Raw genomic sequence first — 70286 nt, 5'->3', positions numbered from 1 at the left:
ACATATTGGTGACTTCAACACATTTATAAATCACACTTACTTAAAGGATTAGCCTTCTTAGATACAGATTATCATCATATATATCTTGATTTGAATGTTCAAGCTTTAGAAATAATTAATGATAAACTATGATGTCTTTAGACTTGAGCCAGAAGATAAAGAGCCCAATAAAGAAGAGCAACTTGATGTTTGATTTTGATGGATTTTTTTCCCTCAGATCAAGTTAAGGGTTTTGGTAAGCCATATTACTATTTCTGAGTTTTCTTTCTTTTGTATATTGTTTATTTTTATACCTAAAAAATCAATAATTGTTCTTAAGAATACTGGTTTGAAGAATGAATGATTTCCCTTCTCTGGCCCTCACTAAACAACCTTAGAAGGGACAGCTAATGCTTTCACTAATTGAACAGGGTTCTTTGGTCGGTCTGGGACCCGGGGATACCAAAGGTGTCCTGGGATGATCTCCTAGCTCCTACAAGGTGGAGATGATGGGATTGGCCCATGAATTTTCCTTCCTTTAGCTGCATTTCTCTCTAAGGATTGAAGTTGGCACAAGTTGTTGACAACCAAAAAATATGTCAGGTGAGGCAAAGATTTTCTAACTTTTACACCATAGTTACTTCCATCTCCTATCTATATGCTAAACCACGGATCTTTTCTCCTAAACAGGATTCCTAACAGTTCATCCACCTAATCTTATGTTGTTATCGTGGCCTCATAAAGCCCTTTTTTCCATTGACTTCAACACTTTACTATACACCGAGGTATACGTACGAAGATTATCCATTTTATACACATTGATTTCATTTCATTGATAATCTCTTCTACATATCTCTATCAGAGCATTTAATACTAGTATATACTACTAGATTCAATTAATGGATTTCCCATGGGTCTTCTATTGCAGTCTTCTCTTCTCATCAGCCTTGTTGTCTTCACTAAGAGGCCAACTCGTTAGGGTGCCCCAGTTCATACTAAGGTTCGGAGGATAATTCCCTACAGTTAGTAGATAAGGTAATGGACATATATCTCTATAGCTTGACTTATATTTGTTGTTATTCAATTAGTAACATTTGATTTAAACATTAATTGTATTACTAACAAATATGACTTTAAATTCCTAATAATTAAGTCAGTTATGAATAAAAATGACGTGTAATAGTTTGAAGAAGCACTATGTTGATAGATTCTGATGACTTCACATTCATTCATCTTTTAAAGGGGGGGGGGGGGGGGGGGGGGGGAGGCAAGATGCAAAACAGTGTGGTATAAGGCATATCCTTACTTCATTTGATCCACCTGAGTGGCTGGATATATGCATGACCATGCTAGCTTGTTAGAACTTTTGGGGTAAGTTCTGATTCTTGTGAATGAGTTGGAGCAATTCTGAGATTGATTATACAAAACACTAACCAAAAATAGCATACACAGGTTCTACTCAGTGTTGCACAAGTACATCTAACAATATAGCCTCTCCAACCATGTCTTTCTATGTCTCATGCTTTCTGTCTTTGGCATCATCAACCATCATTGAAACTCACTCAGAAGTCAGAACTAGAACTTGCCCTTAGAAAGACAAAACTGGGACTCTCAAGATTACAGGCCAAGTATATGGATCATGATCAAAAGCTTTTACAGTGTTTATCCCTTTTCTTGATATTGAGAAATTTGTCATTGTAGCTCATTGTATATAAATAACATTTATCAGGAATGCTTTGTTTTGTACTTGTGATCATTTCAAGATGTTGTTTCATTATTAAATTGTGTTTCCTGTTAGACATTGGCCGTTTTAACTCTTGGCCACAATGATTAGATTAATAAAAAGGTTATGGATGGAATTGCAGTTCATTCTGATGTACAAATCACCTTAGCCGGCAGAAATGTTGTGCCTTCTGTGGCATATATGATAAGGTACCCTCTCCCCATTTTAGGGAAATTCCCAACACAATCGTAAAGAAAATTCTCAACCACCGTACCAACGTTTGGAAAAATCTGGAGTTATCTAAGAGAGCTTTGCTTCATTTGGCCTTGTGATTCACCCTATTTTCACTTTTGAATTTTTGGAGGTCCATATGTTATCTAAACAATAAAATATTATAAATATTTTCGGACTATTCTCATCAAACGCCAAAAAAAAAAAAAAAAAAAAAAAAAAAAAAGGAAAGAGGATTGAACCTTGTTATTTGTGGCAAATTTTTGAACACAAATAAGTAGAGGAGTTATGCTGCTGGACCAAAAGGCATGAAGTGAAGCAATCCAGTCTGCCCCAAAGCTGCTAGTATGTGAGCAGAAGAGACATAGCTCCCACCAAAACTTCAATTTCAGAACAGTAAGGCTATTTGCAGCCATTAACTAGTTAAAACTGAGACTTAATCAAAGCTTGTGACTAAGACAAGTATCAAGTTTAAATCCAAGTCTCCCTCCACTATGCGAACCAAGCTCACTAAATGAAGGGTGACTAGCCAAGAGAAAAGAATGAGGAGCAGTGAATTGAAGGGAAAAAAAGGATGATTCCACATCAATTTGGATTCATGCAAAGTTTGACAAGAGAGCTTGGAACACTTGTGAGACCAATGGATCCTTATTGATGTCGTATGTAAAAGAAGGAACTCTTAGAAAACAAGAAAATAACTGCTATGTAACAAAATAACACAGCTTTGCTTTTACCTCCATAAAATCAACACACAAAAAAGGTTGTTACAAACCTTAATTTTAGAATATTTAAATATTGGTTTTCCTTTTAAGGAAGCTAAACAGCCAAGGATTGAATGCTCATGGGACACCATTTGTGAGCACAAACTTTATTTATCACACTATTCTTTAAATTAGATTTTTGGGAAGTTTTATTGATAGGGAGTAGGGTAGTCTTGAAAAGTCTCTGACCCCACTTCCTTATAAAAATTCTTTTTAAAAAAGGTAAACCTTAATTATAGTAGTTTATGTGTAGTTTATTAGGTTTCTTAATTGAATTCAAATGGGTTGTTTTGATTTTATTTTTTTTTTGAGTTTTAAATTTAATTATTATTGGAAAAAAAAAACACTATTCTTATACTATTGGTCAATGCAACAAAGTTTTTGAATTTAATTGAAATAACGAATGTAATAACCATCTTTTTTTTTTTTTTTGGAGAAAAATGTAATAACCATCTAGGTACTGTATTTGTGTTTTAAGAAAATAATAATAATAATGATTGAAGCCATATTTGCAAATGGTTTCTTACTAATAGCCTCCACATTGGTGGAGCCATAAATTTAGCAATATAGCTCCACAAAAAGCTACTTTATCTATTTTACCTTCCCACTTTACAAAACAACCAATATAGTAGTTTTGTTTTTAATTTTCAACATAATAAAATAATATATCCCTTACAATAAAATAATATATTCACTACAAAGTAATGTGAACACATGAATAAAGTAATATATTTAATATAAAGTAGTGTGGAGCCAAATTATTTGGTTTTGGCTTCACCAATGTAGCCATAAATTTGTATTTGGTGGAGCTAAAATAGCAATATAGCTTTTTAGCACTACCAATTCTAATGCTCAGAAAGCAAAATAGCCATATTATTGGAAAGAATTCTTCGTCTTCATTAAAAAATTTAAAATTGATGACTATTAAGAAAGTCTTTAGAAAAAGGGGTCCGGTTAATGTGTGCCCTTAGGGCACACATTAAGCAATCCATTTTTGGAAAAATTTTCTTGGGAATTAAAAAAGCTGTCAATACTTTTTCAATTCCCGAGAAAATATTTCCAAAAACAATTAATTATTGTGTGTCCTAGAAAAGGTTTTATTATTTGATATGAACAATGATTATTCAACCAACTAAATAAATTTCTCTTAAAAAAAAACTAAATAAATAAATTGTATGATCTCTATCAACTTAAAATTATCAATTATCAATATGGTATCATAATAGAATATTCTTTGAAAATTAGGATTTTTTCCCCTTAAATAAACTTGGGTTATGTTTGTTTAATAGAAAGTGACTTTCCAAATAGAAAAGGAATTTTTTTTTTTTTTTTTTTGGGGGAATGAAAGACTTCTCTTGGTTTGTTTTTTGAAAATTAACTGTTTTTATTGATGGCATAGTAGCCTATAAACAAAAAATTTCAACTTCCTAATTTTAAACATGAATTGACCATGTCAGTCAATATTGACGAAGTAATCAGTGATCGATGAAGGTCCCAAGCTAGTCAATGCTAGTCCACTTCTTGATTTTAAACATGAATTTCCACTTCTCAACTAGGTTAACGCGTTGATTCAGATAAAAGTGGTCAAAATTTGTAATAATTGAGGTGAAAATTAGTCAAGCATAATTTCTCACCTGTGAACATGAGAAATTAATTATTATGAGATGAGACTAGTGTGTGTCTATATATATAATTATATATATATGAGATGAATCCTCTATTTTTTACCTAAATATTAAAAATACTTTAATTAACTAATTATTTTTCGAGAGGATAGTTAACTAATTAGTAACATGAGAATTGATAAAAACATGACATTTTAGACATTGAAAATTCATATCAAGACACAAAAAATTGATTGATGCCTTGGTCTGATGATAAAGGGTGTAAGGACACGATTTGGTGACGAACCTAACCAGTGTTGGGTTCGTACGTAAAAGGCCCAAACAATATGATTTGTAGAGCGTGGGTGTAAAGAGCTAGGTTAACTGCGGTATCTACCTCCAAGATTTTCTCTCAAGCCCATACAATATTTTCCTTTTTTTTTCTCTTTGTTGGTATAATCAACGTCTTTTCTTAAGTCCCTAGTGTCTCTCTCTCTCTCTCCCTTCTTACTTCTTTCTCTTCAATTTTATGTGTGTTCTTCTTTTTTTTTCGATCCCTTTCTTCATGTTCCTCTTTTAGTTTATATACTCCCCTTCGCGATCCATCTTCACCGAACACGTGTAGAGGGTGTCCGGGGGATTTCTTTCTGTCCCATCTGGCACCTCCTGGAACTTCCTATGGGCAGCTGTAAGGCTGCTTCCCTACTGCTCAGGTATCACCTCCACATTAATGCGGCCAGAGAGTTGGTTGAGAGGTCATTAATGCGGAGGCAGCTATAGTTTCAGATATTTGTTTGCCTTATCTCTTTCATCTTTAGTCGGCTACTCTACCCCTTGAGATGACCTACTTCTGAGATCTGATCGTGGTGAGACCACGTCCTGATCGTCTTCGGACGCGATCGTCCTCGGACGCATACTGCCGAGGAGCATGGCGTCCTCGGACGGGTGCACGACCTCGGATGGGCCACTGGCCCAACAATCCTCAACCAATTCTGAATCCTATGGGCCTATCAACCGAATGATCCCCACAATAGCCCCTCAAAATCCTACTTTTCGACTCCTCAGGAGAAAAGGTGGGTTTTGACGTCATGAGCCTGCACCTGTGCGCGTTTCGGGGCATGCCCCTGACGCTTCAGCGCCCCGATTTTGGCAGCATTAAATTCTGACAACTCCCTTGTCCCCCACGTTCGACGGTTAGATCCAAATCGAACGGTAGGGGGCTTCTCTTGTTTTGTGAGCGGGAATCTCGCCGCTCACAATCTTCACATGACTATAAAGGCGTTCCCAAATTAAACCTGTACCTTACCCTTAATGGTTACGTGGTTCCAAGGCCTATACACTGAACCTGCCTTCTTCCTGTCTTCACTGTTCTCCTGGCGACTACAAATAATCGTACGTTGTCCGAGGTCCTTCCTTTGAACCTGTAAGTCCTCTCGAAGCTTTTACCATTTTTATTCAAAATCAAAAAGTTTTTTTCTCTACTAAGTTTCTTTAGAAAAAATGGGGAAGCAGAGGAATCCCTTTCGGTGTCTCGTTGACTCCGAGGAGGGTATTAGAAACTTCCGCATGAAGTACAGTATCCCACCAACGGTAGGGATGAGGTATGCGGCCCAAGGGGAGTGGGTTGACGCCAGGCAAACTGGGGAAGTGGTTATCCCCATGATCGCCTTTATTGAAGGAGGGATGACCATCCCCATGGGTAGTATCACTAGGGGTTACCTTAATTTCTTTAGGCTATCCCCCACCCAATGCGCTCCCAATATGTTTAGGATTCTGGGAAGTATAGACGCTCTGAATCAGAGAATGGGTCTAAATCTATCCCATCACGACGTGAATTGGGTGTACAGCCTTCACCGCCTAGCTGACCAGGACTACTATCTCAAGTCGAGATATCCTGAAGTAAGGTTGATTCAGTGCCTCCCTACTTCAAATAAACACCTAAAAGAAGATTTCCTCATTTTTTCTGGGGAATGGCATGATGGTCTATCTTGCCCGACTGTGGAGGGAACGCCAGGTGGGTGCGAAGTTATAGACCTATGCTACTTAGCTCATAATCACATTTTAATCACCTTTATTATTTTCGCGTCTCACAACTTTTAACTTTAAAACCAACGGTCTTGCAGATAGACGCTACACGAAGCCCAATCTCAGATTGGTCAATAAAGCGAGCCTAGACAGATTATTGAGAGCTGAAATATACGTGAACGAGGCTGATGGTCAACTACGAGCAGCACATTTAATTCTCGGATATACCCCCCTTTCTTTTGGCTTTCAGGCGCCGAAGTGCGTGATTAGGGCACGCGATCCTCGGCTTCGCCGTATCAGTGTTGCCTACGAAGGATTCATTGTTCCAGAGGGTATTCCACTTCCCGAACACACACCTCTCACAGAACCTCTTTCCGTGGCCAGCGTCTCAGCGGGGCTTTCTTCACCCTCACCTTCCCTCAAGAAAAAGGGCACCAATAGGAGAAGGAAAAGGGAAAAAAGCAAGCAAACCGGCGTAACAGCATCGGAATCCGCGGACGATTTTGAGATTTTCGATCAGCCCTCAAACCCCGAGGAAAGTTCTGACGAGATGGGGGTAAAAAGGATACCCCAAAAAAGCCTAATGGAGCTGATAGGAGGTCAACAGGGAAAGTCTGCACCTGCCCAAACAGTACCATCCCAAGTTTCATCTCTTCCAGCCAGGTCTCCTCCTCCAGTCCCCCGCCACCCTCCTCCATCATCTCCGCAAACAGCACCGCCAAGCACTGCCGAGCCAGAGAAGCGCAGAGAGCAGAAAGGTAAGGGGGTGGCAGATGCGAGCAAATCCCGTCCCACTCGAGAGGAGGATGTCCAACGAGCGGCAAAGCAGCAGAAAACCAGACAGCCCTCTACGCGGGGCCAAGAGAAATCCGATTCCCCACATCCCGATTCACAAGCATGGCTGCCAGTTCCTATGCTCGGTGGGGAACCCCTGCGAAACGATGCCTCTGTAAGGGATTATAACGGTGGCATAGGGTGTCATGTGGCCTCGGCCATAGAGGAGGCCTTATTGCTCCCAAAGGATATGGCCGAGCTAAAGAATGTGAGGAAGAATCAACTCATCCTTGACAATAAACGATATTTGGGCATGGTGAGAAGCTATCTTTTATACTGCTTCATTCTGTGACTGTTACTTACTAATGCGTACTTTTCATTAACTATAACACTAACTCACCCCCCCCCCCTTTTTATTTTTTACAGATCATCCAAAATACCTTCAAGCTAGATGAGATGCTTAATGCTTGTTCCAACCAGCTAGATGGTGAAAGGAAAAGAAGGGCAATGGCTGTTCAAACCTTGTCCAAATCTGAACAGGATCTAACCGTCTCGAGGAAAAAGCTACTGGTCGAGGAAGAAGCTCGCAAAAGTGCTGAATCGTCATCAGAGGGCTACCAGAAGCAGGCCGAGGCACAGGCCAAGCTTCTGCGCGAGGCGAATGCTGAGCTGAAGAAAACTCAGGAGCAAGTTCTTGTTCTTAAGAAGCATCTAGAAGAAACTCAGAGGTTAAGGGAGAGAGCCGAAAAGCTTAAAGAACAAGCCGAGAAAGCAAAAATCGAGTCTGAGAAGGCAATGGGTGAAGCCGAGCAGAGGGGCTACGAAATCGGGATAGCTGAAACCGAGAAAGCGTTAAGAGCCGAAGTTCTGGAGGTTTGCCGCATCTTCTGTGCGAGAACCTGGAGCGAGGCTCTTAACCGTGCTGGGGTTGAAGCCTCATCTGAACTACGTAAGCCAGAGAGCGTATATTACCCCGAAGCGATACGCACCTCAGCTCCTCAACCACACCAAGCTGATACTCCAGCCCCAGCTATTAACCCCAGCGAGGAGATTTTACCTCGCAACTCCCCTCCAAGAGCTTTTCCAAACAAATCCACTACTGCTTCGAAGACATATACAGTCTCACAGGGTTTTCAACAAGAATTGGACTCCACAGTTCAATCGGCTGGGGGCATTATTAAAAAGTAAAAAGATAGAAACTGCTTTGTAATTTTAATTTAGACATTTAGTAGAGGACTTTCTCGCTCACTTTCTTATCATTCTGATGGTTCTAAGTTATCTTTACACTTACTTACTTTGTCGTTGTAATTTTAGATGGATTCATTTCAGACGCCTCTTTTATTGTACGTCAATCTTGCATTCAAAGCTCTCTCTTTCTGACTCCTTAACGAATGTTCATAGGGCATTACTTTTACTGAGATTACGATTTAGAAAACTCATCTCCACTCTTTCTGCCATTTAATAATTCAATGCACAACTTAGCAAGTAAGTTTCTACCGAATTAGTGGTCTAAGGATTTGACATAACATAGTTTCCGTTTAGCAATTCATTATGAATGACAGGATGTTAATTTCCACTAAGTCTGCGATCCAGGGACCTGGCATAACTCAGTTTCTGTTTAACAATTAAGTATGAATGATAGGATGTTAATTTTCATTAAGTTTGCGATCCAAGGACCTGACATAACTCAGTTTCTGTTTAACAATTCAGTATGAATGATAGGATGTTAATTTCCACTAAGTTCGCGATCCAAGGACCTGGCATAACTCGGTTTCTGTTTAACAATTAAGTATGAATGATAGGATGTTAATTTCCACTAAGTTTGCGATCCAAGGACCTGACATAACTCAGTTTCTGTTTAACAATTCAGTATGAACGATAGGATGTTAATTTCCACTAAGTTCGCGATCCAAGGACCTGGCATAACTCGGTTTCTGTTTAACAATTCAGTATGAATGAAAGGATGTTAATTTCCACTAAGTTTGCGATCCGAGGACCCGGCATAACTCAGTTTCTGTTTAACAATTCAGTATGATAGGATGTTAATTTCCACTAAGTTTTGCGATCCGAGGACCCGGCATAACTCAGTTTCTGTTTAACAATTCAGTATGATAGGATGTTAATTTCCACTAAGTTTGCGATCCGAGGACCCGGCATAACTCAGTTTCTGTTTAACAATTCAGTATGATAGGATGTTAATTTCCACTAAGTTTGCGATCCGAGGACCTGGCATAACTCAGTTTCTGTTTAACAATTCAGTATGATATGACAGGATGCGGGACTCATATAATGCATATCTGACGTAAGTTAAAAGAGAATATTTGAATTAAGACTTCTTTACTAATAATAATACCTTCTGAGATTATTTACATTCCAAGGATGGAGTACAGGTTTTTCGTCTAGATCCTCTAGATAATAAGCCCCTACTCCAGCTACAGAGGTAATTCGATACGGTCCCTCCCAATTGGGTCCCAGTTTTCCCCAGCTTGGATTCTTAGTGGCCCCCAGGACCTTTCTCAGCACCAGGTCGCCTATGGTTAACGGCCTCATCCTCACATTGCTATCGTAGCATTGCTTGAGTTTGTGCTGGTAGTAAGCTAGCCGAACCATCGCGCTTTCCCTTCGTTCTTCAATCAGGTCTAAACTTTTTTCCAACATCGCATCATTATTACTCGAAGAGAATGCACTGGTCTTTAATGTCGGGAATCCAGTTTCCAGCGGAATAACGGCCTCGGTTCCATAGGTCATGGAGAAAGGAGTCTCTCCCGTCGAACGCCGGGGCGTTGTCCGATACGTCCAAAGCACATGTGGGAGTTCCTCCACCCATCTTCCTTTCGCGTCGTCTAGTCTCTTCTTAAGCCCATGGACGATGACTTTGTTAACAGCTTCAGCCTGCCCGTTGCCTTGCGGATAAGCTGGAGTGGAATATCTGTTTCTTATTCCCAGTTCTGAACAATATTCCCTAAAGGCATTGCTATCGAACTGGAGCCCGTTGTCCGAAACAAGAGCTCGTGGGATTCCAAATCGCGTAACAATGCTCTTCCAGACAAACTTCTTCACATCTACGTCCCGGATGTTCGCCAAGGGTTCAGCCTCAACCCATTTGGTGAAGTAGTCTGTGCCGACCAGCAGGTACTTCTTGTTTCCCATAGCTTTAGGAAAAGGGCCGACAATGTCTAGCCCCCATTGTGCAAAGGGCCAAGGACTTGAGAGAGGGTTAAGAACTCCTCCAGGTTGGTGGATATTCGGAGCATATCTTTGACACTGATCGCACTTCTTAACGTACTCCTGCGCTTCCTTCTGCATATTCGGCCACCAATAACCTTGCGTTAGTGCTCGGCATGACAGGGATCTCCCTCCTGTGTGGCTTCCACAAATACCCTCATGCAACTCTTCCAGGATTAATTCTGCTGCCTCGGGAGACACGCAGAGCAAGTATGGCCCAGAGAAGGACCGTCTATATAGCTTTTTATCTTCGGATAACCAGTACCGAGGTGCTTTCCTTCGTATTTTCTCAGCTTCTACCTTATCTTCGGGCAGCACATCACTGTCGAGGAATTTTAATATAGGGTCAATCCAGCAGGGCGTCAAACTAGCTTGACGAACTTGGCAAATCTCCTTTTCTGGTGAAGTGGGGGTATGCAAGTCTTCCACAATAATTACCCGTGGGAAATTTCGTGCTAAGGAGGTGGCAAGGGTCGCTAAGGAGTCTGCGTGGGTATTCTCGCCTCGTGGAATATGTATTACGTCGAACGACTCGAACTCTGTTCGCATATGCCTAACCCGGTTCAGATACCCTTGCATTCTCGGGTCTCTGGCCTCCAACTCTCCAGTCACCTGGCCAACGACCAGCCTCGAGTCCGAGAACAGTTTCACTGCCTTTCCACCCATTTTATGGACCATGCTCATTCCCATTATCAGAGCTTCGTACTCTGACTCATTGTTAGTAGCTGAGAACCCCAGCCTTAGCGACTTCTCAATGATGACTTCTTCGGGAGATATCAGGACCAATCCCAGTCCAGCTCCCCGTTGGTTTGCAGCCCCATCCACATATACCTTCCATACCGGCCCTCCTGGCGCGGATATTACGCCAACCGATTTTTCATCCATGTGATCTTGACTCCTACTAACTTCCTCAGGGCACTCAGCGAATTCAGCTACCAAATCGGCGAGTACTTGACCCTTCACAGAAGTGCGGGGCATGTATTTGATGTCAAAAGCACCCAGAATCGTTCCCCACTTGGCAATTCTGCCGGTTTAGTCAGCACTTCTAAGTATGGATTTGAGAGGCAATTGGGTCAAAACCACTACAGTGTGTGCTTGAAAATAGTGTGGAAGTTTGCGTGTCGCATGGACGACTGCCAGTATGGCCTTCTCTAACGGCAGATATCTCGCCTCCGTTTCATGGAGGGATTTACTTACATAATATACCGGCCTCTGGACGCCATTGTCTTCTCGCATCAAGACGAAACTGACTGCATGTGGGGCTACCGCCAGATAGGCATACAACATCTCATCCACTTCAGGGCTAGACATGATCGGCGGTTTGGATAAATAATTTTTTAACTGCTGGAACGCCTCGACACACTCCTTGGTCCATTCGAATCCCTGCCACTTATGTAACAGACGGAAAAAAGGACGACACCTTTCGGCTGACCTGGAGATGAATCGGTTTAACGCAGCAGTCATCCCTGTCAACCTCTGCACCTCCTTCGGATTCCGGGGCGCTTGCAAACTGTTAATAGCCCTAATCTGATCTGGATTAACCTCAATTCCCCTATGGGTCACCATGTACCCAAGGAATTTCCCTGAACCTACACCAAAGGAGCACTTCGAAGCATTCAGGCGCAACCTGTGTTCTCTCAGTATCCCGAAGATGCTAGTGAGGTCCTCCACATGTTCAGTCACTACCTTGCTTTTGACCACCATGTCATCAATATAAATTTCAATACTTCTGCCCAGCTGTGGCTCGAACATTTTTGTCATCATGCGTTGGTAGGTAGATCCAGCATTTTTCAGACCGAACGGCATCACCTTGTAATGGTAGTTCCCAACCGGGGTCACGAAAGCGGTCTTTTCTTGATCATCGGTGGCTAACGGTATTTGGTGATACCCTTGAAAGGCATCCAAGAAGCTCATCCTAGGGTGGCCTACGGTCGCGTCCACCAGCTGGTCAATCTTTGGCATAGGAAATGGGTCTTTGGGGCATGCCTTATTAAGATCCGTGAAATCCACGCACACTCGCCACTTCCCCGTCTTCTTCTTCACTACCACCGTATTGGCCAGCCATTGGGGGTAAAAGACTTCTTTGATAGCCCCAGCCTGTTTGAGCTTGGCAACTTCACTTCGGACTGCCTCGGCATGCTCTTTCGATGGTCGCCGAGGTATTTGCCTTCTAGGGGGAACGGCAGGGTTTACATTGAGTCGATGACAAATAAAGTTCGGGTCTACTCCTGGAGCCTCATACGGGTCCCATGCAAAGACGTCCACATTAGTTCGAAGGAACTCCAACAAACTCGCTTTCTCTTCCAGAGGCAACTTGGCCCCAACCCGAAAGAATTTCTCTGGATCATCAGCAACGGTCACCGTCTCCAGATCTTCACACTCTACCCCATTGGTTGGTACGTCTAAACCTGATGCTGGGATCTTTAATTGCTATGACTCATTATCGGCTGTAGCCGAGGTTTTTGCCTCAGGCCGATGCAGTATAGCCGCTACCTGGCATTGCCGAGCAGCCGCTTGGTTCCCTACTATCTCCAGCACTTGGTCTCCGGACGGGTACTTCACCTTCTGATGCAGGGTAGATGAAACCGCTTTAAGTGTGTGAAGCCAGGGTCTGCCCAGGATAGCCGTATACGGAGAAAAAACATCTACGACAATAAAATCCACCTCCACCACCTCCGTGCCTGACTGCACGGGCAACCTGATTAGCCCCATGAGAGTGACTAACCTTCCCTCAAAACTGACCAGAGGGGAATTATAGGTTGTCAAGTCCTGCTGCTTCAAACCAAGCCCCTTGTACAAATCCGGATACATCACATCCGCTGCACTTCCCTGATCAACCATCACCCTTCGGACATCGTACCCGCTGATCCTCAGCGTTACCACCAAGGCATCCTCATGGGGTTGTATGGTTCCCTCCAAATCTTCGTCTGAAAAACCCAAAACCAAGGAGACACGCTTCTTGGCTCTCTTCCATGCTTGAGAACGATCCTCAGCCGGGGATCGGGACACCGACAACACTCTGGTGGGGCAAGATCCAGTCCTCCCTGGGGCCGCAAAGATGACGTTGATTGTTCCCCGAGGGAGGCTTGATGAAGCATCCCCACGCACCTCGGAACCTGCTTGGCTCGCCCTTCCACTAGAGTGATGCAAGAGCTGCCTTAATTTTCCTTCCCGGACCAATTGCTCCAAATGGTCCCATAAATTTCTGCAGTTGTCTGTCGTGTGTCCATGGTCCTGATGGTAATGGCAATACAAACTCGGGTTGCGTTTTGTAGGCTCTCCTGCCATCCTGTTAGGCCATTTGAAAAATGGCTCGTCCTTTATCTTCTCCAAAACCTGCTGAACAGGCTCCCGAAATACCGCATTAACGCCTGGGCATCTGCCGAGACCGACTGGCCAACAAAGTCCCGCCTTGGTCGGTTGTTATTATAACGATCCGACCTGAAATCCCTCCTCTCCTGAGGGATCATCTTGGCCTTTCCTTTCCCCTGAAGCTGATCCTCCTCTATCCTTTTGTACTTCTCTATTCTGTCCATCAGTTGGCGCACACTGGTAATAGGTTTACCCGTCAAGGATTTCCTCAAGTCGTGATCAGCTGGGAGGCCGGCTTTGAAAGTAGTTATGGCCACAGCGTCATTCTTCCCTCCTATTTCGTTGAACATCTCCCAGTACCTATCCGAATAACTCTTGAGAGTCTCGCCCTCTCGCATAGACAAGGTCAACAAGGACCCCAGCGGCAAAGGAGTCCTGCTGCATGTAATAAAACGAGCACCAAAAGCCTGGGTCAGCGCTTTGAAAGATCCAATAGAGTTGGCCCTTAAGCCATTGAACCACCTCATCGCCGTCGGACCCAAGCTCGACGGAAAAATCTTGCACATCAGGGCATCATCCCTGGAATGAATAGCCATCTTCTGGCTGTAATAGCTTACATGTTCCACCGGATCCGAATGGCCATCATACAGAGAGAACGTAGGTTGATTGAACCGCCGAGGATGGGTAGCATCATCTATGCTTCTTGTAAAGGGTGACCTGGAAATTTGACTCAAGACTTTGTTCATGGCATCGTTTCCTACACCCCTACTAGTTGGACTTTTACGCCTACGCCTATGGCGACGCTCCTCTTCGTAGGAGAAAGTCTCACTCTGCGGAGTTCTCGATCTCCGCCTCTAACTAGTTCCATCCGACTCCCCGGATGATAGTTCGGAGCGAGGTGGGGAACGCTCCCGTCGTGCATGACGTAACTCTCTCTTCAAGTCCGCAATTTCACGTTGCAGATCCCCATCATGCTTCACGTGGGAAACGTGACTCTTCCCGCGTGTACGGGTTCTCGTGGTGTGAGTAGTATGTATGCTCCCCTCCTGGACTTCCCTCCGTTCGGGATTTTTTCGAGGACCATCATGCTGAGAGCCCCTTGACTCCGCCTGATGCGGGCTGACATCACCCTGATGCAGCCCCGCTGCGGGGTGAGGCAGTTCCACTCCTTCCATCGAAAACGTTGTGTCGGAGGTTGTACAAGCTAACACAAGCTCTCCCCACAGACGGCGCCAATTGTAAGGACACGATTTGGTGACGAACCTAACCAGTGTTGGGTTCGTACGTAAAAGGCCCAGACAATATGATTTGTAGAGCGTGGGTGTAAAGAGCTAGGTTAACTGCGGTATCTACCTCCAAGATTTTCTCTCAAGCCCATACAATGTTTTCCTTTTTTTTTCTCTTTGTTGGTATAATCAACGTCTTTTCTTAAGTCCCTAGTGTCTCTCTCTCTCTCTCCCTTCTTACTTCTTTCTCTTCAGTTTTATGTGTGTTCTTCTTTTTTTTTCGATCCCTTTCTTCATGTTCCTCTTTTAGTTTATATACTCTCCTTCGCGATCCATCTTCACCGAACACGTGTAGAGGGTGTCCGGGGGATTTCTTTCTGTCCCATCTGGCACCTCCTGGAACTTCCTATGGGCAGCTGTAAGGCTGCTTCCCTACTGCTCAGGTATCACCTCCACATTAATGCGGCCAGAGAGTTGGTTGAGAGGTCATTAATGCGGAGGCAGCTATAGTTTCAGATATTTGTTTGCCTTATCTCTTTCATCTTTAGTCGGCTACTCTACCCCTTGAGATGACCTACTTCTGAGATCTGATCGTGGTGAGACCACGTCCTGATCGTCTTTGGACGCGATCGTCCTCGGACGAATACTGCCGAGGAGCATGGCGTCCTCGGACGGGTGCACGACCTCGGATGGGCCACTGGCCCAACAATCCTCAACCAATTCTGAATTCTATGGGCCTATCAACCGAATGATCCCCACAAAGGGCTATCATTAAAAGTGAACCATAAGTGGCAACTCTCTAAAAAAACACAAAACATATCAATATAGTAATTCAATACAACTCCTACAATATACACACAGGTATGGAACACCAACACAAAACTAAAAAACATGCACAAAATATAGGAATTCAATACGACTCCTACAATATATACACAAGTATGGAACGCCAATACAAAACTAACAAATATGCACAAAAGTCAAATAATAAATGATATAACAAGATAAATCAACATAAAACGATTTAGATGAATTAATTTCAACAAATTACAACCATAGTTTTTTTGGTGGAATTATGGTGTGTTTTTGTGTTAGAACTACTTTTCCTCTCCCTTGTGTGTGCGTTTGTTTCTCAAAAAAAAAAAAAAAAAAATCAACAAATTACCATAAAAAAAAAAAAGAAGAATTTTTAATGGTTTGATAAATACAATGGTAAATTATATATTTGGTCCCTAATTTTTATGCTATGTATCAATTTAGTCCATGATCTTTTAAATTGACATCAATTTCGCCCATGACTTTTTGATCTTAGAATTCGTCAGCGCAGATTGGTCCAAGACAGATCCCAGCCATAAGTTTTCTCATACTGAATCAACCAAAAAAAAAAAAATGGAGTGTTCTGTTCTCTTTAGCTGCAAATGATCGATATATTTAAGAGCATCACAAAGGGCTCTAGATTTGTTTGCGCAAAAGTGATACAGAAACAATGTGGTAACTCCATCTTCTACTCTTTCTCTTCTCTTTTATAGCTTTCATATAATTTTTTTTTTCCTGCTTTCTTTCCAAGTGTAATTCCCAAATTTTGAATGTGCCCTGTAGGTTTATTTGATAATTATCAAGTTGGGGAGAGGTCTGAAATGTTTTTACCTGCAAACAAGTTCAGGTATTTAAATAATGTGGCAAGTCCATCCAAACCTGATCTCCTCCTTTTCTTTTATCAAATTTCTATATTCTTATTCTCAATTTCCCCTAATTTTCATTTACTCCTCATTCTGTCACGAAAGGGGAGAAGAATTTAGAAAGTTCTCTGCAACCATTGCAAATGATTGATATTCAAAAATAAAAAATGGCCCAAGAAAAGATTGCCCGTTTTCCAATAATACAGAAACAAAGTGGTAAGTTTATCTCCTACCTTCCTCTTCTCTTATAGATTACTCTTTTTCTCTATTTTTGAAACCCAAATTCCAAAGGGTTTGCTATTTCTTTCCCAGTATACACCCACTTCCATAGTATAATTCACAAATTTTTCAGAAGATGGATGATCATGAAAGTGAGTAAATAATAGAAATTCAAGAATCAACAGTATTAACATGGTTACCAAAATATAAGATACTTACAGCTAGAACTAATCAATGCAACAACCATAGGAATTTAAAAGGTGTTCTTTATAGGTCATGTCATCGCATCCTTAGTATTTTAAAATTTTTAATCCACCGGTAGCTTCTGATTTGGCATATGATTCTTCTACATTGTCAAGAATACTTGGACACAACCTGTATTTGGGGTCTATTCTTCTTATAGTGACCTAAGCCAGTCTTCAATCAGCCAAAACTTTGAAACAAACACATTCTCAGTTGGTGGCTTCATATTTTGAGGATCTTAAAGATTTGGCCGAGTGGTGGGTTAACTTTTTTCTCTCCCAAAGAACTAAATTTTGGTACAAGAATGCTATTTCTGTAGGGAATTTAACCGAATTCCCAACCTGTGAGAAACAAAAAAAAATAGAGAAAACACACCAAAGAAAAACAATCACACGCACAAGACAGTATTTACGCGGTTCCGAAATTTGCCTACGTCCACGGAGTTGCAGGGATATCACTATTATCAGGGAAGAATACAGAGTACAACTAGCGGCTACAATATTTTCTCTCTATATAAAACACGGCAACAACACCACACTAAAAAACCCTAATTACAAAAGGCGGTTCCACAATGGGCTAAACGGGCCCAAAAATTTTTCCTGGGGGCATTGCCCCCGAACTCCCAGGAGGCTTGTCCATAAGCACTCCGGCTTGGGCCTATCGGCCCAAGCCTCCACTCCATGGACTGAGCCTCAGTAAATCTCCTAGTAAAAAACCACGCAACATTATTCGGGTCAGGGCGGGTCGTCAAACCGGATCAAACAAAACTAGACTCCACAAAGCCCAACAAATTCCTGGCAGCAAAAGAAGAGGGCCAAGTCCTTCCTAACTACATGCTCTTTGGTGTTACTTAAGTGTAAGGTTTGTCAGAGTGGTTGAGAATTTTTTTAAAAGTTATCTTATTTCTTGCTGCCAGAGTGGTTAACAATTGCACATGGCCTAAATGGCTGTTAATTTGAATGCTATGTGATTAGAGTTCTTTAAAATTTGTGAGTTCCCTCAAATCTCATCTTCTTCTCTTGTGATGTCGCCCTTTTAGCCAATCCTATCCTTCAGGATTAGTTTATTGCAGCTACTATTTACTAAATATATTAATATCATGGAATGCAATATTTGCCAGAATTTGTCAGCAGCCTTTTTTCTCTTCAACATTTTGTACTTATTCGATGCAAGAACCTTGCTCATGTGCCTAAAATGGATGCCATTTCTGTCACCTGAACAAATTGCAGTGCCAATCCATTCATAATTGCCCCAAGGAAAGATGTGCCGAGGGCATCGACACTGAATAGTCCACAGACTGAGTGGATTACAGAAGAAAAGTTCACATATATATAGTTAAATCGATATGGGTGGTAAGTTTTCTCAAAATTAATCTTCTTTACTCAACTCTCCTTTAAATCAAACAATTATATTTGTAATTACAGTAATCTCTTCCTTTCTCTGTTCAATTTCTCCTAATCTTTTTTGTTTTACTTCTTATTTTGTCAATTAAATGTATTGCCTTGATGTGTAGGCACTACTTTGGGACAAATTATCCATTATGTTCAGCTGGATGAACCATTACTTCACTTTATGGAGTTTAATGAAAGTTTGTACATTTTCTCAAATATTCTTTTCTAATTTATAAAGTATTTATTCAATCCAAAAAAAATACTATTCATGCCATTGATCCCCTCTTCCCTATCACTTTTCCTTTCCTACAACGTTTACTAACCTTTTACATCGCAAAAGTAAAAGAAAATTTGTCAATTCAATATAATTTTAATGACCTTTGCAAGATTAGTGTTGGCGGTATTCTATCAGCAACTAGGGTAAGAACTCATGAAATCTAATATTGCTTAAACTCCTACAATTAAGACCATATTGTAATGATGCAATTCAATAACTGTGAAGGTAACTAATTTTGGCAAGTTATGACCAGCCTCCTCTTTTTCCTTTGTTTTTTCTTTCTAAAATCATTGATGAGTTTACTCTCTCTGATGAATCTAGCAACATCAGGTGTTATTTTTTTAGCTATTCAATCATAGAGAACATAGGGTGTATACATTAAGCGTTTCCACATAGAAACTTTACAGTCGAGCTCATTAAATTAGGCATTTGAGATTTTCAGATTGTATAGAAGTTCCTCATACTCATAAGAGGGATCACTTATTATTCTTTTGCTTGATTGTAGAGTGATACTTATGGAGGAATTTTTCTATACAGGCTTTCCCCCATTTTCTGAATGCTTGGGTAGGTCTGTTTTTCATGATTGGTTCAAATTTTGAAGAACTTAAGTTCTTATACTTTGTGCTCAACATACAGCTGGAGCAAGAGAAATATGGCAAGCTTCAATGACCCGTATTGCCCCAGAAGGTGGCTACTTTGTTTTATCTGCACACCAATTCTGCAGAAGGGAAAACTGTATGTTTTCACCAGAACGTATTTCTGGAGGTTCAAATGGTGATATATCCATTGATACAATCTTATGCAGTGCTGGTAGTGTTACTATATCACCTTCTGGCCGGGAGCATTCTGCTGACCTTTGTAAGAATTTGTACTTGCATGACTGTTAACAATATGGAACTAGCTAAAACCGAAGAGTAAAGACATCTTTTTATGGAAGATTGATTGACCAAGGTTGTCTGTCAAACCTGAAAAAAAAAAAAAAATTGTTCACTCTTTGATGTCTCAGATCTTGGATTGATTGTTAGAGCAAAGCTAGAGTTTAGAGGAATTGGGTGTTGAGTGTGACCAAACTCTATCGAGTTGACTCCGGATATACCCAACCTAATGGTAGAAGTTCTTGATGAGCTGCAATAGTGAATTAGCTATGTAAAAAATTGTGTTATGGAATTAACTTCTCCTAGTCATACAGCTTATTAGGCTTTGTATATCACTTTTGTGATGTTTAGAGATGTACAATGGTTGGATAGTAGCCACGATTCGTCACACACTTTGAAGCAATCAAACATTTGGTTTAGATTAGCATGTATAGTTTATGAATATGTTAGTCCTGGAATATTTGCAATTGCTGTGATGATCTTTCCTATGTATACTAAAATGATGCTGTATTTTTTTGAATTTTTTCCCTAACTTTTTTGGATTTTGGCCTTTTTGCGTTGATTGAGATAAAAGTAGTCAAATTTTGTAATAATTGAGGTGAAAATTATTCAAGTGTAATTTCTCATGTTCAACCATGTTTACATTTTCGGTAAATGCATGTGAATATGAGAAATATAGAATTAGCAATGAGTTGAGTCGAATTAGGTCCCAGTTTTGTGACCCATTGTTTTCTAAATGGTAGAAATCCCATAAACATGCATTTTTTTTCATAAATATATATTTTCAAAATTCGAATAGTATTGTGACCTGATTTTAAAAATTTTTATATCACATATAATATCATGTATTATATCAATTTACAATCAAATTGGCCACACTAGAAAGTTTTGGTCTCATGAACTGTATAGATAAAATCTGATAATAATAGAAGAATATAGATGATACAATCAAACGAAACAATTAAAGAGAGTCCAAAAATGAAATAAAATAAATAAGGGTAAATTCCAATATACTAGCTTGAGATTTGAACTAAGTCTAAAACTTTAAAAAAATGACCAAATTCATCCCTAAACCCAATTTAGCCCCTAAACTCTGTTTATTCCGTTAATACCTTCTCTTCTCTCTCCTCTTTCTCATCTCTAACCCTTCTCTTCTCCCTCTCTCATATTTTCTTTTCTTTTCTTTGAATTCTATTCATTGTGATTACATTGATATGAGCATGCATTTTGAGCACAAATCACACTACACAATTGTACATGTCATAAAACACAAACACACACAACCATACAAATTCTAAAACTTGAAACCCCCAAATATCCAAGATTACCAAACATACACACAGATTCATATGCATACACTAACAAAAACACCATATTAGACCCATTTTGAGACAAACCCCAAATCATAAAATACCCACTGATTTGTAAATGAACACATACCCAAACCCCACATTTCAAACCCAAATAAAAAATCACCAAATCCTTATCACCATAAGAAAACCAAATCCTTAAATTGACAAAAACCCAAACCAACAAGAACCAAAACAAAAGAGAGAAAAAAAAATCAATAGAGAAAGAGGAGAAGGGTTTGACTTATGAGATGAGATAGAGAGAGAGAAGAGAATGTGAGAATAAAGTAACAGGATAAACAGTGTTTATGGTTAAATTGAGTGTTGGGACCAAGTTGGTCATTTTTAAAAAGTTTTGGATCTAGTTAGTATTAGCCCAAATCTCAGGGTAGTTTATTGGAATTTACCCAATAAATAAATAAAGAGAAAGAAGATTGAAGAATGATCCATTGATCCCCACCCAAAAACAAAAATGTTGATATATTTTTGGTGAAAATACACTTTTGATCCCTCCATTTTGGGCTAATTCTCAATTTGGTTCTTAAATTGATTTTGTGCCTACTTTAGACCCTGAAATTAGGAGGGAATTTGCAGACTAACGGAGGGAGGGGATAGAATATCATAAGTTAGCAAGGTTTGGAAATGATGTAGGAAACTAGCATCTCGAGTCTTTGAACCTCGAGTTCGGTGACAATATCGACCCTCAGAGACTTGAGTTCGACTTGAGTTCTAGAGCTGACATTGAGGAATTTAGCCACGTGGAACTCGAGTTTCTTAGACTCGAGCTCGAGAAGTATCTGAAGAACAGAGGAAACAGATCCGTAGTAAGAAGAAGACATGATCTAGAAAATAAGATCTGAAACGATCTGGAGCTCCAAAGAACCGAGGACGATCTGAAACGATCTGGAGCTCCGAAGATCTGGTTGGAGAAGATCTGGTGGATGATCTACAGCGCCGAAGAAGAACGAAGAGTCACCCACCATTGTGAGCAAAACCGAGTCACAGTGCTCTGTCTTCCTGGTGTGGCTCTCTCCAATGGCATTTTCGGAAACCTCACTCTCAGTCTTCGTCTCAAAGCTCTCACTGGTTCGCTTCCTTCTGATCTCGCTGCTTGCGCAACCTGTACTTCCAAGGTAATTTCTTTACCGGTGATATTACTGAGTGTTGGTAAAATGGTGGAACTCGAGTCTTAAAAACTCGAGTTCCATGTGGATTTTTATTCCACATCAGACCCAGCTGCTTACAAATCGAGACTTAAAAACTCGAGTTTTAGACACTCGAGATGCTAGTTTTCAACATTGTTTTGAAATGCGACAACTAACTAAATTTTTTGATATTTAATATTATTTAGAAAAAAAATTCCTGAAATTAGAAAATCATTTCCGTTTTGATCCTTGTTGTCAACCCACTAACAAAAAAATCCTGCATGGCAGACAGAGTGTTCTACTTGCTGACATGATACTAATGTGGATATTAAAATACTATTAAAAAAATATTTGACATTTTTTAAATGCCATGTCAGTACTTAAATTAAAAAATATATATTAATTCCTCAATTTTAATTTTAATAAAAAAAAAAAACAAACAAACAAACAAAAAAATCTTCTCCTTTGCCACCTCTTGTCCTTCTCCTTCTCCAATCACATGCCTGAATCCGAGCTTCAAGTACTTGCTTAAACAGCAACAATTAGGGCTTTTCACTTTATGGAACCACACTCACACTCTTCCTCTCCCTCAATCTAACTCCAATTCCACTTCCATTTCCAATCTCTCCTAATCTGACCTTGACCTCAGAAAAAACTAGCTGCAACAAGGGGGGAATTAGCCAATTTAACCTCATTATTGAGAAACAATTCGAGGTTTCCCAAGTGAATCCTACAGTAAGGGACACACAATTTCTTGGCTTGCATAATGACAGAGTCTAATTGGGACTTGAGATTGGGGTCTTTCATGGAAGAAATCTTCTTGGACTCATCGTAAGTGTGACGATAACAACCGACAAGGTATTAAAAAGGGGGTTCAGCAGTGGTGGTGGCAGAAGCAGAGAAACAATCGATTAAGATTCTATCCATGAAATCCCTAGAGAGCCTTAATTCCTTGCTTTCACTTAGAATCTCAGTCGCAGTTAGCTCCAGGTACAGATTTCATTGAACAAACAAATTCAACAAATTCTCTTATCACCACACCGCACTAGAAACTCCACGTAGGACTTTGAACCCATCGATGTTTCCGATCCTCGTTTCGGGTTGGACACGTGTGCGAAGGTGGATCAAAAAACAAGAACAAGCGAAGAACCATTGAATGGAAACAAAACCGAATAAATACTTGTTTGTGATTTGCTTATCAGGCCAAATGTACAACCAGTTGATTTGCTTGGAGAAGCACATGTTCTTCGTTGCTTTGCTTAACTAGGTTTTGGTCATTCCCAACTCCAAATTCAATTACCAATACAATAGGGTATTGAATTTTGATCATATAATTTTAATTCCTCAATTTTTACTTTGTGTTTGTTTGCTAAGAAAATTTATGGGTTTGAAGGCTAAGGGTTGCTTTGCTGAAGCTCGGTTTGGTTGTTGGGTTTAGGATATATATATATTTTTTTTCAAAATAACATCCATTTTCAAACAATTTTATTAGTTAACATTGTTTTCAAACTATTTAAGAAACTAACATCTCGAGTTTTTTAGACTCGAGTTCATTGTAACAACTCAAGTATGAAAAACTCGATTTCTATGAAACTCAAGTCTCTAAGACTCGAGTTCCACTAAAGAAAACCAAGAAATCAAAAAACGTGTAAGTCTTCTTCTACTTCTAGTCTCCCTTTTCTCCCTCTAAAATAACAAAAACACAAACACAAACACAAGCAATAGATCAAAGCAGAAACCACATGAAATAAGAGATCAAAACAGAAACCACAAACCTAGGCAGCGAACCCACAAACCCAGCGCTGAACCCAAGCAACAAACCCACGAACCTAGATGGCAAAACCCACAAACCTGGGTGGCGAACCCACAAACCCAGGCAGCGAAACCCATGAACCCAAGCTCGGACTGAACCCACAAATGTTTGATTCCTTCGTTGAAGGTTTCATTTTTCCTCTGTTTCTCTCTTTTTCCTCTGGTTCCTTAGGCAAAGGTCCTCTGATTGAAGGTTTCGTTTCCTCTGTTTCTGTCTTTTTAATTTAGGTTGAGTTCTTGGCAAAATCGAGTCTCTTATACTTGAGATGTTAGTTTCCTAAATATTTCGGAAACGTTGTTAAATAACGAAATTGTTTAGGGATGATGTTAGTTTGCTATTTTTCCCTTGGGTTTATAGGTTTTGTTGCTTTGCTGGAGATATGGGTTTGGGGTTTGGTTGAGATCTGGTTTAGGGTTTGGTTATTTGTTGGAGATTAATTATGGGGAAGAACAGAACATGCTGAAAAAATAATGAAAGGAAAAAAAAGACTAGAAAGACATTTAATTAATTTATTTTGTTTTGACGTAATTGGTTATAAAGAAAGTACTAGAAAGATAAAGAAAATGATAAGAAAATAAGGATTAATTTGCTAAGAATATGAATCATATTTTAGGGAAGAATCCAAAGAACATGAATTTGTTCATTTGAAAAAAAAAAAAAAGATTGGAATTAAAATAAATCATTTTAATTAAAAGAAAGAGAATTTTTTTTTTTGTTTTTTATTTTTTAATTAAAATTGAGGATTTAATTTTTTTTAATTTTTTTTTAAAATTTAAATGCTAACGTGGCATTTAAAAAATGCCAAGTAACTCTTTTTAATAATATTTTAATGTCCACATTAGCGTCATGTTAGCAAGCAGGACACTCCGTTTACCACGTAGAACTTTTTTGTTAGTGGATTGATGGAAGGAACCAAAATAGAAACGTTTTTTTGATTTTAGGGACTAAGGTAAGCGCAAAATCAATTTAGGGACTAAAATGAGAATTGGCCCAAAATGTAGAGACCAAAAGTGTATTTTCGCCTATATTTTTTAGTTGTTGGACAAGATTAGGCCTAATCTTTGATGATATATCACAAAATAATTCAACTTGGAACTGCTTAGATCAAATAATTTAAACAAATTACCATAAAAAATGAGTAGATCTATCCCGGCACTTTAAACCGTCGCTATAGCTTGTATTTAAAGAACAAAAATACCCTATAGCAGTGGTTTAAAAAGCGCCAAGATACGGTTTCAAAACCCCTAGGACCTATACTGATGATTTTAAGAGCGCCGGCGTAGGTCAGGCGAACCTATTGCTACACTCGTTACGTAGTGCTACAAAGCACCAGGATAGGCATTTTTGGTCTATTACAACGCTTTTTGGGGCTATCCGGTGGTTTAAAAATGCTGAGATAGCCCCGATTTTTTGTAATGAGATGTTCTAAAATTTAAAAAAAAAAAAAAAATTGCGTCTGCTAAATATTTACACTAATCTGATTTGAAAAGAAAAAAAAAAAGGCATCACTAGATAAATGAGAAATATGAAAACAACGGTTTGCTTAATTAAAAATATATTAATTAGTGTATTAAAAAATCTGCAAGTGGTAGAATAAAATAGGTTCTTGATAAGGCTGGAATACATATCATTGGAATGATTTCTTTGTATTCATTAAAAAATTCAAAATTGATGACAATAAAGAAAGTCTTTAGAAAAATCTTATTGTTTGATATGAACAATGATTATTCAACCACCTAAATGAATAAATGGTATGATCTCTATCAACTTAAATTTTCATTTATTAATATGGTATCACAATAGAATATTCTTTGAGACAATCAAACGAAACATGCAATTAAAGAGAAAGTCTATAAAAAAATAAAAAATGAAGAGAAAGAAGACAAACATAATGATCCATACCCCACAAAAAATGTTGATATATTTTTTAGTTGTTGGACAAGATTAGGCCAATCTTTTAAATTTACATTGGCCCAAAATAAAGTTACATTCCTGTATGGATTAGACTACTTACCAAAAAAAAAAAAAAGGACACATGATCATCCCAAATACACCAATACAAAAGTAACAACGATGCACAAAAAAAGATATCTCAACTAATAGATGATATATCACAAAATAATACAACTTGCAACTATTTAGATAAAATAATTTAAAGAAATTACCATAAAAAAATGAGAAGATAATCTAAAATATTTACATTAAAAAATTGCCAACGAATTTGTATCCAACAGGAGTCTACCAAATGAGCAATTTATTGGAAGATGGCAAGAGATAGTGCAGAAAGTGATAGATGCACATTGTACTATAATACTATATCATGACCTTAGTACACACTAATCCGATTTGAAAAAAGAAGGGAATCACTAGCTAGAAATAGGACAAACAGGAAAACAACAGTTTGCTTAATTAACAATATATTAGCATATTAACAAATCTGCAAGTGGTAGAATAAAATATGTTCTTGATAAGGTTGGAATACATATTATTGGAAAGAATTCTTTGTTTTCATTAGAAAATTCAAAATTGATGACTATTAAGAAACTCTTTGGAAAAATCTTGTTGTTTGATATGAACAATGAATCTTCAACCACCTAATATAATTAAACAAAAGGGGCCAAAATGGGCAAATGCCCTTTTTTCGGAAATTAAACATCTTTGTGCCCTCATTCTGAAACTAAATAGGGAAATGCCCCTTTTTTGTAACTCGATAATCCTGAAATCGAGTTATATGAAATACTCGATACTCCTATAATCGAGTTATGTACAGGTTTTTCCCGCACTGCTGCCATTTCTTTTTTTTGAATCTCTACGTAACTCGATTATTTAAAAATCGAGTTATTTATACTGTTATAAACCCTGATTTCGTACTGTCTTTGTGTCAGGTGGAGTGTTTCAATGTAACTCGATTCATATAATATCGAGTTATAAAGTATACTTGATATCCGTAGAGTCGAGTTATTCTCTTATAATTTCTGCACACCTTCTCCTCCCACTCAGTGTGCCTTGCTCTCTGCTCAACTGAGGACGCTTTCTGTTGAACTGAGTTGGAACTCCTCCACGGATCAACAGCGGCTTTCTTCAAACTCAATTGAAATTTGTATCACCTCAGGTAAAAAATTCACATCAGAATTTTAGGGCAATGTTATTTTCATTTGATATTGTATTAAATTTTGATTTTTTGGGTTGAATGAATGTGAGGAAAGTACATTGGTGTGATTTTGGTTATTTGTTGTAGTAAACGTTGGTGAGAAGAGAATGAAATAATTTCTGTACTATAGCAACATTTTGTATTGCACATAATCATCATTGGTCAGACATTTACAACAACATTTAGTGTTGAAGACAATGTGTAGACATTACCAACAATGTCTATTATTTATGGTCAAATGTTGGTGTTAGTGTTAGTATTTCATTTTTAGCATGCAATAGTACACAATTTTATGAATGTCTTTGCTGTGTACCATTCTATGCAGGATTACATTATTTAGCAACAGTTGATACACACTGGTAACTTGATCATTTGGTGTTATTGTATTCAGTGTCAATGTCTGGTTCTGGCAACCCACAACTCTATAGGCCTCATGATGTGTTCACTGCTATGGGTCGTTGTTGGGTATTGGAAGATGAGTTCAGCTATCCAATAAATCCGAATTTGCGAAATAGTGCTTACGTTCACAATACCATGAGACAGGAGTGGGCTTGGTTATTTCGTGAACAACAAATGTTTTATGATGAGTTGGTTGGTTTGAAGTTGCCAGTGCCTCGGCGACTCGCATCACAAATGCCCAGAGACAGCATCGACGAACTTCGTAAAGCATTGAACCGCATAAGAGAAGAAAATAATCGAATGAAGATACGTCTTAATCGATATCGGACCCAAGTCGAGATTCGAGAGTCAGTGCAGGAAGGGTGGTACGAGCATGCACAGTTCATGCAATCACTTCTTGCTGATCCCATTTATCAGTCAGACGTGGAGATGTCAGATGAAGAGTAATCGTGTCGTGTCGTGGTGTAATTAGATTTTGTTGGAGAACTATTTTGCTTAACTATGTGTTATATGTATGGTTGCATTTGTACTATGTAAACCTTATTATTGATTATGAGAAGCATGCACATTATTCGTAATGTAGATTATTCTCACATAAGTCATAAAAGTCAAATATTCTCACACATGATGTTTTTCAATAAGCACGTACGACATAACACAGAAAACATAAAATAACTTACACTAACATTATTAACTTAACCATAGACATAACACACACAGTGGCATTCATTCTGATAGGTAGTCCTCGTAGTTGAGGACATTGTTACGTTCTGCCGGAGTGAGTTGCCTGTTTGTTGCAACGGCTTGCTCCTCCGCCAATTGTAGCATATGATACCTGGACCTACGAAGTATCATAAGATTGTTCTCTTTTTTTATTTTCGTCACTGCACGCTCATATTGGTGCATGTTTTGTCGTGGCAGTGTGAGCGAGCTACGCTCGACAAGAGGCGCTCTGATTTGCAGGAGATCATTGTGCAGAGCGTTGGACTCGTTCACGCGAAAGTCCCACTCCTGTTGCAATCCGGCATAGTATTCCCTCTCGTCAGAATCTCTTTGCGTTGTATAGTTATTTGGAAAACGAGGTAGCATCCAATTACGCATTGACATTGGAAAATGTGAGTTTAGATCGGTATGTGTAGAAGTTTTGCAAGGGTAGATGTATGTAAATGGGACTTCGGTATGTGTAGATGTTTTGCAAGGGTAGATGTAAATGAGACTTTATATAGGGGTTTTGCAAGGGCAAGTATTCAGGTGGATGTGACTATAAGTATTCACGTGAATAAAGATGATATGAGTTGACAGTATATTGTTCAGTGGTGTCTGTTGGTGCATGTGATTTGTTGAGGTAGCTGTTTCATATGGGTATAGCTTGTGCTACAGTAGCGGGCTGGTGATGTGTACTGCAAAAGAGGTTGCGTATTTATTCACGTGAAGACTATTCAACATTGATGTGCTTCATCTGACATGATTTGACGAGACAAAGTTCAGCCCATGTTAAATGTATCATAAACTTCTCAGGGATGCTATAGGTACATCCTTTAAAAATGCTGTATTGCAAAAGGATGCATAGCTGTGTATTGACGTGCGTGTAGGTGATATGACTGGATAGGGTTCAACAGTGCAAAGCTATTGAGCAGCACTACGAACATCAATGTAGCAATAGGACCAATAACACTCGAAATTGATGCACAAAATTTTATGCGTTGCTATGTGTATTGACGTGAGTGTGGATGGGTACTTCTGGTCAGGGTTCAACAATACTGAGCTATCCACCGTAGCTACAGTCATTGCTCCCTATGGTGGAATTTGGCAAGTGTGATTGAAGAAAGCTGATAACAACATTAGGTTTTGTAATGGTTGGCAGGATTTTGCTGAATACCATTCTATTTGTTATGGTTATTTTTTAGTCTTCAGATATGAAGGAAATTCAAGCTTCCATATTGTTATATTTTATAAGACTGCCATTGAGATTCAATATCCACGTAGGAAGAATTGTAAATTGGAAGATCATCAGGTAAAAATATCAAAAACTTAGATGAAGATGATACAAACATTTCTTCCTTAATGTACAAACCCATAAAACATGAAGTCAGAGAAAAGTTTGTTCTTAAAAAATTACCGATTATGTCCAGAGGAAGAGAGAGAGAGCAATCCAAGCAGGCAAAAAATTGAAGCCTAAAAATCCTTCTTTCATGGGTATCTCGTGGGCACATAATATGGTGAGCCTTTATACATAATGTGATTATGATGTTCTCTTAAATATGGCTTGGAAACATATATGGGAAGCAAGTATATTATTGGGAAGCAATTTGTCACACATCAATGTCTTGTGCTATTACCCTCCATCAAAACATATTAAGCAATGAGATTCGGGGAAGGCTGGGTTGCATTTTCGAAAGACAATAATTTAGAAAAAAGGAGATGTCACTGCCAATGAGGTGATGAAAGGACTCCTGTTGTGATTAGTGTCTCAATATTTCACTTGGTTGACCATCAGAGTTTGGACAAGGATAACTTGTTTAAAATTTAAACTAGTGATGTTTATGCTTATATTTAATTAGGGACTTTGATCACTACTATGGTTTATTTCTGATGGATGTGGTTTTAAGACTTTTCTCTGACCAGTTTGGTATGTCTTGTTCAAAACTATTCATAATTCCTGTGCTTCATCTGACATGACTTGTTGAGACAATACTGAGCTGTGTTCAATGTATCATGAACTTTTCAGCCATGCTCTGCATCCTTGAAAACGGTGCATTGCAAAAGAAGGCATATCTGTGTATTGACTGGACAGGGTTGAACAGTGCGAAGCTATTAAGCAGCACATGTAGCACTACGAACAACATCTGTGTACCAATGGTGGACAGCTCACACCCAAAATTGATGCATAGCCAATTCAGGGATGCTCTGCCTCTTCGAAAACGGTGCATTGCAAAGGGTTGCACATATGTGTATTCACGTGAGTGGGGATGGGTACGTGTGGTCAGGGTTCAATAGTTTCGAGATGTTGAGTTCACATGCAGAACTACATCAATCAAGTGTAGCAATGATGGACAGCTTACCCCCAAATATTTGCTTGCACTTTTGAAGGGTCCTCTGCATCCTTGAAAATAGTGCATTGCAAAATGTTGCATATCTGTTTATTCACGTGAGCATGGATGATATGACTGGACAGGGTTCAATAGTGTCGAGTTGTTGAGCAGCACATGCAGAACTGCGAACATGACTTCGCCGAACAGTGCCGAGCTGTGTTAGCCTTTTCCAACCTCACTTGCCAAATGCTAGTATTACGAGCAGTGAGTGTAGCAACAATAGAGAGTTTTATCCCCTTGTTTCCGTACAAACTTTTCAGGGAGTCTTTGCAGGTAGAAAATGTAGTTACATTTTCTCAACGTCAATGTAAAATTACATGAAGAAAACTATGCTTCCAAGTTTTACATCAATGGCTTCCGATCATCACAATTGCAATATTAGGGAGCTTCCAAGCAATGCTACAACAAACCAATAACTTGAATGAAACATTTGAAAGGCTGATCAGGCTTTTAGGCCTTTACCCTATTTTTAAGCAAACCAAATATCGTTGTGAGAGTGTTGGGTGAGCCATATGGATTTTCAGTGAGTGAGTGGTTAGTCTGGTTTGGACGAGTCTTTATGTAATGTATCTATATAAAGTAGGACACTATTACAACTAAGATACACAGATACGTGCATATTATATCGTGACTCAAACAACTCATATAAAAGAATTATTCGTATTATTGAATCATATGCGCGGTTGGTCTATGTGGTTTGGATCAGTCTGTATGTATTGAATCTATTAAATTTTCCTACAAGTAATGTGCAATAAATATAATTTGGAGGCATTTCACTTCCTAAGGTTTTCCCTACATTACAAAGCAAAGGACATTGTTCGTCCATGACCCACATTGCTTGAATGTAGCAACAAAGAACACGTATGAAAAAAATGAGAAAGTGATTTCACATAAACTTAGCCAAAAGTAATAAACAGTTAATCTTTAGAGTTGCAAAAGTTGAACATACATAATCATCATTTGTCACACATTAACAATAACATCATGTATTGCACATAATGTGTAGACATTAACAACAACGTCTAATGTTCGTAGGTAGAAATTTTTGGAAATCATCATTGCTTGAATCTGAGAAGTCTGAAATATCTGTTTCATCATCTAACGCAGTAATTTCATTAATAGACTTCATGGCTCGCTCTTGCGCCTTCCCCTTTAGATGCTTCCTAGCTTTTTGGATTGCGTGAAAACGATCTAGTCGCCTTTGCATTTGATTGTTCTCTTGTTCAAGACGAGCAAGTATGTTGGCAGGTTCATCTCTAGGTAACTCGGCAGAGCGTGCCTTAGGAACTCGTAACCCGTGCCATCGACAATACACCTCTAACTCACACCTCTTCTCGTATAGGGTTGACCATGGTGGTTCTGCTATAGTGAACTCTATTGCGGTGGTATCTGTACTTAGTTTTGTAGGTTTGCCCATGATGTGTCCGACGCTTCCAAGACTCTCATACGTGTATATTGGCATATTAACGAAATCTCTCTTCTTTCCAACCCATTTTTCTCCATAGTGGTCTGTGTATGTATGTAGTTGTTGATCTGTTGGAACTTGTGATGATGCATTTGTTGAAGTAGGTCCAAACTTGTTTCGCATTGTACGATTTGATGTTGAGGCATTGCGACTCATAGCTTAATCAATCTACGAAGTTAGCGGGGTAGAAAGTTAACATTATATCACTGGTGCATTTATAACCTCATTTCACGGTCCAGGCACTACATTTTCACTTATTAGGGCCTGTCATGTCAAACCCTTCGGGAAAAATGCTATATGAACAGGATTTTAAATGTTCCTAATGTCACATCAAAGGTGGGCAGTAGTTGCAACAGTAGATGTAATTATATTTAATTAGGGACTTTGATCACTACTATGGTTTATTTCTGATGGATGTGGTTTTAAGACTTTTCTCTGACCAGTTTGGTATGTCTTGTTCAAAACTATTCATAATTCCTGTGCTTCATCTGACATGACTTGTTGAGACAATACTGAGCTGTGTTCAATGTATCATGAACTTTTCAGCCATGCTTTGCATCCTTGAAAACGGTGCATTGCAAAAGAAGGCATATCTGTGTATTGACTGGACAGGGTTGAACAGTGCGAAGCTATTAAGCAGCACATGTAGCACTACGAACAACATCTGTGTACCAATGGTGGACAGCTCACACCCAAAATTGATGCATAGCCAATTCAGGGATGCTCTGCCTCTTCGAAAACGGTGCATTGCAAAGGGTTGCACATATGTGTATTCACGTGAGTGGGGATGGGTACGTGTGGTCAGGGTTCAATAGTTTCGAGATGTTGAGTGTCACATGCAGAACTACATCAATCAAGTGTAGCAATGATGGACAGCTTACCCCCAAATATTTGCTTACACTTTTGAAGGGTCCTCTGCATCCTTGAAAATAGTGCATTGCAAAATGTTGCATATCTGTTTATTCACGTGAGCATGGATGATATGACTGGACAGGGTTCAATAGTGTCGAGTTGTTGAGCAGCACATGCAGAACTGCGAACATGACTTCGCCGAACAGTGCCGAGCTGTGTTAGCCTTTTCCAACCTCACTTGCCAAATGCTAGTATTACGAGCAGTGAGTGTAGCAACAATAGAGAGTTTTATCCCCTTGTTTCCGTACAAACTTTTCAGGGAGTCTTTGCAGGTAGAAAATGTAGTTACATTTTCTCAACGTCAATGTAAAATTACATGAAGAAAACTATGCTTCCAAGTTTTACATCAATGGCTTCCGATCATCACAATTGCAATATTAGGGAGCTTCCAAGCAATGCTACAACAAACCAATAACTTGAATGAAACATTTGAAAGGCTGATCAGGCTTTTAGGCCTTTACCCTATTTTTAAGCAAACCAAATATCGTTGTGAGAGTGTTGGGTGAGCCATATGGATTTTTAGTGAGTGAGTGGTTAGTCTGGTTTGGACGAGTCTTTATGTAATGTATCTATATAAAGTAGGACACTATTACAACTAAGATACACAGATACGTGCATATTATATCGTGACTCAAACAACTCATATAAAAGAATTATTCGTATTATTGAATCATATGCGCGGTTGGTCTATGTGGTTTGGATCAGTCTGTATGTATTGAATCTATTAAATTTTCCTACAAGTAATGTGCAATAAATATAATTTGGAGGCATTTCACTTCCTAAGGTTTTCCCTACATTACAAAGCAAAGGACATTGTCCATCCATGACCCACATTACTTGAATGTCGCAACAAAGAACACGTATGAAAAAAATGAGAAAGTGATTTCACATAAACTTAGCCAAAAGTAATAAACAGTTAATCTTTAGAGTTGCAAAAGTTGAACATACATAATCATCATTTGTTACACATTAACAATAACATCATGTATTGCACATAATGTGTAGACATTAACAACAACGTCTAATGTTCGTAGGTAGAAATTTTTGGAAATCATCATTGCTTGAATCTGAGAAGTCTGAAATTTTTGTTTCATCATCTAATGCAGTAATTTCATTAATAGACTTCATGGCTCGCTCTTGCGCCTTCCCCTTTAGATGCTTCCTAGCTTTTTGGATTGCGTGAAAACGGTCTAATCGCCTTTGCATTTGATTGTTCTCTTGTTCAAGACGAGCAAGTATGTTGGCAGGTTCATCTCTAGGTAACTCGGCAGAGCGTGCCTTAGGAACTCGTAACCCGTGCCATCGACAATACACCTCTAACTCACACCTCTTCTCGTATAGGGTTGACCATGGTGGTTCTGCTATAGTGAACTCTATTGCGGTGGTATCTGTACTTAGTTTTGTAGGTTTGCCGACCATGATGTGTCCGACGCTTCCAAGACTCTCATACGTGTATATTGGCATATTAACGAAATCTCTCTTCTTTCCAACCCATTTTCCTCCATAGTGGTCTGTGTATGTATGTAGTTGTTGATCTGTTGGAACTTGTGATGATGCATTTGTTGAAGTAGGTCCAAACTTGTTTCGCATTGTACGATTTGATGTTGAGGCATTGCGACTCATAGCTTAATCAATCTACGAAGTTAGCGGGGTAGAAAGTTAACATTATATCACTGGTGCATTTATAACCTCATTTCACGGTCCAGGCATTACAATTTCACTTATTAGGGCCTGTCATGTCAAACCCTTCGGAAAAACGCTATATGAACAGGATTTTAAATGTTCCTAATGTCACATCAAAGGTGGGCAGTAGTTGCAACAGTAGATGTAAATGAGACATCTGTGCATCCAATTTCACAATTCTGTATTCACGTGAGTGTGGGTGTGAAACAGTGTCGACCTGGGTATCCACATCGTGTAGAGCACCGAACATGACTTGACTAAGCAGCAGCGTCTGTTGGCGCATGTGCTGCGATTGAAGGAGTTTGATATGACTACAGTTGGTGCTACAGAAGCAGGCTGGTGACGTGTGTTTAGAGTTGGAACTTGGTCACCTTCAAACTTCGCTATATTAATTGTGTTTTGTCTTTCACCAGCAAGTTCGCAATATTAATTTATTAATTATGTTTGGTCTTTCACAAAATAAATTATGAAGATCACAGTGTTTTCTGTGATTTGGTCATTTTGAATGTCTGTAAACATCATGGTGTGTAAATATGACGGTGTTCATTATCTTTGGTCATTAAACATTTACAGGTTAAAAGCATCACTTTGGTGTCAGAACCATCACTCTTACAAATTACGTAGCGCCATAGGCTGAAACACTGAAATTTCTCTTGTAATCGTAGCCAATTGATGTGAGACTGCATTTGAGGGAATACCTACTTACTCGACTATTCGATCAAATATCGTGGTCAAAGACTTGTCGGTTTGAAGCGAGGCCCAATTTGGTCTGAATACCACATCTGTTATACCGTAGATGTTGGTGGTGGCTTGAGCTCCTGGTTATATCTGTTTAATTGTGGACTTTACCTTTACAACATCTTAAACATCAGGGTGTTTATTATCGTTGGTCATTTTCAAGGATGGTAGTCAAAACGCTCTTCCCATAATTCGTGACTGTTGGTTAGAAGAGATTGCACATAGGTAAAACCATGTTCAACCCTGAAACTAAGCTCTCAAACAAACGCGTGCCATAATAATTTACAGGTTGAAAGCACCATTTTGCTCTTAGAACTTTGATGTTAGTGGCTTGAGGTCACTGTTATATCTGTTTAATCGTGTTTGGTCCTTCACAACATACTTAAACTTCACGATGTTTATTATCTTCAGCTCACTGTTATCTAATATATTATGTAAGGGGCCATCACTTCAGGTTTGGATTCCTCATATTTGATTAAAAAAAATCCGTTAGACCTAATGCTAGAGTGAATGAGGTCATGCGAAGTGTCGCTTTTATCTTTTTCGACGAGTCTGCACTGCAAGGTTTCATCAATAAATTATCTAATGAAAATATGATGCATGAGGAATAGTCCAGGCGAGTATCAAATTCAGAATAATATAATTGCTGATTTAAGATCGACAAAAATATCCAATTAGTGGAAAATACATGTAAGCTCAGCAAAACCTCCAATAAAAATAGTTGCCTGAAGTCAAGATATAGCTTCAGCCATTGTTCCAAGGAAAATCTCCTAGGTGGTTCATCGTTAATATCAAAACCTGTAAACGAATTGTGCTTTCACAAAACCTTCGATTTGTATTAATAATTACTATAATCTAAAAACACGTGAGCGTCGTACAGAATTATGAAATAAATGTTATTTACACACAGACTTGGATCTACTTGATATTATATAGAATCACATAATAACATAAAAAATTCTTAGCCCATTACATCCATTTCAATAATACTAATGATAGTAACGATGGGCATGAAACTAACCATCATATTAATATATGAAATTACTTTCAACGGATACCATGTTCTTCAAATTGCCACTAAAATAAAAAAATATAGAACTGTCATACAATTCTCCAAATATGTTATAGCAACCACGAACTGAAAATCGTCCCCCCCTTGGGTACAATACCCAATGGGAATCATCAAGAGTCAGATGGTGTAGAAGGTGAAACAGGACGTCTATAGTGAGCTAAGTCCGCTCGCATAGCTCCAACCTCGGCAAGAAGACCATGTAGAAGCTGACCATGGGCTGCCTGAGTCGTCATAACGGTCTCCATCATAGCATGAAGAGAGGGAGGAAGAGGGCATGTATGTGCTGCATCAACAGTGTCAACATCTATCTCATCATCACCATCCTCGGCAACAACAGATGTGGGATCCCCATGCATGTGCTCATCTTGAACATCTCCAGTACTAGACCGTACTCGTGGTCTGTTGGATGGACCAACACTGAGGTCGACAACCTTCTTTTGGGCAGTTCGCTGTTTCAGAAATTTGGCTCCTATAGGGGCTTGGATGTGAACCAACTCGTGGGAAGGAAAGTTCTTTAATCCTAAATATTTGAGGACCCTATGGATGAGAACTGGGAAAAACAAAGCATGCCTCTTATACTTGCTCCTACGCACCTTGACAATGGTTTCGATGAAAAGGGAAGGAAAACAAATGGAACTATTGGTGACAAGGGCGTAAAGCAAGATACACCTGTCTACAGGGATTGTATGGATATGAGAGATAGGGAAAATGTTGTGACAAGCTATCCTAAAGAAGATATAATTAAGCTCAGTCAACTCACTTGAGCTAATACTTCGGCCAGAATCCCGATTGTTTGATTGTCCACAAAGAACATCCATAACATCATCAATACGAGGAGACATAGAGTTTGGATAAGTAGGTGTACAAATTATAGGTACATCAAGGGCTTTAGATACGTGCTCCCTAGTTATTGTAAACGGTACACCACGTATGGACGATGTCACCTTGTGACCACCAAGATCCTCATGCACCGATAGATTCAAATAGAATTCTCTAATCAAGTCAGCTGGAGGGGGTTGTATGTATGTACATAGGGACAGCCAATGCCTAGACTGTAGATTCTCACGAACAAAAGGATGCAGTTCCTGTAAATTGATTTGCCTTTCTCCCCAAATACGCCTACACTTAATCAAGGTTTCAAAGGTTTGCTCATTTTCTGGCGTGAGGAACCTTAATTGATCAAACACCACTTCAGGTTCGGATGCAGCTTTGCATTTTCCCCTCTTAGTCCTCTTCGGACCCATAACTAATCGATGGTCAGTAGTGCAAACACGATCAGCTCACACAAAAACAGAACCAAAATGAAGTTTGAAGCAGAGAACAAAAATTGAAGAGTAACCAGCTACCATGTGTAGAAAATCATGCACACAATATACTGTCTACAGCAGTTTACAACAACACAATGAAAAAACAATATTCTTATTCACGGGTTGTTTAGTTGGTGCAATAATTGTAATGCATTTTGGTCCGAGTCAATAATTTGAAGTTAGAGACCTAGAGTATATAACAGAAGTCTTATCATATAGGAAACATACAAGTGGATTTAGGAACTGACATATATCATACCATTGTAGCTACATGTAGTAATTTTCACCAGCTTCTACAAAAAACAGAAAATAAATTGCACAATGTACAGTTCAGACATACAACCAGCATATATCTATACCACACACATATGGAGCCACTGGCAAGTTCATTTTGTGGAAGGAAGACAACCTATGACATAGGCAACCTTACTAACAACAATGCATTTGACTAGGCAAACACCCAATTTCATCACAATCTTCATAGACATAGACATAGAAGTGTGAAGCATCAAAATGCAAAATTTGAGAATAATGCACCAACAATGTGTAATTTCAAAGACAGCAACCGTTAAAAGAGTCTTACTATGTAAAATCCTCGACGAATTTGCGCGGGAAATTGTGGGTTTTAGCCGGATGAAGCGAGAGCAATCGAAGATGTAATTTCGGACAGCTGCAAGTTCTGCAGAACTGGGGAAGAGTTAATAAAAATGGGTAATAGAATGTAATGTCCATATAACTCGATTTTCATTAAATCGAGTTACATGCAATCAAATTTTCAGCACAAGGGCTTACACATAAACCGACTCTCCGTAAATCGAGTTATGTGTAGCACAAATAACAAGAATCCAATTAATGTTGGAACGGCTTTCTCATAACTCGATGTTACAGAAAACGAGTTAATTTCAAATAACTCGATTATACATAACTCGAGTTATTTTTCTGGGCCCCCAGATATTTGGACTGGTCCAGATGCAGTCCAAGACGAATCGAAGTTTAAAGGTAGGCCTGCCACAATACTCGATTCCACTTAAATCGAGTTATGTGCAGTGGAGAATTCAAATTCCTCGAGATTTGGAAAATCGAGTTACGTTGTACACATGCACCCACCCAGCCCATATATTTGGACTGGTCCAGATGCTTTTGCAACACTATTGTTATTTATTTTCCCCTTATATTCATCCTTGCTTTTGCAACACTATTGTTCTTTTGAAGGACTACTGCAACAAAAAAAAAAAAAAAATATCATCCATTTTGTGTAGATTTGATTTCAATATAATTTAATTATCTTATCCAGAAGCATGAGTATGCTCTCTCGAATTTTAATGTTTTTGTACATGCAGGGAGCTTGGCATTGGAATAGTTCCATACAGTCCTCTTGTTCGTGGTTTTTTAGCTGGCAAAGGAGCCGTGGAAAATTTGGCTGCAAATAGCGTATTGGTACATATTTCACCAGTATTTTGTGTTATTCATTTGTAAGATACAAAGATTTTTCAGGAAACAATGATATTTTTCTTTGAGCAACGATTCATCAAGTTCATTGAAGAAAACAGTACCTATTTTAGTCCTTGCAGTTTACAAGAAGTTCCAACTTCATCTATAACATTTGAAAAATTGCTACCAAGTGAAATTTTGAAAATTTAGCTATCAAGCTTTTCAATTTGCCACATTATATTGATTGACACAATTGATGGATTAACTTCTCACTTATTTTTTAAACATCTAAATTTGCAAACATCAAAAATAATGACTAACCTATGTTGCACATGGTGTTATTGTATTAAAGTGTTACAATATATACAAAACATACAACAATGTCATCTAAAAAGAACAAAATCCTATAGCAATAACAATGTTGACCCCCCTAAAATAAAATCCAAGAGTCGCCATTCAATGTAATATAATTGAATGACATGCAAAAAGGCCAAAATCCAAACAAAAGCGCAGAAAAAAAATACAGCATCACATTCATTTTAAAATACATATGAAAGTTCATCATAGTAATTAAAACTTTTCCAAGAGTGAAACTCTAAACATCACAAAAGTACCCAATCAATAAAGTTGCAAACTGGGATGAACAAAATAGGGATGAATAGTAAAGTTGCAAAGTAAACACACTCTGAACATCACATAATATTATCATCACTTTGCATCCACCCTAACCACTTAGTCTTGGCACTTGAAAATGTGGACGTTGAACAGAACACCGTCCCTCATAATCAGCTCAAATACGCAAACATCTCCTACTTGCAAACTATTTTCCCTCACAAATGCAGTCCAACCAGCTGATACGACACATGATGAACCCCCACGTCGTTCATAAATGTATAGCTTCACAGGCCATAATCGGTCCACAATCTGGAGCTTGACAGGGAGTATACTTGCTTTGGTGTAGTCCTTGGTAAACCCGTCTCTTGGTAAGTAGTTGATAATGTCTTGGGGTAAACTCTGTACAAGGAACAATAATATATATTTAACAAATATATTCCAGCAACAAGTATCTATTTGATCTACATCTTTTCACCTAAAAACACAAATAAGAAAAAATAATTCCAAACAAAATGTCCAGCCACAAGTATCTAGTGTGACAATCTTTCTAATTGATCTATGAAAAATGATAGTTAATGGGAGTTGCATTTCTAAATTACAAAAATATTCCATTTTAGTGAAGCTAAAAGCTTACCGCACGATCCTTGCCATTAACGTAGGATGGACGCATGATAACAGTGAAAAGGGGATTTTCTGATGTAAAAGCATTGGCTATAACAAGATTTTTAGCTACACCACCGTCTTTCTTAGGATGGGCTGATCCTGAAAGAAGTTGAAAATACGAAGTCATGCACATAAAATTAATAGAGCAGAAGCTAAACAAATCAACCACTTGCTTACAAAAGTGTAACATTCAAACCTGAACCCTCTCCCCTATAAAAGTGTTTGATGATTTCAACAGAGCTATCATCACTCTCATCATCTTCGATCCTATGAACTTGGAGTTCGTCGTCTAAAGTATAGTCTATTTCTGTTGCAGTGGCATCAAATATGAGTACATGAAACTGTGAATTTCCTTCATATTTGAAAACCAGCAAGTGGCCCACGGCTACACCATGAGAGCTTGCAAATTCGGACCAACCATTTTGAAACCAAACCCCCCCAGCATGTTGTGTCAACTTGACTTTCCATTTTCTACCATTTGGAATAGTGAGAAAGGCCATATCTGACAGGTCCACTCCAAATTTCTGCACGAACTTATCTGGAATCCGCTGTAAAAAGAATCTCCATAACATAAATGCAGGCTAGGGAAAAATAAACACATGCAATCAATCCTTATACACAATGGTAGAAAATAAAAGTTTGAATGATGGCAGAATACTTCTTAGTTACAGCCCCCCACCCCCACACAAAAAAGAAAAGAAAATCAAACAAAATAAAATGTAATCCAGCCCAGTTATATTTAATAGCTATAACAGTAACAAATCTTATGAATTTTGAAACCAAATTATACAACCTAATCTTATAACCAAAATAACCATCAACAGCTGTCAACATTTTACATTTCTCTGTTGTTGTTGAAATGTAAAAAATTTTGGGGAAATGTTGTATTTTGATAATGTGTCTGTGATTTGGTTTTGGGGTGTTGGGGAAACATTGAAGATGACCCACTTTTGTTTATGGGCAGGATTTGGATTTAGACGTACTAATTTTTGCCACTTAGCCACTTCATAAGTTTGTGAACTCTAAAAAACAAATGATAAAAAGAGTGAACGATTTCTATATCCTAGTTTGATCCCAGGACACAGTTTCACAGTTTAAATGGAGTTATACATCTGTGGTGACCCTATAAGCCCAATCACATTTTCAAGAAAATGCCATCAGCATGTGCTCTGTATTTATTTTTCCTCAGTCTCTACCATGCGCTTATCCCTGTTTCATTTTTTGTTCATATAAAAGTGTACGATGCAAAAGTACTCTGTTATGTGACTGTGTTCTTCTTAAAGTGTAACCTACGTATTGCAAAATGAAAGTTTTTCTGACTACATGTAACAAATGTACATTTTTTCAAGAATCACAAATAAAGAAGATGAAGTGTACGAAGTGTATAATTAGCATATGATTTTCAAAGGAATCTAGTTTATAAATTTGAGCATACTTACAAGCTTTCCTTCTTGAACAGCATTCGGCAGAATAATCTTGAAAAAGTGTGGGGACCAATCAGCAGGACCATCGTCATTGTCTCCCCGCCATTGAGATGCCATTTTTCTGGTTCTCCAAACTTTCGCTGAGAAGAAGTTGAACAGTTGTTGCTTCGTACGTTTGAGCACTAAATAGTGGGTTGGTCATACACATAACCCGATTATTAATAAATCGAGTTATGTGTACTGGGACTAAAAGGAGTCCATGCTGTGCGCAGTATCTCAGAGGAATCCATGTTGTGCGTGGTGGTTTGTAAGGAACTCCATTTCAAGTAACTCGATATCCTGAACATCAGGTTAAAGTATAATTACTCGATACTACAGAAATCGAGTTTAATTGGACTGGTCCCGAGGCAGTCCAAGAGGAATCTAACTGTAGATGTGTCCTCAACGTATCTCGACGTTACAGATCTCGAGTTTTCTCCACATAACTCGGTAATACGTAACCCGAGTTACGGTGACCAGGCTTCCCCACCCAGCCTAGATAATTGGACTGGCCCAGAGGCAGTCCAAGAGGAATCTAAGTGTAGAGAACTTATTTGCAACGTATCTAGATGCTTAAAATATCGAGTTATTTTGAACATAACTCGGTAATGCCTTAATCGAGTTACGTTGACTGGCTTCCCGAACCAGCCCAGGTATTTGGACTGGTCCAGAGGCAGTCCAAGAGGAATCTAAGTGTGCACGGTCTTCAACGTATCTCGATTCTGTAGATATCGAGTTATTTTCAACATAACTCGGTAATAACTTAATCGAGTAATACCTGGACTGCCTTCCCGACCCAGCCCAGTTATTTGGACTGGTCCAGAGGCAGTCCAAGAGGAATCTAAGGGTGCACAATGGTCTTCAACGTAACTCGGTACCCTATAAATCGAGTTATGTTGAACGTAACTCGGATCTAGAGAAATCGAGTAACCCAGATACTTGACAATTGAATATGGATACAGTCGTAGGGGATGGAAAATGGACTGCTACGTAACTCGTTATCTAGAAAATCGAGTTTCATTTAGTATAACCTTTCTTCTTGTAGTTTTGCTTTCGACTTCCACTGTTCACACCCATTCAGTATCATGCTTATTCATAGTAAAAGTGGACCTGCTGACAACCATGCTGTGAACAACAAGTCATCCATACAAATCATAACCAACCACATCCATCAGTAACATTCCCCCATTTGCATTACGCGAATAGAAAAATCATCCATATATACAAGCTTATTTGTAAGTAAAGACATACTATGCATTTAAATCAGTTGATGTACAAAAATAAAAAGTTCCATTTCTGCATTTTAAACATTCTTCACAATTGTAAGTTGAAACTTGGACAGCATCTGCCAACAATGGTTTTAGGCAAACATGGAGTCATAGCATTTGAGTGACACCTTCTTTTTGTTCTTTTCAGAAGTTGCCTCCTTTCTGAGGAGTAGCCAACACAGAAATTAGTATACAACCCATGGTAATTAATAAATTGAATTGACAAATATAGAAGAGCATTCAGGCTTGCCTGCTTAAATGAGGAGCATCTACAGTTACACCTTGGCAACAATTACAAATCTGCAGCAAAACATATACAGTTAGGGAAATAGAGACCTCATGAATACTAGAATATGTACACGACAAACAATAAGATTGAAAGAACACCAAAACTGGGACAAAAGACTTGGAATGGTAATATGTAGGAGTTAAGACTAACTGCAACTACTCGAAGAAGTAATCACAAGATTGCCCAAAGTGGAGCTACATTTGATACAATGGTATTACTATCATGGTTCCGATCTACAAATTACTGCCCACATCTTAATTATAACTCATATAATGTAATATCTAAACATGTAAAGAAGAATAACTTATGATACCCCCTTGTTAGTATGATTTGTAATTGTTACCTGCTACATAGCACCATGGCTTGTTGAAGCCACATTTCGAGTTGGACATGTACGATGGTTATGACCCTCTTGGCGACACAACCCACACTTCAACTTTGGTCCATTCTCAATCCACAATGAGGTTGGCAACTCCCTATCCTCGTCATCCATCTCATTGCGGATTCTCGTGGACTTGGGCCGACCTTTCTCACGGATCAACCGCTGGTTTGGCATCACGGTTCTCCTTTCTGTTGGCTCCGGCCATTCTAACCTATCTTTTAGTGGTTGGAATATAGGCTCATAGCTGTGATACCGTTCTTCAAGGCGGTAGAAATGATCCATATACTCAGTGGCATCATGGTTGTGTTTGGCACAAACTGCTATCAAGTGGGAACAAGGGATCTTGTTTGCTTCCCATTTGCCGCACGTGCATGTCATGTCTATGAGGGAAACCCTATGGGTGTGATCTCCCCCGCCAGTGTTCAACAGTGAAGACTGTGTCTCCACTGTATATAACCGTTGTTGCGCACTCATCCTTCTAACAATATGGAGCTTCGCCTTCTCTTGATTTTCCTCGAAATTGTCATAGGCATATTTGCACCACACTTGCCCCTCTTCCAACTTCTCAAGGGTTTTGTTTCGACGTTCGTCAAAGTATGAGTTCACCTTGTAAAATGTAAACTTCACCATTGCAGTTATGGGCAAGCTACGTGCGCCCTTAAGTACCCCATTGAACACTCTGACAGGTTGGTTGTCATTGCCCCATATCGGTGCCCATGGTCATGTACAAGTGTCCACTTTTCTTGATTTACCTCCTTAAGATAGTCGTACGCAGCCGGGTTGACATTCTTGATGCAATCCATGGTGTTCTCAAACTTCCTAACTTGATTCGCAGTTGCTGCGTTCCATACCAAGTTCTTCAACGGCACACTATTGAAGTTAGTGTTAACATTGCTTACTAAATGGCAGAGGCAATACCGGTGATGGGTTAACGGCGGTTGCAAGTAGCCCCTAGTGGTGTCATCGAAGCATGATTGTATCCCACGATGCCTGTCGGATATTATACACAAATTGGTGCGGTCTGTAACATAGGTCAACAGGCATGCCAAGAACCATCCCCATGTCTCCGTGCTCTCGCTTTTGACAACGGCAAATGCGAGTGGATAAATCTCGTTGTTACCATCTGTTGCCATTGCTATCAACAGCTTTCCTTTGTACTTGCCATAAAGGTGCGTTGCATCTATGCTTATCACCGGCCTGCAATGCCTAAACCCTCTAATACACGAACCGAAAGCCCAAAACGCGGAGTTGAATATACAAGTCCCCGGGACATGGGGGTCACACTTTAATGTGGTCACAGTATCCGGATCTGCATCAGACAATGGAGCTAGAAATCGTGGCAATTCTGCGTACGACTCGTCAAAATCCCCGTAAATACGTGCAACTGCCTTCTGTTTGGCTTCCCAAACCTTGTACATAGTTACATCATGCCCATGCCTTGCATGCAACATACTACGCAAGTCCCTTACCTTTCGGGTTAGGTCTTCCCGTACATACTTCTCAAGTGCAATGGAGATGAACTTTGAATCCATCATCCGCCCATCAATTGGTAGCTAGAGGGATGAGCAACTATGAGGACCCTTACATGTACTAATAACCCACATCTCGTGCTTCTTGCTGCAATTGGCCCGAATTGACCACAGACATGCCTCATTCTTACACCGCACTACCAGCCTATTGGTGTCAGACTTGATGACCTTGTATTGCTTATTATGCTCCACAGAGTAGAGGGTCAACACATATTGAACAGAGGCTTTATTCTTGAATAGCATCCCCCTTGCTGGGTGGTCATCTTTATGCCAATTTGTAAGATGTCCTGTACCCAATGCAGGTGATGGGTCATTAATATTGTCCCATGTGTTTGATGTGAACCATTCTGGGATAGGAACTGTTGTAAGGCAATCCTCCTCGTTATTTTCGATCAGTGGTACATCTAAGACCTCCGCGTTGTCCACTGGTCCATCAATATCAATGAACTCTTCATACACATCTCGGCTGCCATCAATATCAATTCCGCCGTCCATATCAGCTTGGACATGCTCATATGTGTGAGTAGACCCTCCCACATCATGTGTATTGGTGGCGCCCACCACTTCGGTGTTGTCCAAATGATCAACCGCACTACATGGTTCATTATTGTAGGGGAAAGGCGTGGCATAGGCAAAGGGAGGATGCACGTCAACCGACAATGAGTGTGGCTCTTCCACCCCACTGGCATGTTGTGAACTTGCACTACCATGGAACCCAACAGCCTCAACAGTTACATACAAGTCGGACGCTATGAACTGGGGGGTCCGCTTAATCACTGCCCACATCATGTCCACGTCAGCATTGCAACCCAACGGATTTGAGTTGTAGACAACCTGAGTACTAACAAGTATCTGGGGGGCACGGTACACAATGGATATCTTATGTGACTCCTTGTCCAACCGTAGAGCTTCCATTATCTTCCGGTGCATTTTTCTCAAGTGTGTTCCCCATTTCAACTCAATGAACTTCTGCTTCACTGACTCGCCTTTATAGGACAGCCCATGCAAGTCATGGAAATATTGTTCCCCATCATAGTAAACGTAGAAGCAGTGACGACCCATGCCAGACCTGGATAAGGACAATTAATTGTGGTTATCATGCAGAAGATAGGGGGTTATGTTAATGCAACAGTAATTAATCTTTTACAGATGCACTATGATGCTATCCTAATTATAGGTGTACACACTTGATTCGTTTGGACACAAACATTGGCCTTTTAGGGGAGACATGCCACAACAAAGAATCAGGGTGTTTGTAATATCGCTTGGTAAGGATGCAATATGGAGTAGGAAAATGCAAACATGGTCAGTAAAACTTGTTCACCTCGCAGGCTTTCTTTTTCAGAACCCACACAATAAAGACTTTCAGAACTGAAAGAGCCATACAATTTAAACCTCAGTATACATTACACAGCATTGTTAATATGTATGAATGAATGCATATGTCATCATATTAATTCACCGTACAATGTTTGTTTATATATATGTTTATTTAGAATGATTATATACATATTTCCCAAAAGAATTCTCAAAAATAATTATTATATACATTACTATATAAAACTCGACATATTTAGGAACAATATGTATACAATGTCACTATCACACACACACACACACACATAAGATTATTCTCACATAAGTCATAATAGTACTGTTATCTAATTAATCGTTTCTTGGACAATTTTTTCCAGGATTTTCAATGTATTAACAGTTTTTGCAATTCCTAACAAAATGTTTCAAAAAATTGGTGCCCTAAGCACATACATTATATGTAAACATACCTATACATGTGTGTGTGTATATATATATATATATACATGTGATCATATATGGGTAGGTAGCTTTGTTTATATTTACATATATTTGCATATACATAGGGACATACATGTATATATATATATATATATGTGTGTGTGTGTGTATGTGTGTGTATATATATATACATATATTTGGGAATGCCACATATACATCTTATGATATGGGTAAGTACGTTTGTCTATATATACATATATCTATACATACATACATTTATGTATATATATACACACACATAATGTCAGAATGGTTGTAGAAAGCAATCCAAATTATAAGTTGTAATGTAAGTCAATCCATTTATAAGTAGTTATGTAAGTGAATATATACCTGTCAGGGAAGATATGCCAGAACAAAGAAGAAGGGGACCACAGCAACAGCACGCCTGGTGAGGATGCAATAATGACAAGGAAAATGGCAGAAGAGTTAGCAAACTTTGTTCACCTCATAGGCTTTCTTTTTCAGAGACCAGACAGTGAAGGTTTTCAACACAGATAGAGCCAGACACGTGCATGGATTCTGAAATGTGGGGAGGGGGACAACATGACTCGATATTAAGGAAATCGATTTTATATAAAACTCGATACCACATAAATCGAGTTACCGTTGACAAGACTATTGAAATGACGGAGTTTCAGAAACTCGGTTAATAAGAAGTCGAGTTATATGTAACTCCGCATGCTATAACTCGATTTATATAGAATCGAGTTTTAGCCCCATTTCCTCTACAAAAGCCCACTTCACACGTTAGAAGGTGCAACCACATTCTAGTGCAAAGAATTCCCACCATTGCGTTTTTGTAGAGCAGGATGGGACGAACCTATGTTGTGTTTAACGGTCGTGTTCCAGGCATATACGACAGTTGGGTAGATGCGAGTAGACAAGTTCATAAATTCCCAAATGCCAATCACAAATCATATAAAGATCGAAGGGAAGCCGAAGCTGCATACATGGAGTATTTGCATGGTAATGGTATGGGCGTGCATGGTGGTGCGTCTACATCGTCGGAAACTCCAAACATATCAACCTCAACTCCACATAGCACTTCTCAAAGCGAAGGAACCAACTATGGCAATGGAGACATTAGGCACACTTTGTTAAGGTATCAGTTGGAAGTTGCCATTGAGGAGCGTGACCACGCAAGGAGGATCGCAACGTTGAGTGCAAACATGTTGAATGAAGTGGTGGCTCATGTTGTGGGGGATGATGAAGTTGATGCACCCACGAGACAACGTACGGATGCATGAATGCAAAAGTACGACTTCTTGTTGTGGTATTTAGTAAGATATGTGTATACTTCCAAGTACCATCTGTTGTCATGTGTGCTTTAAGTAGAAGTGTCATCGTTTTCCAATTGTTTCACTAGCAGATATGTATATATAGAAAAATAACCTTATTATTTTTGTTTTTGGACTACTTTGGTCTTATTCGGTCCATTATATCTACTTTGGTCTTATTCGGTCCACTGTGGTTTCTAGGAAAATCGGTGTACTACATTCTATTTACTCTATTTGATCCTATTCAGTCAACTTTGGTCGTACCCCGTCTATTTGATTCACTGCAGTCCATTATTGTGTAGTTACAAAATACTAGATCAACCTATACACAATGAGCCACGATTAACGAATGTACATGACGTAAAAAACAACAATGAATTGCATAACCTCTACATGAACGATTTGGAAATCCTCCTCGTTGGAGGATTCACTGCAATCCATACCAATCAAAGAAAATTCAAAGTTTAAAAAAGATAGGATTGGAATTATTCATACATGATAAATCGTCCAACATTAGAAAATTATCTAAATTCTTCAAGTCAATTCTGAAAATTTTAATAGCCACAATATAGGAAGTCCAGAACAAAATGACCATGAATAAAAATTGACACCAACCAACTAAAAAAACAAATAACACAGCTATATAAAGGTTCTTGAATCCCAAACACAGTAAATAAAACCCTAAAATTATGATGTACCTTGTAATATTATTCTGAATTAGAAAACAAATGAACACTTAAAATTTAAAAGTTACGTAAAAAGACTCGCATTACATGGAATACTACAGGTTTCAATAAATACATTACTATATCTTCCCTCTAGCTAGCTCCATTGGACAAAACAGGTTCATCTCTATGAGAGTGGTCTTGCCACTGCCAATTCTGCCAACAATACGTATTTTGTGCCCTTCCTCAAATGTGCAACTGATCCCCCTCAGAACAAGTGCATCAGCCTATATTTGATCTGTTCAGGAAACAATGATATATAAAGCCATATTATAAAGCCAAGTTTGAAGCAAATAACACAACTCTCAATCATGTGAAGATAAATACAAAACCAGTCAGATTGGTAATGAATGCCAAAGCATTAGTCCGCTTATTTAGAATGATTATATACATATTTCCCAAAAGAATTCTCAAAAATAATTATTATATACATTACTATATAAAACTCGACATATTTAGGAACAATATGTATAAAATGTCACTATCACAATGTCCGGAAGAGCAACTTCAAATCAAGAATCAATCTCACTTCCGTCAAAAGTGCAAGCACTCCTTTCCCATCAAATACTCCACAGGAGACAAAGAGGGATCATCATGTCTAAATTTTTTAGCAATCAAACCATGTAAAGCACTAAACATATGAGGATTACCCATGTCAACAGTTTGGTCAATTAATGCCAACTTATAGATCAGAAGTCTTATTAAATGCTTCTTCCACTTCTAACTTACAGGAAGCTCAAAGAAAATATGTTTGATGATCACCAAACAGACATGTAAGAAGAAAATTTTACAGCATCGTTAGTTTGCAAAATCTACAATTATTTTCATTCCCACATGATTTCAACACATTGCAGATAAGGATATATATATATATATATATATATAAAAAGCACAATGAAGGCAAATAAATGGAAAAAATACCTGTATGCCCAACAAAAGTATGTGTACATTTGCTTCCTCTCCAAAGTTTTAAAGTTGTATCAGTTGAACCTAAAATCGTGGTAGCATAAAAATGAACCCCATAAGTTCATAGTGAAAGACATAGTTGGATCTATGCATTCCAATCTGATGTAACCAGTTCCAACTACCAACAAAATCTAAAACAATATCTAGCAGAACAGTCATCTACTGAATCATATTATACCTGTAACAAGCTCGCCTGAAGGCAGCTTTATGAGTGCTTGGATTGCTGCCTTATGAGCCTCCCAGGATTCTGAAGGTTGGCCACTTCTCCAACGTCTTAATGTGCTGTGGTGAAGGAGACATTAGATAGTAACTGAAAATTATTGAGAAAAAATGCATATACCTTTGTAAGCATAGATAATAATTCAAACCCAAAAAATGGCAATACACAAACAATAAAAGTAACATTCAAACAGTATGCAAATTTTTCATTAACGCCTCCATCATTTCATTAAAGCAAATGATGGACAAGATTTGATTCATTGGCCAATGACACACACAACATATATATATATATATATATATATACTGAAAATCATAAAATAAGAAGGCTAATCGATGAAAAAATCAATAATCAATTAAATGTTTCTCATTGGGTTCCCAATTTGCTACCAAAATGAAAAGGTAATATATACAATGATAAATAACAATTACAAACCCCAAGAAGCGAAAGGAACAAAACATGCAGACATAACTAAGATTTTTGCCGTTTTCAGCTTTGGGTAAGTTATATTGTGAGCTGCTCTAGAACTCAGGAAAAAGAAATATAAATTCTATTTTTATTTGTTCCTACTAACGAACTTGTAATCAAATGTACACAGCTCTAATCATTCTAGAGAGGAGGGGATTTAAAGGAGATTAAAAATAAGAAAATGGGAAGGAGGATGTACCAATCTAGGAATTGTAGGGAAGGCGAATCAGAAAATTAGGAGAGAGACACATACCTAGCCAAGCATTGTAGAGACTCGGATAAATGATTTGCTACAAAGGAGTTGGTTCTGCCATTGATCCGCATAAACTTGGTCATCAAACTCTTTTACAGAAAGTATCAAATTACTTCTTCTTGCTTATCAACAATACCACACATTTGTTTCTCACAAAAATAACAAAAATAAAAAAACAAATTACTCTCTTACAACCCACTTTACTGTAGCTAACAACATATAAAAACACAAGAAAGTTTGGCTTCAAATGAATACCAATCCAGACATTTGTCAAATTGCAATCAAAACTCCAAGTGCAGAAAAACTTCCTAATACATCAATAAATACAATATGCCTTATGGGTTTTCTCCAAAATATCAATTTCTTGACAACAAACACATTGACAGCCAGTATTCTCCCCAAGCAATGATCCAGAAATAGATGCACAGCCACCAAGATTCTCCCCAATTAGTAGAACATTTTGCATGCTTATTCCAGTCACCTATACACATGAAGAATAAGCACACAAGGACAATCCAGCTCAATGGCCTTTTCGTGTCCACCATTGCAGTTAGGTCTAAAAAAAAAATACGACTTTCGAAGAAAAGTGAAACGTAACTATGCAGTCACCTATAGGCAGGAAGTATAAGCATACACTAAGGCATTTAATGATGTTTTCGTTTCCGCCCATATGCCCTGACAGGTCTAATCTTACCTGTTTCATCAGACACAACAGCATAATTAAATTAACATAATCAATCAAATGCACAGTACAAGTAGCTCAAGAAGATGGGAAGTGTAGACGAAGTACATACCATCACCGGTCCCGCAATCGGGAGCATGCGCACGCGGGCGTCGCGATCTCCGCAAAGCCTCCACCGGCTCAATGTCCTCAGCCGGTATCTGCTCAATCTGTACAGCCTCTCCGTGGGGGGTTTGAGATGGAGCTGACATGGTGGGGTCCACATGCACTAGAGGTGGGGTAGGCATGCCTGGTGTGGGGACAAATATGCATCCACCATCATGGGCAGATCCACTGAAAACTGGGGGCGACATACGAGGAGGGCCCTCAAAGTCCGTGCTAGCACCATGGGATGTATTGTGGGCTGGTACAGTGCCCTGATGATCGACGGTATGGGATGGCCCAGCACCATCGCCAGGCGTGCATCGCGGAGTCCTGCCGTCGTCATCAGACAGTACCCAATCAGTGCCAAGCCATGCTTCTTCTACACCCTCCTCATTCCCTTCCTCGTAGATGGGAGCCGACTCGGTCGTACGGCTGCGACCAGCTTGACCACCTCCACGATGTCCACCCCCACGAGACCCACCACGTTGCCTGCCACGAACTGGGGCCTGTGTATCAATGTCAACTGCTTCTGCAAGCGCATTCGCCAATTTAAGTCGGCCTAGCTCCTCCACAAGCTCTAGTGTAAATGTAAGGTCAGTGTGCATGTCAGAACCTTCATCGCACCTCGATATAGACCTAATCATCGTCCGAACCTACAAAACAAGGGCGTCATAAAAGCAAGAACGCAAGTATGATGCAAAACTTGGATAAATCTGTTCCAAAATCAAAAGAAAAAGTAGCAAACATAGCTAATGAAATCCTTATATTACTTATAATTATGAAGCATCTTTAAAAAGACAGTGTATAAAAATAGGGGTTGGCCCCCCCTGTGCAAAATTTTATAGTTCCAACCCAACACTCAGGAATTTTCAGTTTCCTGTTATGTATATCGCTATGCAATCTAAACATTGAGATAATACTCCTAAAAAACACGTATAGTTGGTTGTACATAAGTTCAATCTTAGCATAAGTGAAAATATCAGAATTTCACTTCTGTATCTAGGCTTCACCAGATTTACAACTCCATTAATATCACATTGCAATCAGGACACATATTTTGAAGTTATTATTTCCTAACGTACACGCCCAAATCAAATGAATTGAAAATATCAAACGCAAGCTTCAAGTTTCACTTAAGGGAAGTACCAAAAACTTAGAACATATATCATACTTGAATCTAGTATAAATGCACATCTCCTTGCTGCATACTTGCAAGATTTTAAATGACCTTTAAGCTGTTGGGAATTGCATTCTACCAACAGTTTAGTAAGGGACTTCCCAATCCTAGAGGTAATATCTATCAAGGAATATGTAATACATTAATCAGTCCTGGAGGAAAGGCTATCTAAACTATCATGAAATGTGAATTTATCACTACTACACAGAGTTGCACCGTCCATTTTAAAGTACAAGCCAACCAAAAACAAAAAAAAAATAAACAAAAAATAAAATAAAATACAATAAAACCCAACCCAACCCACCCTTTTTAAAAGTTGAATGTAATTATATGAACAAAGGTGTGGTCATCATTAGTCATTACCCATTAACCATTCCTCATGCAAACAAATTGGATCAAGACAAATTAAGTTTGTACAGCTACAACTTAAATCATGCAGTATTTTGACTTTAAAACATAATGACATGTCATGCAGTATTTTTTGACTTTAAAACAAAATGACAGAGAAAGCTGCTGAGGATATTTAATCCAACAATGGTTTCATCCATAAAATAGGAATTGTTGCCTCACCATGAGTTCCCAATACGCAGACTCTGGTGTTATGTACCGCCTTGTGTGGCGATTGTACCACATCATGTACTCAACGAGATACGTATCATCATCGTCTAGGAGATCGGACCCGCGAACTACATTCACTCGGTTGGCCCATTGCCGAATAAAGGGATCATGTTCTACCTCCCAGTTCTTCTCCCATTTACCCTGAAGGGATATCTTGTGAAGGGTAGTCGACGTATCCACGACACTTGGAACTGGTTGCTTCATCCCAAACTGACGGAGGACTTGCTCAGGATGATGCCACTCCACTATCCAAAAGAATATCAACGGCACCTCGGCCCTCCAAATATGCTGCCCAGCAGTGCAATACGCAGGTAGGGAGCCTAGCGTATGCGTGTACGACTCCCATACAATCTGCATGAGTAGATTATGTTTGTGATAGTGAGACATCATACTAATTTAACATTATGTTTATGATATGTAATATGCAAAGCATGAAATCTTCTGTCTGCTTCTAGTCGTACACAAAATCTTCAGGGATTATTGGGCAAAAAGTAAAAGAACAACAAAATTGACCTGCAAAAAATATTAAAAGATCTAGGTTGTTCATGTCCACCATTTTCAGCCCCATGTTCATATGCGGGACAGGGTTCAAAGCTAACTGACACCATCAAATACTAGGGTTTTCAATCTAAACCAAACTTAGAGGAGGGTACTAGAGCATCCTTATGGCTGTAAGATGAATCCAAGTTGATGATTTCGCAAAATCTTTTTATCGTAATAGAAATATTGTGCTACATTAATTGCATTAGTCATTAACAATGTTTCAATGAATGAGAACAAAATGACTATTATAAGGTCTACTGAAGACATTGCATTTCAAGTAGCACTTTATATTGCAAGAAATGGAAGCTATGTAAATTATTACATGGTATAATCCTCATCAAATACTGTTACTATATTTCTATGTAAATATATATTTCTTATAAATTTTAGTGTTGGAAATTACGTAAGCCTTTTACTTATCTCAAACTAATCATGTCAATGTCTAAAATTACATTCCTCTTGAAGAATATGGTGAGCAGCATACTTTGCACGCTTCTAAAATTATATGAATAAAGTACTCGTTAATAATCCATAGCTTTTAATAATTTTAGGACTATTAAGGCAGCTAAAGTGGGGACAACTTAAGGAGTTGCATGCTGCAATTAAATTGTGCTCTCCAACTTTGATGCAAGGAGCACGAACTAACTTTTCATTTACGTCAACAACAAGAGGTAATGTGTCAAGCGTCTTTATGTTTTCTCATATATCACTGATTAACAATTATTTGTTTCTTTAAACTTAGGCCATTGTTTTCCAAGAAGACAATCGAGGCTGTGCATATTCAAAATATACCACTTGAATACGTAAATCGAAGTCAAACAGTATTCTACTAGACTGTAAAAATATAACCTTCAATTCAGCAAAGGTAATTTATAACTTACAATGTAACAATGTTTTTTGCATCACAATAACAATGTTTGTAATCCTGGATACCCCTATGTTAGAAGAAGAAATACTAAATTGTCTACTTATTAGGCAGAGCAATAACTATGGTTTTAAGCTCATAACATTTTATTAATTAATTACAAGTGATTTCACAAGCTTAATTACAAACCGTACAAGCTTAAAGTAGAGCGTGATAGTAATCTGGTGCAATTGTACATATGAAACTTCTAGCCAAGAGAGTTCGATCGTACCTATGAAACTTATATCTATGCCCAAATGGAGCTCACACACTAAAACCACCTGCAGCACCAGTGGCACCAATGAATTGTAAAGAGCTTAGATTCACATTGACTACCTATGAAAACACCATCAACTAGAACATCCCAAACGGATGTTTAGATAACATAAAAGTTTATATTAACCTTAGATGGTCACTTAATACTAAATATTGCTATGTTCTGTCACAGGGGCAGTGAAATGCATAAACTCCAAACATTAGTAAGTTTTTGAAGGCAAAGCAACAATTGAGACTATCTTCGATGCTCACTCTGGCATCCTAAACAACCCCAAATCTCACAAAGGGTTTAACCTATACCCTGGACTCTCGAGTTCCTAGTGGGGGGGCACTAATGGCTTTGTATTTTCGAAATTTCACAGTGTGGACCCAAGCAATGACAACCATCCAGCATTGGACAAGGACAAGCTATGGCAATGGCTTAGCCTATGGTCACTCTATGACATTCAAGGCAGAGTAACTCCATCCTTCAGTTTGCTTAATTTCAAATTTCAATGAAAGCCAGAGAAGTGATCATGTGTTTTACGGGCCAATGATCAATAATGTCATCATTCTTTCAGGTTTCTGTACTTAGGCCAAAAATGCAAATTGGGATTATATTTTTGCTCTCATGTCATGATTACACAATAATTAGATAAAATTTTCGTAGTTTAACATTTCCAGCTTTCCCAACGTTCTAAATTTAAAGAATTTTATCATTTTATGAGATTTAACAGCCAACTACATTACAACAGTGAAGAGAAGCTCTAACTCAACAAATTTAATTCAACGAAAATCTGGAATATAATTGTGGTAATATCTAAGTCAACCACCAAAACTATAGCGAATCCAGAAGGTGTGAAATATTAATAAGCTTCAACAGTTCTAAAAAAAATTTCTATTTTAAAGCTTTAATATTGAAGTATAACAACTATCAAAGATTCAAACTCTCTCTAAAAGAATTATAACCAATTACATAATCCAATATGTGCGTCTTCTCTTCATTGCATCAGCTTAATGACATTTGTAACAATTGGTGGAGTTTTTGTTTTTTGGTTGCAACACAAGTTTGAACTCACTGTCTTGCACTAAACCAAGACTTCATGCTCAATCTTTTGCGCATGTTGCACATGCTTCAAACATCTTGGAAAAGGGACAATTTATTCTGTGTTTTTTTTTTTTTTTTTCGGTGTAAATCACAAACGTTTCCGTACATAATGAAGAATATAGCCAAATTCTACTTTATATATATATGACTAAATTTATATATAACCCATTGATTTAACCCAACTTAACCTGAGTCATGTGAGTTGGGTTGCATTGGAAAAAACCCTTCAATCCAACCCAATTTGGAAAAAACCCTTTGATTTAACATTCAAGAATTTTTTTCTTTTGTTTTACTTTATGTAAGGACGAGCAAGTATTCATGCAGGTGCTACAAATGGAAGTTCTAATGTGAAGTACTTCACGATGGACATTCCAATTGAGTTAAATGATGGGATGGAAATCCAAGTATCAAACAAAATGATTAGATGGTATTATGAAATCAACTCATTCCTACAACAATCCAAGAATTCAAAATAAAATAAAAATTGAGGGAAACGAAAATAAAAGCATGTGCGGTGCATTTGAGGGAAACGTGCTCGGCCCGTAGTCATAAGAATTGAGGGAAACGTGGTCATAAGAATTCAAACTAAATTAACCGAATACCTGCTCGGCCCGTACTGTAGCCAGTGACGTGCGGTACGCAGCAAGGACGTGTGTGGCATGCTCTGCGGTGCATTTTGGCCCGCTCCACCTACCAAACATGAGGTGTCGACAAATGCTCATTACTGAACCTTACATTTAACAAACTTTGCTTTTATATTTCACATCCATATACTAAGCATTGATAAGTTTCTTTCGTTTGTTAGTTTGGCATATTTTTAATTATATGAAAGAGACAAATAACGAGAACTCAATGAATGTACCTAATGGCAAGGGGCCCTGAGTGCACTGGCGGTAGAGGCGGCCTCACAACAGGGCATAATTGTGGGAACCTTGAATAGGCCCATAGCTGCACCAACAAGAGTGCTCCTCCAATCTGCATCGCATCCTTCTTCGATGCACCACAAAGTTGCCTATACAGCCAGGCCAATGCTGCACTACCCCAGCTATACCGTCTCGCATTGCTGACTGGGTTGAGCAACTGCAGAGGCAGCAGTGAGACCCGGTCCGCAGACCTGTCCATGAACAAGAGGGCCCCCATCCGTACAAGTAGGTGGTAGCGGGCATGTTGCTGCACGACTTCGTCAGCAGCGTCCGCAACTAAGGGATCGGCAAACTGTGCATCAAGCCAGGTGTATCTTATCCTCGCCCCAGCAAGGATAGACTTGTTTGAGTTTGGTATCGGGGTGGAGGTTTATGGCCCAACAACTGTTCGCACAGCTCATTCCATATGTAGTCTGTCTTCCCAGTGACAGGCAACCCATCCACCGGAAGCCCCAGCATCACCTCCATATCTTGCAAGGTGATACCCATTTCTCCATGGGGTAAGTGGAACGTGTGCGTCTCCGGACGCCACCGCTCAACCAACGCCGTGATCAAGGCGTGGTCGACCTCCATATCAGGAACCTTGAATAAACCAGTCAACCCTGCTGCATCTATGTGTTGCATGATACGTGGATCTAACCCACCCTGTGGCAATACATATTTACGGCGTCGAACCTTTATCATGCCAGGCGCCTCCTGCACACGGACGAGTATTGTGTTAGGAGATTAAACACGAGGTAATTATAAAACAAACATGTATTAATAATACTACTACATACCTCGTCAGCGGCGCACCTCCAAAGCGGACTTGACCGATGATTCGGCTGCTGGGACAACTGGGTATCCACATCGGGTCCAGGCCGCACTCTATCTAGTGCCTGCATATCTGACATGGCAGCAAATACATTGTTAGCAATTTTCTAACAAGTAAACCACATTTAATATAAAATAAAAGCATAGATTCAGTAAGGCATTATATTTTGAGCACAAGATTTTCAACATCACTTCTTAAATAAATAAGAACTTGCCATAAAAAAAATTATTTCAGAACTATTTAAATCACTTCTTAAAGCTTAGGATAATTATTAATTAACTATTTATGAAAATATAAGTTATAACACCACTCGATTTGCCAAAACCCCTAATCAAAACCCCAAGCACATTTAAACTCATTAATGAGAAAATCAACGAAATTCTCATCTTCATTAGTAAATTTACTACTTCCTTAAGTTTCAACAAAATAATCAAAATCCCACACAAAACGCAACCTAACATTAACCAACATCAGAAAATATTTCAGAGGGAGAGGACCGTACCTGTAATCAGCGGCGGCGGGAACCAACGACGACTGATGGAGACTCGAGGAAGAGTGGGGAAGCCTGATCGCAAAGCAAGAGAGACAGAGTGTGGAGAGAGAGTGATGGCAGAGAGCGAGGGAAAGAGAGTGTACAGGGAGAGCGAGTGACTGAATAGCGTTGTGAGACGTTAGGGTCCTATTGATTCAAACCTCTGAAAATAACTCGATTTCCAGTTTCCCGAGTTATGACCGTCTACACAAACATTTTTTTATTGGAAAAAATTCGAAGTGTCAGACTAACTCGACTATACAAATATCGAGTTATTCATTAAAACTCGAATTCTCTATTGTCGAGTTACAAAACAGGGGCAGTTCCCTATTTAGTTTCAGAAAGAGGGCAAACGTATGTTTAATTTCCGAAAAAAGGGTAATTGCCCATTTTCTGCCCATTTTCTCCTTAAATTTAATATCTTAATAGTAAGATACATTAAATAAAAATGCAAATATAGAAATTGAAAAAAAAAAAAAAAAAAAAAAGGAAAAGGGATTGCATAGCTACTGTTGAAATCTCAATCACATTTGACTTTTAACTCTTAAAGGATATGAACCTGAACTATTGATGAACACTCCTCAAAAGTTTCATTTTCTTACGCTTTTTATCCAAATCTAGAACTTGTCAATAATTAAACCACAAAAAAGAATACAGTAAGTGGGGAAAAAACTATAACCACAGGAGCAAAGTTACCAATAAAAAGAGATAATTTAGATAGAACATTAAGGTTTGGTTGCAAGGGAATTCAGGTTCGAATGTGCACTTTCGTTGTAGACTGTTTGGCAATGTAAAAACTAAGTGAGCAAATATACTAGAAGTCCTTAAGAAAAATCATAGATAAATGTAACCTCTTATTTTATTTTATTTTATGAATGAATGAATGAATTTATCAAAGAAACAAACCATATAAATGGCAAACTCTAGCGGCTAAAAGCTGCAACATCTAACAACAAAAACAAAGCAAGCAGGAAACTAGATAGAAGCTATAGCTAACCTTACAAAGAATCAAACTAAAACCCTCAATTATGCCTATGAGATCAGAGCAATTCCCCCCCCCCCCCACCCCATTACAACATGACTATTCACAAACAAAAAATTCTCTTTGCAACCTCAAATCAAGCCTTAATGTCTCTTCAAACTTGATACTTGGTACTAGGTATAGACCAAGAATTTTATTAGACACCATGACTTAACTGACATAGCCTCTTTGAGAAATGATACTTGTTAGAATAAGGTTAAATGATTAAATTGACAATTTTCTAATAGCTTAAGCTTTTGGAGAATTGGTAATATATCATGATACAATCTCAATATCATCATGAATTTTCAACCAAGTTGAATTCTCATTTTTCCTTTTCCAATCAAAAAGTGACAATATTCACATTCAACATAGAATCAAAAAATGGACAGAAAAAACAAAAGCGAAATTCGAATATATAAGGATATGGTACATAACCCAACCAAAAAAATCAAGAAAGAGAGAAATAGGACCTTAGTATTAGCCATAGAGGTGGAGCACATAGGTTATTGATATGTTTCAAAACATCAGAGGCAATAACCTTGAACCTAATGGAGCAAACAAATCAGATTAATAAAAAACAAATATTATAAAAACAGAACACAAAATTGCAAAGTTGAAAGAGAACTCAGGCTTACCAAATACTTCAACAGCAACAATGCTAACCAACTGCATTAAAATAAATAAATCAAACACTTATTTTATAAATAATAACTACAAAGCCCAGCATCTTGATTTCCCTTTGAATGAGCCTTTGAATTTAGAGAAAAAGAGAGAAGAAAGTGACAAAGGCACTGAAAGATGTAACTAAAGAGGGAGGTATACCTTGGAAAAGAATGGTGTCCTGTGTCTATAGGGACCATAAAACTTCTTGAAAAACTCTAGCAAAACCACCCACAAATTTTTTTGACTTGTTATTTTTTTCCACCATGTCTTTGGGCATTCTTCTTCAGCCTTCTGAGCATGATATGTTGCTCTAACTTGACCATCCTCACAATCCACTTTGGTTTTCCGATTTTAAACATAAGATATCCCATCAACATTCCAAATAGCACTCCACATCCATAACCCATCGATACAGCTTGCCAACCAAACCCATTTTCAGGCTCTAATTTGTCTTCTTGTTGTGAGGTCAATAGTGGTGGGTTTTTTGCCTCATGGTTGTTGCACATTCTTGACAACGGAAATCCACATAATCCAAGGTTTTCAATGTACGAATCATTATCAAATGTATTGAATTGCTTTCCTGAAGGTATGAGTCCTGTAAGATGGTTATGCGACAGCTTTAAAACTTCAAGCCATGGTAGATCTGCCAATTGCCTAGGAATCTCCCCGGTAAACTTGTTGAAAGAGAGGTCTAACCATTCAAGATTGTGCAAATTTCCTAATGTTGATGGAATATAACCTGTAAGGTTATTGTGAGAAAAGTTGAGCCCCTTGAGTGATTTTAGCCTCCCAATAATCTTTGGCATCTCTCCACTGAAACTATTATTTGAAAAATCAATGGTCGTGAAGACAGTTTGGATTCTCACCAACTTAATATAAAACCCTTTGATCATCACATTCAAAGAATCGTAATAATACCTGTCTCCCATATATTTCAACGCAACTTTTCCTTCATCCACATTTGTCATGGCTTTCAAATATTTGAAATATTTTCTTGGCAATGGACCATTAAACTCATTGTTAGAGATGTCTAGGATTCGCAAATTTGGGAAAGGAGATTTGATCTTCGGATTGCCTATACAACCTTGAAATTTGTTTGATCTTAAGACAAGAACCTGCAAATATAAAAGACCTTCCAACCAATAAGGGAAGGTTCCATTTATCTTATTACTACCAAGATCTAGTACTTCCAAGTACCTACAATTTTCCAAAGATCGTGGCAATGGTCCTTCCAATTGATTGCCATTAAGGTTAATATTCCTAAAATTATTTCTCTTGGAAAATGTAGCAGGGATGGTACCATAAAGGCTATTCATTCGCAAATCCAACACTGAGAGGACATTAGAATGTACCAAACACTTAGGAATCATGCCACTTAAGTTGTTATAAGACAAGTCTAGAACATCAAGGGCACTTGTGTTGCAAATTAAAGAAGGGATTTCTCCAGTGAATTTGTTATTTGAGACAAACAAATATTGCATATTAAGAAAACTTAGAGTGGGAAATGGTCCTTGAAGCAAATTGTCATGAAGATCAAGAAAATATAATGAATCCCTCCCCACATCTACCAACCATCTTGGAAATTGACCATAAATTCTATTCTTGGAAAGGTCTAAGAGTTGTAAGTTTGTTGTCGTTCTTAAGAAAATTGGGAATTCACTAATGTTGCAAGAAGACAAGTTCAAATGGTAAAGATTGGGTAGGGTATAGGTGACATTATTGTTGATGCTAACTAAGTTATATGAAAAATCAAGATATTGGAGATTTTTGAGCTTTGAAAACATTTCTAACTCCAACACAATACTCAAGTTATTTGATGAGAGAGTTAGAGAAGTAAGGTTAACAAATCTAGATATTGACCTAGGTATAGAGCCCTGTAGCTTATTATTACCCAAATGTAGACGCTCCAATGAATTAGACTTGAATTCACCAATCTCACCAATGAATTGATTTCTAGAGATGTCTAAGTTCACTAAAGAGGGCAAACTGAACAACCAAAATGGCAGTGTTCCATTTAGGAAATTTGAACCTAAAAAGAGTTCATTTAGATTCAAAAGCCCACTTACGTGATTAGGAAGGGGACCAACTAGTTGATTATAGCGAAGGTATAAACTTGAGAGATTCGGCAAGTTGAATAGTGACAACGGCAACAGACCTGTTGAAATATTCCCCAATAATTAAAAAAATTGTTAGTTCATGCGTATGCCAAATCAACTAAAATTTAAAAGTGGCAATTGAATCTTACCGCTGAAACTATTATATGACAAAGTCAAAGAAGTAAGTTTTGTAAGGTTCCCAAGTGATGTTGGAATTGACCCAATAAAATTGTTTCTATGTAGATACAAGTAAGTAATTTGTGTGAGGTTACCAAGTGATGTTGGAATTGACCCTGTAAAATTGCAATTACCGAGAGCCAAACTCTTCAAGGACTTCAAATTGCCGATAGAATCAGGTAATTTTCCTGAAAAGTTTGTGTCAGAGAGACTTAAGAACTTCAGGGAATTACTGCTCCAATTACATTTTGAAAGAGAACCTTCAAGATTAATATTATAACCTAGATCAAGGGTTTGTATACTTGGAAAGGAGAGGATATCATTTTGGAGTTTTCCCTGCAAATTACAGTCACGGAGACTAAGAGTGGTCAAAGAGGAGGATAAATTCATCAAAGAATTAGGTCTAATTGAGGACATATTTGACTGATCCAAAAAAAGTTCCCTTAACTGAGTAAGGTTATGAATGACTCTTTTCCATACTGGCGTTGCAATTAATAGCCAATCGTTGTAAGAAAGATCAAGTGAAACCAGCGAAGACAAATGAGAGATTTCATGTGGGATTTTGGCAGAAAACATGGAATGAGAAAGGTTAAGATGAGTCAAACTCTTAAACTTGCCAAACTCAGACGAAATTATGGAGTAATTGAAGAAATTCCCAGCGAGATTCAACCTCTTGAGATGGGGAAGAAAGAAGAGGGTGCTGTTGGAATTAATGGAGCCATTGAGCCAACTGCAACTGAGGTCAAGGCCAATAACATGGCGTGTGGTTTTGTGACATATGACGCCATCCCAAGTACAGCAGTCCTTATCCTCCTTCCAAGAGGCTGTCTTTGGATAAGAATTATCACACATATGAATATTAGATCTATATTCAGTAGGATAATCAGGTGTATCAAGAGGAGGAGAAGCATCTCTATGAAGAGAAAGAGAGTGATTAAAATGGAGTAAAGCAGAGCATGGTGAGATTGAAGACAAGGAAGAAGAAAGAGACGATGAAGTAGAATGAAAGAGGAAGGAGAGTAGACACAAAACTTGAAGCTTCCAACTTAAACACCCCATATTGATTTTGAAAGACTAAGAAAATATATATCTGATTTTTTTGGGTGAATAAAAATATATCTGATGTTAAGAGGGAGGGTTGGGATGGGATGAATATTTATAGTGCTTCCATTCCAAGTCAATCTTTAAAGTCGTTGGCGTTATTGCGTTTGGCAAGTTTTTGGAAAGTGCACGTTTGAGGGAAGCTATTATTATCCCGAAGTACCCTTAGTTTTATTTCCAAATCCCAATTTTACCCTTAAGTGATATGACCTGGGGATGAAGTTGCTGCAATGTTATTAAAACTGCAACACAAGCTTCAATATTTGTAATTTCCTCCTTAAGAATAATAAAGGTGTCCTATCCTTTTAACTTCCTCTACTGTTTGTTATATATTCAAAAAAAAACTTATACTTTTTATTTATTTATTTTATATTAAGTTATTCTATTGTATTTTATATTCAAATTTGATAACACAAATTTGCTTATATAGTTATACTGTTATAAATTAATAATTGATAATGTAAATGAATGTGTAATTATTAGTTCCCTAGTTTTTTTTAGGAACAAATTAATTCCCTAATCTAATAACACTATTTTTTTTTTTTTTAATTATCATGTTGTACAATTAAAACTTGGATTATTGGTATGTATTTGATTTTTTTTTTCTCATTATTATTTTGTGCATCATGATAATGAAAATAAATAAATAAATAATAACTATCATTAAGAAGTTGTTAATAATAATAACTGTGAGGCCCAAATGTTTTATGGGCCAGGCCCATCTACCCGGGGAGAATCCGAGGGCCCAAGCCGAGGAGGGCTATGGCCCAAACTCGACAAGATAGCCTTTGGATACCGCCGAGGGCAGTTCAGTCCTCGGCAGACCCAAAAATACCCCCAAAAAGAAGGGTAAAAACGGTATAGGACTGAAACTTGGAAGAAATATCTAAAATATCCAGGGAAAGCTGCTGTTATTGCCATTTAATGCTCTGAACCTGACAAAGCCGCATTCTTTGGCTTTTACAACCATCCCCAACAACTTTGGGTATGGACTGACGGGACAAGTATCAATCTTGGAAAGGTTGATCCTATACGTGGACGAAGGACAATGAACGCAGGCAAATATAAAAGGAAAAATAAGTAACCTAAAGGAGGGGTTGGGAAAAATGGCCAAAAACCAGAGCCTCCCAGCCCACCTCCAGGAGAAAGACTCCAGGGGTGAAGGAAAACTTAAACTTGTACGAACACCACGAAAAACCCACCGCCTGTCGATCAAGGCCTAGCCTTCCAAACCCACGCTCTACAAATGATATTGTTAGGGCCTTTTCACGTGCGAACCCGACACTGTTATGGTCTGCCACGAATCGTGTCCTTACAATTGGCGCCGTCTGTGGGGAAGGCTTGTGTGTTGGTATAGGATGTGGGTCGATAGAGTTTCTTCGTTATTTCTAACTGTTGGTTATAGAGTTCTAGTATAAAGTTCTGCTAGGGGCTACGTTTCTTAACTAGGGGCTTGGCTGAGGAGCTAACTCCCTTAAAGCCAAGGTCCCCCGTAAAGAGCAAACTAGGCACTTGATAGCGTTAATCATATGGGTAAACTCTAGGGACTTGGCTGAGGAGCTAACTCCCCTAAAGCCAAGATCCCACACAAAGAGAAAACTAGGTTTTGGACAGAACCAGGGCATTGCATGGTCCACGGACTCAAGCCTCTGGGGAAACCAACTACTTGGATGAGGAAAACTAGGTTTTGGACAGAACCAAGGCATTGCATAGTCCTGCGGACTCAAGCCTCTGGGGAAACCAACTACCTGGATGAGGAAACCTAGGTTTTGGGAACAGAACCAGGGCATTGCATGGTCCACGGACTCAAGCCTATGGGGAAACCAACTACCTGGATGAGGAAAACTAGGTTTTGGACAGAACCAGGGCATTGCATAGTCCACGGACTCAAGCCTATGGGGAAACCAACTACCTGGATGAGGAAAACTAGGTTTTGGACAGAACCAAGGCATTGCATGGTCCACGGACTCAAGCCTATGGGGAAACCAACTACCTGGATAAGGAAAACTAGGTTTTGGACAGAACCGGGCATTGCATGGTCACACGGACTCAAGCCTATGGGGAAACCAACTACCTGGATGAGGAAAACTAGGTTTTGGACAGAACCAAGGCATTGCATAGTCCTCGGACTCAAGCCTATGGGGAAACCAACTACTTGGATGAGGAAAACTAGGTTTTTGGACAGAACCAAGGCATTGCATGGTCCTCGGACTCAAGCCTATGGGGAAACCAACTACTTGGATGAGGAAAACAAGGTTTTGGACAGAACCAGGGCATTGCATAGTCCACGGACTTAAGCCTATGGGGAAACCAACTACCTGGATGAGGAAAACTAGGTTTTGGACAGAACCAGGGCATTGCATGGTCCACGGACTCAAGCCTATGGGGAAACCAACTACTTGGATGAGGAAAACTAGGTTTTGAACAGATCCAAGGCATTGCATGGTCCACGGACTCAAGCCTATGGGGAAACCAACTACTTGGATGAGGAAAACAAGGTTTTGGACAGAACCGGGGTATTGCATGGTCCACGGACTCAAGCCTATAGGGAAACCAACTACCTGGATGAGGAAAACTAAGTTTTGGACAGAACCAGGGCATTGCATGGTCCACGGACTCAAGCCTATGGGGAAACCAACTACCTAGATGAGGAAAACTACGTTTTGGACAGAACCAGGGCATTGCATAGTCCTCGGACTCAAGCCTCTGGGGAAACCAACTACCTGGATGAGGAAAACTAGGTTTTTGACAGAACCAGGACATTGCATGGTCCACGGACTCAAGCCTCTGGGGAAACCAACTACCTGGATGAGGAAAACTAGGTTTTTGACAGAACCAGGACATTGCATGGTCCACGGACTCAAGCCTCTGGGGAAACCAACTACTTGGATGAGGAAAACTAGGTTTTTGACAGAACCAGGACATTGCATGGTCCACGGACTCAAGCCTCTGGGGAAACCAACTACCTGGATGAGGAAAACTAGGTTTTGGACAGAACCAAGGCATTGCATAGTCCTCGGACTCAAGCCTCTGGGGAAACCAACTACCGGATGAGGAAAACTAGGTTTTGGACAGAACCAAGGCATTGCATAGTCCTCGGACTCAAGCCTCTGGGGAAACCAACTACCTGGATGAGGAAAACTAGGTTTTGGACAGAACCAAGGCATTGCATAGTCCTCGGACTCAAGCCTCTGGGGAAACCAACTACCTGGATGAGGAAAACTAGGTTTTGGACAGAACCAAGGCATTGCATAGTCCTCGGACTCAAGCCTATGGGGAAACCAACTACTTGGAGGAGGAAAGCTAAGTTTTGGACATTGGTCTAGCGTGCATCGCGCAACACTCAGCAGTTATCCCGGTTAGTTCTAAGAGTTTAATTTACTGAGGATTACCATTGTTATACTTGATAATACTTGTGAGTTTAAACCAATAGGAATCTGTGTTAAGGCATTTTCTGCCTGGAGTATCATTAAGGGCAAGCTTAGATTTAATATTCATGCACAAAGTAGTTGTTGCAGAGAAGAAAAGTATGTATAAAGAAATAAACACATCTTTTGTTAAGACAAAGGAACAGTACAATGTACAATGAAAAGCTGAAACAAGCTTACATTAAAGTTAACTACGTAAGTAAAAGAAAAATGCAAGAGAGTGAAGATAAAGTCGAGGAGGTAGCTCAGAGGAGAAGTTGGCTACTGCCTCGAGACCTTGTTCCTCCTCAATACTTTTGCACGCCCATAACTCAGGCAGCAAAAGAACCCAACTTGGGGCCTGCACCGGTGAAGAAAAGGTGCAAGGAACCTGACCTCAGGCTAACACCATCTACAGAAAAGGTGCAGGGAGCCGGAAGTTGGGGAGTCCTCGCAAAAATTTGCCTGCTACAAGGCAGACGGCGCTGATGGCGGAAATTCCTTCTTCTGACATACCAAAAATCTGGCATGACCAGAACCTGCTTCGGATTTTGACTAAAAGAAGGAGGAATACCATCTTCCTCCTGTCAAGACGGAGGACTGGCTTGAATCTGTGCCATCCTTGTCCATACCATATCACCTTGAGGATTCGGTGCCTCTGAAGCGTGCGGAGACCTTTCATCCCCATCCACGCCTCAAACATCTTGCTTTGAGGCAATGGCACTAGAAAGAGAGATCGCGGATATGGAAGAAATATGGTTCTGAAGGGAACAGAAGAGTTCATGTGCAAGTGAAGTGATCCCCTATCCCATTTATACCCAGAAGTAAACCGGTGGCATTTAATTCACGCAGCGTCCCAAGGAACGCTACAGACAAAACGTCTCTAACTCGATTTCCAACGTCGTCTGCAACCCTGAGGCTAAAGGAGTCTCGAGAAGGCGCACCTCGAACACTGGGACGCCAAAAAGTACCGCGTGATCAAAAACTACGGAAATACCTCTTAATGTGTGGGCCCAGTAAATTCGCGGCCCAAGCTCGTTCAGCATATGGGCCCAGGGACAGAACCAAGGCCTTGCATGGTCCTCGGACTCAAGCCTATGGGGAAACCAAGTACAAAAAAGAAAAAATCACAAGTTTTGGACAGAACCAAGGCCTTGCATGGTCCTCGGACCCAAGCCTATGGGAAAACCAAGTACAAAAAATTATAATTATTACAAGTTTTGGACAGAACCAACGCCTTGTATGGTCCTCGGACCCAAGCCAATGGGGAAACCAAATACTTTGATAAGAAAAGGTTTGAATTTCGTAAGATGGGTTACTTAATAAAAATGTCAGGTCACTTCACCCACGGCTTAAACACCATAAAAGGTTAAGGCCAATAAAGGTGTAAGGAAGGTGGTGGAACGCCCCAGCATTTAGTCGTATAAGAAGGCTGTTCATTTGGTGGGTGATATATCTTCAAATGGTTATTCCTCACACGGCATCAAACCTACGTTTTTCTCCTCGGCTAGCAGGGGGTAAGTATTACTTTTCACTGGTCGGCTTTATTGTGCCAAGCATTTCTATTAAAGTTATGGCGACATCTTTTTATTATCAAGTATTTTGGTCTTAGTCGTCATTGGTTTAGATGCTACATTATTGTGCCGAGCAGCGTTTGTAAATTTAAAAAAAAAAAGGGCATAGAGACAAAACATGCGAAATAAAATAACAACAATTTTTATTAATACGAAAAATTATTACAACGTACAAAGAGGGGCTCAAACGAGCCTATACAAAATGTGAACTGCCTAAACAACAATTGCATCCGTAGTACAGATAAGTAAACTGTCAGGCGTCTTTTAAACTCGTCTTCAAAGTCTCTCCAATCTCTGCCTCAATACTGCTCATATTACGATAAGAACCTTCTTTGGGAAAAAAATGAAGGAGAAGGAAATAGTAAGGAAGAAATCAATGAAGAAGATGGAGGAGATGAATGAAGAAGATGGAGGACATAAGTAAAGAAGGAGGAGAAGAAGAGAGAAGAGATGAAAAGAAAGAAAAAGGAGCAAAAGAGGGAGAAGTGAAAGCACCAGGATGGATCTGGTGCTGGGAAGACTAAGAAAGGGAGACGGAGGGTAGCACCAGTGAAGGAAGAGAGGAAGAAGTAGAGACACTTAGTCCCTGCCTCGATCCTGACTCCCAACACACTGGAGCCATACTAGGTATGCTCATAGGAGGGCGGCTGGTACTGATGATGGGTGTTCTCGACTCAGTCACACCGAAAGTTTGACGTGACAAGTCCCTGCTTCGGATTTTGACTGAAAGAAGGGTGAGGTTGATTTTGAGTCTTCGCCATTCCTGTCCCGATCGAGTCATAATAAGCTTTATTGGAACATGGCGTTTATGGGAGGGGTTTGGCTCCTGCATCACTCGTTGTTATGGTAAAGTGTATCACGATTTAGTGTATAAACCAGTGGGTAAAACGAACCCTAGGGGAGGCCAAGTATTTCAAATCTCAGAAGGATGAAAAGGGATTCTTTACAAAAACAATAACCTCCTCCCTTCCTTCTTATACAGAGGATGGAGCGGGAGACATTTAATAGGTTCAGATCTCCAAAGGAATCTGCCAACACAAACATGCCGGTTCCGTTTCTCCACCCCATCAAAACAAACCGCCGAATTAAAGTAGTCTCGTAAATAGTGGTCATTAAAAGCGCGTTTTGGATACCCAAACGATAAGAACGCATCAAGCGCGAAATCAAAAAACTGTCTCATGGACCGATGCATTTCTTGGACAGATGAAGAGCCGCCAGCATTATTAATAGGCCAAATTGATTGGGCCGTAGGAAGAGGTTCGGCATCACCAAAACCCCCCTTTCCAACCAAGAGGTTGGACAGCCGGGTTTTAAGGGGCTATTGTGAGGCCCAAATGTTTTATGGGCCAGGCCCATCTACCCGGGGAGAATCCGAGGGCCCAAGCCGAGGAGGGCTATGGCCCAAACTCGACAAGATAGCCTTTGGATACCGCCGAGGGCAGTTCAGTCCTCGACAGACCCAAAAATACCCCCAGAAAGAAGGGTAAAAACGGTATAGGACTGAAACTTG

General features: G+C 39.1%; 9 protein-coding genes and 2 long non-coding RNA genes across 15 annotated transcripts in view; 4 read left to right on the top strand and 7 right to left on the bottom strand.

Moving 5' to 3' along the window:
- Positions 1-439, top strand: part of LOC115965662 — a 1226-nt gene extending 787 nt beyond the window's left edge. The window contains exon 3 of one of the 3 annotated variants that reach the window (XR_004086134.1): positions 411-439. This is a non-coding gene — a long non-coding RNA (uncharacterized LOC115965662). Of the gene's footprint in view, positions 100-141; positions 377-410 lie in introns of those variants that run through there. The other 2 variants (XR_004086133.1, XR_004086135.1) reach the window with 2 other exon arrangements.
- Positions 440-6906: 6467 nt separating this feature from the next.
- On the top strand, positions 6907-8477 carry LOC115965072 (ensconsin-like). The gene is made up of 3 exons (XM_031084276.1): positions 6907-7081; positions 7549-7970; positions 8412-8477. The coding sequence occupies exons 1-3, from the start codon at positions 6907-6909 to the stop codon at positions 8475-8477; spliced, it is 663 nt and encodes a 220-aa protein (XP_030940136.1).
- A 10052-nt stretch (positions 8478-18529) lies between these two features.
- LOC115965714 (bifunctional nitrilase/nitrile hydratase NIT4A-like) lies at positions 18530-20152 on the top strand. Its single transcript, XM_031085014.1, has 5 exons — positions 18530-18595; positions 18626-18629; positions 19175-19233; positions 19306-19527; positions 19676-20152. Exons 1-5 carry the CDS (start codon positions 18574-18576, stop codon positions 19726-19728), a joined length of 360 nt encoding a protein of 119 aa, XP_030940874.1. The 5' UTR covers positions 18530-18573; the 3' UTR covers positions 19729-20152.
- A 6694-nt stretch (positions 20153-26846) lies between these two features.
- LOC115965742 lies at positions 26847-27962 on the top strand. Its single transcript, XM_031085037.1, has 2 exons — positions 26847-26963; positions 27394-27962. The coding sequence occupies exon 2, from the start codon at positions 27399-27401 to the stop codon at positions 27846-27848; it is 450 nt and encodes a 149-aa protein (XP_030940897.1). The 5' UTR covers positions 26847-26963; positions 27394-27398; the 3' UTR covers positions 27849-27962.
- Positions 27963-39833: 11871 nt separating this feature from the next.
- Positions 39834-41920, bottom strand: LOC115965071 (B3 domain-containing transcription factor VRN1-like). Its single transcript, XM_031084275.1, has 4 exons — positions 41819-41920; positions 40576-40927; positions 40351-40478; positions 39834-40115 (listed from the first exon to the last, which is right to left on the bottom strand). Exons 1-4 carry the CDS (start codon positions 41918-41920, stop codon positions 39834-39836), a joined length of 864 nt encoding a protein of 287 aa, XP_030940135.1.
- Positions 41921-44416: 2496 nt separating this feature from the next.
- LOC115965070 lies at positions 44417-45313 on the bottom strand. Its single transcript, XM_031084274.1, has one exon. It carries the CDS (start codon positions 45311-45313, stop codon positions 44417-44419), a length of 897 nt encoding a protein of 298 aa, XP_030940134.1.
- A 21-nt stretch (positions 45314-45334) lies between these two features.
- Positions 45335-46372, bottom strand: LOC115965069. The gene has a single exon (XM_031084273.1). The coding sequence runs from the start codon at positions 46370-46372 to the stop codon at positions 45335-45337; it is 1038 nt and encodes a 345-aa protein (XP_030940133.1).
- A 2766-nt stretch (positions 46373-49138) lies between these two features.
- On the bottom strand, positions 49139-51097 carry LOC115962849. The gene is made up of 4 exons (XR_004085627.1): positions 51035-51097; positions 50272-50375; positions 50049-50117; positions 49139-49365 (listed from the first exon to the last, which is right to left on the bottom strand). It is a non-coding gene; the product is annotated as an uncharacterized LOC115962849 (long non-coding RNA).
- A 21-nt stretch (positions 51098-51118) lies between these two features.
- LOC115962848 lies at positions 51119-52003 on the bottom strand. 2 transcript variants are annotated; one of them, XM_031081720.1, is made up of 3 exons: positions 51829-52003; positions 51633-51728; positions 51119-51515 (listed from the first exon to the last, which is right to left on the bottom strand). In XM_031081720.1, exons 1-3 carry the CDS (start codon positions 51979-51981, stop codon positions 51351-51353), a joined length of 414 nt encoding a protein of 137 aa, XP_030937580.1. In that variant the 5' UTR covers positions 51982-52003; the 3' UTR covers positions 51119-51350. The 2 variants fall into 2 exon arrangements, with proteins under 2 accessions (XP_030937580.1, XP_030937581.1); XM_031081721.1 differs by having other exon boundaries at positions 51644-51728.
- Positions 52004-52489: 486 nt separating this feature from the next.
- Positions 52490-63775, bottom strand: LOC115962845 (receptor-like protein 35). 2 transcript variants are annotated; one of them, XM_031081717.1, is made up of 6 exons: positions 62667-63775; positions 60581-62576; positions 60394-60424; positions 60229-60303; positions 53608-54006; positions 52490-52513 (listed from the first exon to the last, which is right to left on the bottom strand). In XM_031081717.1, exons 1-2 carry the CDS (start codon positions 63751-63753, stop codon positions 60670-60672), a joined length of 2994 nt encoding a protein of 997 aa, XP_030937577.1. In that variant the 5' UTR covers positions 63754-63775; the 3' UTR covers positions 52490-52513; positions 53608-54006; positions 60229-60303; positions 60394-60424; positions 60581-60669. The 2 variants fall into 2 exon arrangements, with proteins under 2 accessions (XP_030937577.1, XP_030937578.1); XM_031081718.1 differs by lacking the exons at positions 52490-52513; positions 53608-54006 and adding an exon at positions 58792-58938.
- LOC115962847 (protein MAINTENANCE OF MERISTEMS-like) lies at positions 56960-57745 on the bottom strand. The gene is made up of 2 exons (XM_031081719.1): positions 57328-57745; positions 56960-57155 (listed from the first exon to the last, which is right to left on the bottom strand). Exons 1-2 carry the CDS (start codon positions 57603-57605, stop codon positions 57056-57058), a joined length of 378 nt encoding a protein of 125 aa, XP_030937579.1. The 5' UTR covers positions 57606-57745; the 3' UTR covers positions 56960-57055.
- Positions 63776-70286: the final 6511 nt, after the last annotated feature.

The sequence above is a fragment of the Quercus lobata genome, chromosome 10 (genome assembly GCF_001633185.2).
Source record: "Quercus lobata isolate SW786 chromosome 10, ValleyOak3.0 Primary Assembly, whole genome shotgun sequence".
NCBI classification, from domain to species: domain Eukaryota; kingdom Viridiplantae; phylum Streptophyta; class Magnoliopsida; order Fagales; family Fagaceae; genus Quercus; species Quercus lobata.
This window is presented reverse-complemented; position numbering and strand designations above follow the sequence as displayed.

Coding starts and splice junctions, on each gene's coding strand:
- LOC115965072 (XM_031084276.1), top strand. CDS start 6,907: ATGGAGCTGATAGGAGGTCAACAGGGAAAGTCTGCACCTGCCCAAACA. Junction 7,082..7,548: donor GAAGCGCAGAGAGCAGAAAG/GTAAGGGGGTGG, acceptor CCTTCAAGCTAG/ATGAGATGCTTAATGCTTGT. Junction 7,971..8,411: donor TAAGAGCCGAAGTTCTGGAG/GTTTGCCGCATC, acceptor TTGTAATTTTAG/ATGGATTCATTTCAGACGCC.
- LOC115965714 (XM_031085014.1), top strand. CDS start 18,574: ATGGAGTTTAATGAAAGTTTGT. Junction 19,234..19,305: donor CCCATTTTCTGAATGCTTGG/GTAGGTCTGTTT, acceptor CTCAACATACAG/CTGGAGCAAGAGAAATATGG. Junction 19,528..19,675: donor GGAGCATTCTGCTGACCTTT/GTAAGAATTTGT, acceptor TTGATGTCTCAG/ATCTTGGATTGATTGTTAGA.
- LOC115965742 (XM_031085037.1), top strand. CDS start 27,399: ATGTCTGGTTCTGGCAACCCACAACTCTATAGGCCTCATGATGTGTTC.
- LOC115965071 (XM_031084275.1), bottom strand. CDS start 41,920: ATGGCATCTCAATGGCGGGGAGACAATGACGATGGTCCTGCTGATTGG. Junction 40,928..41,818: donor CTGTTCAAGAAGGAAAGCTT/GTAAGTATGCTC, acceptor TTCTTTTTACAG/CGGATTCCAGATAAGTTCGT. Junction 40,116..40,350: donor TTAATGGCAAGGATCGTGCG/GTAAGCTTTTAG, acceptor TTCCTTGTACAG/AGTTTACCCCAAGACATTAT.
- LOC115965070 (XM_031084274.1), bottom strand. CDS start 45,313: ATGGATTCAAAGTTCATCTCCATTGCACTTGAGAAGTATGTACGGGAA.
- LOC115965069 (XM_031084273.1), bottom strand. CDS start 46,372: ATGGGTCGTCACTGCTTCTACGTTTACTATGATGGGGAACAATATTTC.
- LOC115962848 (XM_031081720.1), bottom strand. CDS start 51,981: ATGTGGACCCCACCATGTCAGCTCCATCTCAAACCCCCCACGGAGAGG. Junction 51,729..51,828: donor CGATTGCGGGACCGGTGATG/GTATGTACTTCG, acceptor CTGATGAAACAG/GTAAGATTAGACCTGTCAGG. Junction 51,516..51,632: donor TGCCTATAGGTGACTGCATA/GTTACGTTTCAC, acceptor TCATGTGTATAG/GTGACTGGAATAAGCATGCA.
- LOC115962847 (XM_031081719.1), bottom strand. CDS start 57,605: ATGGGGGCCCTCTTGTTCATGGACAGGTCTGCGGACCGGGTCTCACTG. Junction 57,156..57,327: donor TCAGGGCCCCTTGCCATTAG/GTACATTCATTG, acceptor CATGTTTGGTAG/GTGGAGCGGGCCAAAATGCA.
- LOC115962845 (XM_031081717.1), bottom strand. CDS start 63,753: ATGGGGTGTTTAAGTTGGAAGCTTCAAGTTTTGTGTCTACTCTCCTTC. Junction 62,577..62,666: donor GTCATATAATAGTTTCAGCG/GTAAGATTCAAT, acceptor ATATTTCAACAG/GTCTGTTGCCGTTGTCACTA.